General features: G+C 40.1%; 2 protein-coding genes across 4 annotated transcripts; one reads left to right on the top strand and one right to left on the bottom strand.

Annotated features, from left to right (window-relative positions):
- The first annotated feature begins 3,427 nt into the window (after nt 1-3,427).
- Nucleotides 3,428-14,890, top strand: ash2l (ash2 like, histone lysine methyltransferase complex subunit). Of its 2 annotated transcripts, XM_023278997.3 has the most exons (17): nt 3,428-3,518; nt 4,439-4,505; nt 4,692-4,837; nt 4,961-5,049; nt 5,170-5,264; nt 5,702-5,797; nt 6,334-6,429; nt 6,547-6,622; nt 7,008-7,025; nt 9,987-10,086; nt 11,296-11,513; nt 11,605-11,772; nt 12,519-12,712; nt 13,740-13,832; nt 13,913-14,011; nt 14,098-14,157; nt 14,252-14,890. In XM_023278997.3, exons 1-17 carry the CDS (start codon nt 3,460-3,462, stop codon nt 14,357-14,359), a joined length of 1,782 nt encoding a protein of 593 aa, XP_023134765.2. In that variant the 5' UTR covers nt 3,428-3,459; the 3' UTR covers nt 14,360-14,890. The 2 variants fall into 2 exon arrangements, with proteins under 2 accessions (XP_023134765.2, XP_023134766.2); XM_023278998.3 differs by lacking the exon at nt 7,008-7,025.
- Nucleotides 14,891-20,490: 5,600 nt separating this feature from the next.
- On the bottom strand, nt 20,491-44,195 carry grk5 (G protein-coupled receptor kinase 5). Of its 2 annotated transcripts, XM_023278999.3 has the most exons (16): nt 43,985-44,195; nt 43,174-43,263; nt 42,985-43,097; nt 38,574-38,651; nt 37,830-37,927; nt 37,663-37,755; nt 36,713-36,776; nt 35,428-35,568; nt 29,982-30,172; nt 29,873-29,910; nt 28,237-28,326; nt 27,672-27,880; nt 26,261-26,398; nt 26,031-26,168; nt 21,305-21,445; nt 20,491-21,231 (listed from the first exon to the last, which is right to left on the bottom strand). In XM_023278999.3, exons 1-16 carry the CDS (start codon nt 44,034-44,036, stop codon nt 21,142-21,144), a joined length of 1,764 nt encoding a protein of 587 aa, XP_023134767.1. In that variant the 5' UTR covers nt 44,037-44,195; the 3' UTR covers nt 20,491-21,141. The 2 variants fall into 2 exon arrangements, with proteins under 2 accessions (XP_023134767.1, XP_054860010.1); XM_055004035.1 differs by having other exon boundaries at nt 20,491-21,445.
- Nucleotides 44,196-62,695: the final 18,500 nt, after the last annotated feature.

The raw sequence follows: 62,695 nt of genomic DNA on the forward strand, positions 1-62,695 counted from the left end.
CCAGGAAAGTACGGTGTTTCTCTAACAACAAACTCTGGGTGTCCCCAGAACTGATGGCCCTGCTGAAGGAGAAGAGGAGGGTTTTTGGATCTGGGGACAAAGAGGAGCTGAGGAGGGTGCAGAAGGAGATAAAGAAGAAGATCAAGGCGGACAAGGCCAGCTACAGGACCAAGATGGAATCTCACCTGCAGGAAAATAACACAAGGGAGGTCTGGAGAGACCTGAGATCCATCTCTGGTTCCAGCAGAGGCCATGAGAGGGGAATTGCAGCAGGAGGCAAGGAGTGGATCAATGAGCTGAATCTGTTCTTTAACAGATTTGACTCTGCTCCCACTCCTCCCCCCTCTCATCAAAGCACCGACCAGCCAGCTCCTTCTTCACACCTCAGCTCTCTACCACCACCACCACCAACAGCACCCCTCCTCCGATCCCCGTCTTCCACCACCTCCGGACTCCACAACCCATCACCCCTCCTCGTCTCAGCCCTCTCCACCACCATCACCCCTCCTCCTGCCACCCTCCTCCACCACCCCCAGCCTCTCCATAACAGCTGAACCAGCGAGCTTAAAAAGATCAAGACCAGAAAGGCCGCAGGTCCTGATGGAATCTGCTCCAGACTCCTTAGAGACTGTGCAGACCAGCTCTGTCAGGTGCTGCTGCACATCTTTAACCTGAGCCTGAGTCTGGAGAGGGTTCCTCTGTTATGGAAGACTTCCTGCCTGGTTCCTGTCTCTAAGACCAGGAACCCCAGGGAGCCTAACCACTTCAGACCTGTGGCCCTCACTTCTCATCTGATGATGACCATGGAGAGGACCGTCCTCGGGAACCTCCATCCCCAGGTGAGCCCACATCTGGATCCATTGCAGTTTGCCTACCAACCGAACATTGGAGTGGATGATGCAGTCATCTACCTGCTGCACAGATCGCTGACTCACCTGGAGAACACCGGCAGCATTGTGAGGGTCATGTTCTTTGACTTCTCCAGTGCTTTCAACACAATCCAGCCTTCTCTGCTCAGGGTGAAGCTTGAAGGAGCGTGAGTAGACTGTCACCTGGCTGCTTGGACCATCGACTACCTCACCAACAGACCACAGTACGTGAGGCTTCAGGACTGTGTGTCTGATGTGGTAGTCAGCAGCATGGGGGCCCCACAGGGGACAGTGCTCTCCCCCTTTCTCTTTACCCTGTACACATCGGACTTCCATTATAACTCTGGGAGCTGTCACCTCCAGAAGTTCTCTGATGATACAGCCATTGTCGGGTGTGTATCTGAGGGGGACGAGCTGGAGTACAGGACGGTCATCACATACAAATAAATAAACTGGACTGGACACACAATACAGAGGTCCTGTACAAGAAGGGCCAAAGTCGTCTCCGCCTGCTGGAGAGACTGAGGTCTCTGCTCCGGACATTTTACGACTCTGTGGTAGTGTCTGCTATCTTCTATGCAGTGATCTGCTGGGGAGCAGGGAGCACTGAAAGGGACAGAAAGAGACTAAACAGACTGGTCAGGAGGGCCGGTTCTGTCCTGGACTGTTCCCTAGACTCCATAGAGGAGGTGGGTGAGAGGAGGATGGTGGCAAAGCTCACATCCATCATGGACAATCCCTCTCACCCACTGCATGACACTGTGGGGTCTTTAAGCAGCTCCTTCAGCAGCAGACTGAGACATCCACCCTGCAAGAAGGAGTGCTATCACAGGTCATTCATACCATCTGCTATAAGACTTTACAACATCAGCATCACTGGCTGATGTTAACATAAACTGACTCATATCATATCACCCCAAACCATAAAAATTTGCACAGACATTCTTGCACTGCTACATCTTTGCACTTTTTAAACTTATTTTTTCAAGCCACTTCATATTGCATTGTCTTGTAGTGTCAATACTGTACTATTTCATTCTCATTTATCATCCCTGTACATATTTTAAATATTATTACTACTATTCTATTATTATTTTATTTCTATTACTACATCTATTGCTACATAAGCTGTTGTAACAATGTGAATTTCCCTTGGCGTGGGGAGAAATAAAGGATTTATCTTATCTTACGTTAGCATATGAATAAAAGTGTGAGTTTTCATGGAAAACATGAAATTGTCTGAGTGACCCCTGTTGCATTTATTAATTCAGACTACATAAATGGAATGAAATTAAGGATAAACTTCATTTTGGCCTTTTGTTTAGCAACACTAATGGATGTAACCCACAGTCTGCTCCAGTATTCACACAACACATTCACATGTTACAGTCTTGTTTTCACTTATGTCTTCCTCTGCTGGTTACTGCTCTACTACAATATTTTTTACTGATCGGTAAGCTTGGTCAAAGTAACCCAACCGGCTGTGAATGAACCCCTAACAAGTCCTCTGGCACAGTACGAGCAACAGTGCTGACAATGAGTGTACTTACATAACAGTAGAGAAATATTTTGTTTATATCAGCAAAATGCCCCAAAGTATCACAAAGGCACTTGTTCCGCACACAAAATGTCCGCTGTGACATATTTATTAGCTGTAGGGAAGCATTTAGTGTTGCCATGATGTAGAAAGGTGCTATACCAGCTGGTATTTTCATATGTATTAAAACATATCTGAAATGATTTTAATACTGGCGCTGCTGACTTATTTTGCCCAAAGGTGAAAAATGTTGTGCCAAAAACTAATTCTAGGCTTCTTGTTAATGCTGTGCTACCCAGTTTAGAAACATGTACAGCTGCTTTTGTTTGGGTCACAGTCAAAATGTGGAAATATTCAGAACTTTGTCTGTGTCCGTTCTGACAACAAGAAGTTTGTGAAACTAAAATATTCCTTGTGCCTGAGTAATTGTGGCCAAAGAAGTGTTTACAGTTTGTGCAGTAATCAGGCATTACATTAAGAATGATTTTAGGCAATATTGCATAAAATAGTGTCTGGTGTTTAGACTGTATGTGTTTGGTATGTCTAAGATACGTGTTTAGACCGTAATTAACATGATTTACAGATAGGCTTTATATATAAAATGAAGAAATTATTAGAGTTGTCAGTCCTTAAAGCAAATTCAAACTGATAAAAAATAACTAATTAGTGACTTAAATTAAAAAATAATTACATACAAATCTTGAATTAAACCGTTCATTTGTGAACATTTGTAATTAAGATTAAAACAAATAATTAACAAAATACTCTGAAATGAAAGTGTTCAACTGTAAACCTCTTGCAATAAAGAGGAAAATTAATAAATGATGCATCAAAAAACAAAGATTTCTAATTCAAAACAAAATAAAATTGAATAAATATATATTTTTCCTTCATTACCGACTGTAGTGAAGATTTAGATAAATAAATATAACCCTTGATTAGAAAAATTCACATGTGAACCTGCGGTGTCGCTATTGAGCTGAATCTCTAACCTAGAGCTGTAGTCTCGGCCGCATCTTCTCGCGATAAGCTATGTTTTCATTGATTTGAAACATGGCGTCGGAGGTAGAGGCGGGCTGCGCTGCTACGACAGAACCGGAGACAGGAGAGGGGTAAGTCTGCTTCTTCCAACATGTCTTTGATTGTTTAAAGGTGTTGGTTTTCACTCTGGTTATCTGTGAAAATGCAACCTGCATATACGGTCTATTTATGCTATGAAAGCTGTTTGCATACTGGCAAGCTAACTAGCGTTAGCCACCACACAGTGAAGCTGCTTTTCGTAAAGAGAGAACGTGTCTGTATCAACAAACGTGACACTGCAATGTTCCTTTGCCTGTTTTCAAACCTATAAAGTCTACGAATCATAACTTAAGTCTTTTTATGTGTTAATACTTTCCCCATATGCCAGAAATCCATTTCAATGATATCCATTGTCACTACATTATAACTAGACAAGAAACAGTGACGAGAAAACAGGTGAACACATGAATTGGCATGAAATTTGGACCTTTTAATGGGCTTATCGTGTTTCTAAAAAATCAGAAGACTACTAAATAATTGCCATCGACTTCTAGAATTGTACATGACATGAACAAGAAATCTTTAAAGATGTTTGAATATAAAATGGACAACAGAGGGTGCTAACAAAGAACCTTCCACAGTATGGAGAAAATGGGTAGATTTTGGGCTTTAAATAGATTATTAAATTTCCTATTTATGTTTTTTATTTAATTACAGCTGTAATTCTGTATTATTTGTCATGTTGGTTTTTAGCCTTAATATTTAAATTAGTTATGCATATTAAAACGATATTGTAACGGTATAATAATTTTAATTTTTGAACTTGTGAGGTAAATTTCTGTCTAATGAATTCTATTTCTCTATTGAGAAGCTCTTTGGTTGAACATCTGTTGCTTAAAAGTGCTGTGCAAATTGTAATGACTTGACTTGACAATGTGATTTCACATCAGTGAGTTTGTATTAATTGTGTTCTGTGACAAATATTTACACTTAACCTTTTCCTGTCTTTCAGGGATGCTGCATTTGGGGAACTACCCACCACCATGGATACTGAATCATCAAATGGCAAAGAAGGAGTGGTAAAAATGTTATTAATATTATCATAGTGTTGTTTTTAAACTTACATTGTGATTTATATATCACAAAAAAGAAATTAAAAAAATTGTAACATGATGTGCTTGAGTTTATACTTCACAATATATTGTGCAGCCCTGGCTTCTAGCATGTATCATACATGCATAAAAAGCAGACTTTTGTTGTCTCAGGAGGCAACTGGGGAAGGCTCAGAGGCTGCTGATGCTCTCACTGGATCTGGAGATGAGGAGAGTGGGAGGCAACTGGGGGAGGTGGAGCTGCAGTGTGCTTTGTGCATGAAGTGGTTCACAGCAGACACATTTGGCATCGACACTGCGTATGTACAATCAGTGTGTAACGCAATAATTCAGTAGATGGTCACTACAATATCAGCAGCTGTGTGACTGTACTGACATTTTTAATGATGCAGTCTTTGACCTCTTGTCCTCCTCTTCTACAGGACCTGTCTGCCCTTCATGACCAATTATGTGTTTCACTGCAACGTCTGCCATCACAGCGGCAATACATACTTCCTCAGGAAACAAGCAAGTAGGTGTTCTGTGTGCCAGAACCTTCCACTGACCTAACTTTAGCTTTAAGCAAGACTGTAATTGGACACATCATCAGTGTTTTACATCATTCACTGACTGGTGTTATTTTGTGCTTCAGACCTGAAGGAGATGTGTCTCACAGCTTTGGCAAACCTCACATGGCGGTCTAGAACACAAGAAGAGCACCCAAAGACCATGTTCTCCAAAGACAAGGTGGATGTAAAGCCCAGTGAAAGGACTCATTGAATAAACTTTAGCGGCCACAAAATTTTACCTCTTTCAGGCATGCACCCGTTCTGTTCATGTGACTACAACTGAGCCTATGTTTTTCGCGTTTCAGCACCTATATTTGTCTGAAAACATCACAGAAAGCCAAAGCCACCTTTTGTTTGCCAAAATCACACAGTTTTCTCCCTCATTTTAGCCTACAATTTACAACATAACCAACATTTTATATACTAAAAATATTATTTAGAAAAATAATGGCACATCAGTCAATGATGAATATAATTGTTTGTTACAACCCTGCTTGATTTTCAGTTTAGATAATTTCACAAACTGAAACCTGAAAATTTAGAATGTGGGGAGCATGTTTTGGGACTGGGTGCATGACCAATTTTGTATGGAAATGGCTATCTTCTTTTTTGCAGGACATTATACCGTTTATTGACAAGTACTGGGAGTGCATGACAACTCGTCAGAGACCGGGGAAGCTCACCTGGCCCAACAACATAGTGAAGACAATGGTAATCACAATCCAGTACACTGAGAATTTAGATAATGATGCTTTAATCAGGTCTGAAAACCCTATTGTTTACGGTGGCCTTCTCTTAGATGCAAAATCTATTTTCTTGACTTTTAATGTATTTTTAATCTTGACTTTTAATGCACTTTTATGTTTTATTTCTTTTATTTTAATGTATGATCTTAATCTCTACTTTTAAATCATCTTCACAGTTATTTTTCTGAATGTATTTCTTTGCCATTGTAAAGCGCCTTGAATTGCCTTGTGTATGAATTGTGCTATACAAATAAATTTGCCTTGCTTGCCTTTAAATCCTCCATATAAACCCAGTCTGTGTTAATTCAGAGGTTAGGGAGGAATGTTGTCTCCTCCTTAACTTTAAGCATTGAATTTTTACTAATTGTTGTGTTACAAAGTCCAAATATGGACCTCTTTGTGTGAGGACAAGAATGCAACAAATTCCCACGCTGATCGACGTAATATGGCATTATTACTCAAATTGAAATAGATTTGTAAAAGTTGTTGTTTATTTTTCAGAGCAAAGAGCGAGATGTTTTCCTGGTGAAGGAGCACCCTGACCCTGGCAGTAAAGACCCTGAGGAGGAGTACCCCAAATTTGGCCTTTTGGACCAAGTATTTACCGCTTAACTGTTTCAGATATTTAGCATACAGGAGGCGCGTTCCTGCAGAAATCAAAGCATGTTTACATACATTTGATGTCTAATTTCAGTTTATTTTTCCTCTCTGTAGGACCTGGGAAACATTGGACCCTCGTATGACACACAGAAACAGACCACTGCTACTCCCACGACTGGTGGGCTCAATGGTAGGAATATAGAGCAACAAATATTTTCACGGGAAAGAAATAACAGCTAGCACAGGGTTGTGCTCCGTTCTGTTGTATACAGAACATTGTACAGATCAAGAGGTCCTTTTTGTAACAAGTCACAGGCAGTAGAAAGATTGAAGAGTTTATTAATGCTACTATCATAAAATCCTGTGGTTGGTCTGCTTTGCTTTCACACCACGAACAAACTGTACCAGTTTGCTTAGAAACAGACAGCAGCCCTACCTTTCAGGCACCAGAGTTTAACTTTTTCAACAGTCGAAGCAAACGGAAATCACAGAGGTTAGAAGTGTTAACTCCCCAAACTCAGAGTCAGACAGTGTGAAATATGATGACCTTAGTGATTGTGTGCGTTGTGTTCCAGGTGGATCTTCTTTCTCAGGTGAATATGTGGTGTTTTTGCCATCTGAAGCTGATCAGTGTGTTTTGTGTCTTGTAACCCTCTGGATAGAAGTTGGCCCTGAGCTTCCAATCAGAATACAATTTGCCCCAGCCCAAACAGAACCAAACTGATCCTCAATAAGCAACCTGTGGGCAACTTCATCCACGTCCAGTTGTAACCTTCCTGTCTGCTCTTTGCATCTGTTTGGTGCCCCACCCCACCACCTCCCTCTCAAAAGCTTTGTACCAATCGGTGAAAATACCTTCCTCTTCTCTGGCTTGCTGCTAATGGGCTCTGAAATCCCTCAGAATCTCCTGACTGAAATGACACTCTAATCTCCACGGTGTAATAATGTGAGAATGGAGTGCCATTTTTGATTTGCCATTGGCTTTCACCCAATGCTAATTAGCCTCATCCTCTTCCTTGTCCATCTGGAGGACTATTCCTGCCATAACATTGAATTTAAACTGTAAGATTGATGGAAAATTAATTGGATAGTATGTTGATAATCAGTAAAATACAAATATGAAAGTTTGGTACCTATAAAGACAAACTTAATAGTGTCAGGTTTCAGACATTTGGTCAAATACAACAAGCCATCCTGCGAGAATTGATTACAGTATTCTGACATTTTATTGACCAAATGATAAATCAGTACTAATAATTTGTTGCAGCCTTATTGTAGCCAGTGGTGATCACATTTTTAAAAATCACTTTACGTGTTATTAAGGTCAGATATTGATTGCAACTTGATTGTCAATATGTGCTCACATTACAAAAAATCAAAGAAGTCAATGATTAAACATACAACTAAGTACCTGAAGTCTCAGATGTAAAATGATGCTTGACATTTTGTGAACTCTTTAGTTTTCTGTATGTATGCAGAGATATGACTTAAAGCATCATCAGATTTTAGCATGATTCCTAAAAGTAGATAAATAGATCCCAATTCAACAAATGAGACAAAAAAATTGTACAAAGTCATGTATTTATTAATGAAAGTGATCCATTATTGCATATTCGTGAGTGGTAGCTGCTTTATTTAGAAATATGTAAGATAAGAGTTGTCTTTTGCTTTTAGATTTTTGAGTACTCGGTACTAGTACAACAACTGATTTTGTCCTAAAACTAACCAGTGTTCATTGTGGGATGAAGATGATGAGAATCTAACCAGCAGTAGGGAAGGGATATAATTCCAGAAAATGCCAGTAATGAGTTCAGATTAACCACATATCTAGAAAAACTTAATTTTTCACCATTATTTTGTATTTAGTTGGCTTCTCCTGGCTACTGGCATATATGTGAAAACCAGCGATATGTGCATTATCATCAAAATCATGTAGGCCAAACTGACTGCATGCAATCAGTTACTCGTTTGACTGGTGAATATTTATAAGATTTTAAGGAACACTTGCCACTTGATAGACCATAAACAATTATAAGTTACCATGTGACCACTCATAAAACCCATAATTCTCCATGTATTATATTGCTTGCATTGTTGTAAGTCACAAGTGGCTGTTTAACCATCCCATCCAGCAGCATGATTGACACTGAAGTTGACATTAACAGACAAAAATAGTAAGAAGGAGGCCAATCTGCTGCATGTTGAAACAGAAAACTCAGTATTTTGGATGGACTGAAGGCCCAAGGTGGACCATTCACAGTAGCTGAGCATGGTGATGAGTACCTACAAAATACAGAAGATGACCTAAAAACAAAGACCAAGAGAATGAGAGATGAAGTGACATATGCCAGAGATGCCTCAGTATCACTACCCAGAACAAGCCATGTCTTCAGGATGTTCAATACTGAGGGATGAAAGCAGAAGATGCTTCCTCCTGAACAGTTTGGTGACAGCCTTAAGGTTCTTATTAGGCAGGACCAAGGACAGGTCTCCAGTGACACTGATAGACTTTCATCTCTCTTGTCACGGAGCAACTGAATGAGCATAGCCTTTCATGTGCCAGACATAGAAGGATGCATATTGAACGTTCTCTGGAAAAATAACAATTTTGAGCATAATTATGGTATTTCATAAAATGCCAGTAGCCGAAAGAAGCAAAATTACACAGAAAAATAGAGCTAGGATATCTTCTTGTTCTACGATAAAGATTGATTTAAACTCAATACCGAGTATTTTTCCTCCCCAAAGGCATTTATAGCGTCATACTTCCAGTACATCTCCACATCGGGCTGCATAAAGTTAGTTTTACTTACTTAGATAACTATACGGCAAGGTCACACTGAAGAGGTTTTTTGAGAGGCTGATAGTGTTTGGAAAATGCCAAGCGAACTAATTCCTGCCTTTTTGTGCCTGCTGTCTCCCTTTGTACACCAGACGCATAATAACCTGCTTTCACCATGTGTGTGTTTGTGTGTGTGCGTGTTTTGGCAGTCTTGGCATTATTAGTGGGAAAACATTGGGAAAAGTCAGTCCTCAAAAGACAGTGTGTTAGAATCGGTAGTAAGATATTTGTTAAACGTACAATTTTATGGACTGTTTTTAGTGAAAGAGACCAACGTCTGCGGTACTGCTGCTCTTATTATCCTGTTATTATTTACAGCTGACTAAAGCTGATGCAGCTAGTAAAACAGCCCTGCAATAAATCCTCCTGTCCTGAAGAGTCAGAGGTGTCAGGTGTGTTGATTTTCTCAATACCATCGTGTGTCCATAGAATGGTGTTGGTGGCAGGTGCATTGCTTCGTTGGCTGGGTGCATCATGTGACTTGGAGTGTTTTAATTCATTGTCTACCTGAAAAGATATAGAAAAGGTGGTTTAACAAATACTGACTATTCATAAATGGAGGATTTCTTGCAGGACTGTTGGATTAACTGCTTTGGTTATAACTAACAAACTGGCACCTGTATATTACCTTTGCCACTGACTGCCTGTGGTGCTTGTGTGTTTGCCTGTTTTGTTTGGGTTCCATTCTATAATCTGTCTCGTGTCCTTAAAGGTGCTTTGGCCCCTGGCCCAGGAAAAGGAAGAGGGGCCAAACGTAAACAACAGCAGCAACAAGAGGGAGCAGCTGCTGGAGCGACGAAGAGAACACGAAGGTACTGAGTAGGAATTGGCATGAACCCAGTTTACTCTTAGAAGTTCCTGGATGTTTTTGCCACTGTCCCTTTTTTCTCCACTGTGGGCTCATTTCACTGCAATATGAAGTTTCGTGCCTCAATGTAAACAGCACAACCATGGCTAGAAGTGGAGAGAACTCAGAAATTTCTTCCATGCAGTGTGACAGAATACCATAAATCATAAAAAGGCAACAAATTTTGTTTATTTAATTATTTATTTGACAAAAATCGAAAAAAGTGATCGGTTTGACCAACATCTTTTCAAGTGCCTACTGGTGTTCTGAAAAAAAAAATGTTAGCTTTACATACTATAGATATTTATCTCATTTTAAATTTGTTTCTGTACTTGTCTCCTCTCTGCTGTGTGGAAGTGCAGCCACCAAAAAAGTCGCAGAAAATTTGCCACTTGACTGTTAGTCACAGCTGAGTCATTAATGGCTTTATATGATTACGCCGAAGAGCACAGAATTTTATTTTTAAGATGACATGCCTTTCAAACCTACGAGAAGGTTTAATACACAAATACTGTTCCAAGGACACAATTTGGGTGTGCCTTGTCATTTTATTCTATTGACTGAATGACATTTTCTCAATAAAGTTGGGAAAAAAGGTTTTATTCTGTTACGTTTCCAGGACATTAGTTGCAGATGTCCAAAAAGTTGTATTCTAATAAAATGCTTTGTGACATGTTAACATGCATCTTATTGGACTTTATTACTTTATTAGGGTCCGAGCACCAACGGTGCGAAGACTCTATTGAAATGCAAGGAATTATTTATTTATTAATTTATTACTCTGCCAAGGAGCGCGGTTTGTCTCACTGTCTGTTCGCAACATTACTCAAAAATGGACTAATGAATTTGGATGAAATTTTCAGGGAAGGTCAGAAATGACACAATGACCAAGTGATTCGATTTTGGCAGTGATGCGGCTTATAGTCAGGATGCACGGATTTATAGTGCTGTAATTTCTGATCATCAATAACTAATAAACAAATGCTGCATTTTTTTTAAAAAAATGCTGCATTTCTGACAGTGCTATATGAGGGCATGAACAGCCTTGGCGGAGTACTGTGCTCTCTTATTGCTGCTGTTGTTTTAAACTGTCAAGTTAGAATGATTTCATTCAAATTGAAGATTGTGCGTATGACCACAGCTTAAATTAACATCTCTTCCCCTCTTGTCACAGTGACCCTCTGTTCTCGGCCCAGCGGCTGCCTCCTCATGGTTACCCACTAGAGCACCCATTTAATAAGGATGGATACCGTTACATCCTGGCAGAACCGGACCCCCACGCTCCGGACCCAGAGAAGCTGGAGCTGGACTGCTGGGCCGGCAAACCCATACCTGGTGATCTGTACAGAGCCTGTCTGTACGAGAGGGTGCTGCTGGCCTTACACGACAGAGGTATTCAGCACGCAGGAAGAAAATGAAAGGAAAAAGTAGTTTGTTTACATTGTATAATGTATTTGAAATGTTGTTTATGTTCACGTTGCAGCCCCTCAGTTGAAAATCTCTGACGACCGTCTAACGGTGACTGGAGAGAAAGGTTACTCCATGGTCCGAGCTTCCCACGGTGTGCGGAAAGGCTCCTGGTACTTTGAGGTTTCTGTTGATGACATGCCTCCAGAGACTGCAGCCAGACTGGGCTGGTCTCAACCACTTGGTCAGTAGCCTTCATATGAACCTTTGCACATTTAGGAAAAATGTGGATTGTTTATGATCAGACTCTAGAGTAAAAAGACACAAAACAAAGTGCTAATAACACTCAAAATTATATAAATTGGCTGTAAACAATTGAAAGAACATTTTACTTTGCAGTTTATACATTCCCACACTATCCTGACTCATTTTCAAGAAGAAATATGACACCTAGATTGAGATTCTGTATATGAGCCAGATAGACCTTACCTTATTATACAGTTATGTTTATTTATACCTTAGTTGCTGCGTGAAAGACCAGAGTTATGCTTTTTAGCGTGTCTTTCTGCAAACATTTTTTTTCCTATTTAACAAAATATGTCCATATTTTTCTTGTGCATTTTTATTTGTTACACTTAATGACCTTAATGAATTCTAAATCAGTACAGAAAGTTAGTGATTGCAGCATACTACACCAAACCTGGTTATTTTATGCTGAAATGATAACACATGGAGGAGACCAGTGTGCATCTGCACATTTATATTTCATTTCTGAAAATAGAATTTTTGTCATATAAGGCAAAATTAGTTTCAACAGAAGAAGAACCCACTTTTCATTCAGCATTTCTTTCCATGATATTTATAAATGCAGTCTTATGCAATAAAAGGCTACACTGAGGTTAAAGAAGGCTTTGCGGGGAAACACAGTCTTGTTCTTTTGTCAGAAGAATTCTTAAAATGTTAACACATTTCTCCATCTCTGCATCTTAGGTAACCTGCAGGCTCCTTTGGGTTATGACAAGTTCAGCTACTCATGGCGCAGTAAGAAGGGCACACGGTTTCACCATTCAAAAGGAGAGCATTACTCCTCAGGCTATGGTCAGGGAGACACGCTAGGCTTCTTCATAGAGCTGCCTGACGAGACAGAGACAGCCAAGGCTCTGCCTGATACATACAAGGACAAGGTAAGCCCTGAAATGAGAAGCACTTCAGCGAAACCAGCAGCTCTGACATCTGTGGAGCAATCAGAGCATTCTGTTCCCATTTCAGTTAAAATCAAGCATTTTCGGTTGTTGGCCTTAAACTATGAAATAGTCACTCACTCCATTGTCATCTTTAAAACTTGACCTGTTGTTACAGAGGCATGACTTATCCTCGGGGGCTGCACAGTGGCGTAGTGGTTAGCACTTTCGCCTTGCAGCGAGAAGGTCCCTGGTTCGCGTCCCGGCTTTCCCGGGATCTTTCTGCATGGAGTTTGCATGTTCTCCCTGTGCACGCGTGGGTTCTCTCCGGGTACTCCGGCTTCCTCCCACAGTCCAAAAATATGCTGAGGTTAATTGATTATTCTAAATTGCCCGTAGGTGTGAATGTGAGAGTGCTTGTTTGTCTTTGTATGTAGCCCTGCGACAGACTGGCGACCTGTCTAGGGTGTCCCCTGCCTTCGCCCGAGTAAGCTGGGATAGGCTCCAGCACCCCCCGCGACCCTAGTGAGGATTAAGCGGTGTATAGATAATGGATGGATGGATGGACTTATCCTCGGTGCAATGCTGTTGTGTTTTTAGTATTTTATCAACATGCTTTTATTAATTTACATACATTACCATTCAAAAGTTTGGGGTCACCCAGGCAATTTCATGTTTTACATGAAAACTCACACTTTTACTCATGTGCTAAAATAATTGCACAAGGGCTTTCCAATAATCAATTAGCCTTTGAACACCATTAGCTAACACAATGTAGCATTAGAACACAGGAGTGATGGTTGCTGGAAATGTTCCTCTGTACCTCTATGTAGATATTCCATTGAAAATCAGCTGTTTCCAGCTAGAATAGTCATTTACCACATTAACAATGTCTAGACTGTATTTCTGATTCATTTAATGTTATCTTCATTGAAAAAAATGCAATTCTTTCATAAATAAGGACATTTCTAAGTGACCCCAAACTTTTGAACTGTAGTGTATACCCTCTGAATTGTTTTTCTCTTTTAAGGCACTAATCAAGTTCAAGAGCTACCTGTATTTTGAAGAGAAGGACTACGTGGACAAAGCAGAGAAAAGCCTCAAGTCAATGAGCCCCAGCAGGGTTAGAAACTAGAATAACTGCAGTTACAAAACCTGTTGCCATTTGCTGCTTAACATTAACTCATAAAACCTGTTTTTCAGATGGTATTCTATAAAAATGGAGTGAATCAAGGTGTCGCATATGAAAACCTCTTTGAAGGGCTCTACTTCCCCGCTATCTCTCTGTACAAGAGCTGTACGGTCAGTACATGTACTGCATGAGCACGTTTGTTTTTTTTTTTTTTTGCTTTTCTAGATTGTTAATGTTTATTCTTGTCTCTGTTCAGGTGTCTGTCAATTTTGGGCCACATTTCAAATACCCTCCAAAGGATGTTAAGTACCAACCGGTGAGAGATTCCTTCCCAGATGACCTTAAAGACCTCACATCCTGCCAGCTATTGTTTCAGCTGTCATCTGTAAATGTGTTTTTTCCTGTTTCAGATGAGTGATATGGGATGGGGAGCCGTGATTGAACACACGCTGGCTGACATGCTGTACCACGTGGAGACGGAAGTGGACGGAAGACGCAGTCCTCCGTGGGAAGGATGAAGACCTGAACTCAGTACTTGTGCACCCTAGACAAAACATTGCTCCACCTTTACACAGTAAAATTCAAGCACCACGTACTGCAGTAAACAGTAGTTCAAAGAGCCACCGTTGCAGCTCCTGTGATGTTCATTTAGCAAACAAAAAGTTACCAGCTGTAGAGCTATTACGCTGAGTTAATAATGGATTCGTTTGCCATCAGGAGACATTCTGCACCGAAATTTTGATAACTAAATTTACTTACCTTTGGTGCTTTGGCGTCAAATGTATATTTTAGAGTTGTTATGCTGTAGCAAGAACTTACTGGAGGACAGTTTAACACATATTTTGGATAGTATGCTGAACCTTCGATGTTCGGCAGCCAAACGGACCCACTTCAGCATTTCACACTGTCACTCTGTAGACAGGAGTTGATTCTGCTGTCTTTAATGCTCTTTGTTGTTTGCTAACTTTATTTGTTTGATAATGTGTGCCATTTCTTCACTCTTTTATACTCTTGGTTAAATAAAAAAATGCTACATTGACAAAGTTGAACTGATTAATGAAATTTTTATTTCAAGAAAAAAAAATCTAGTCTTTTACGGTAAAGAAATGTTTCCCAACGCTTCTGGCGTATAATAGTAGCGAGGTTAAGTGACTTTTGACTTCAAGTCATGATGAAAAGGTCGCTTTTGGTATGGAAGTACCTTAGGGTCATACAAATAAATTTATCCTAAGACACAAGTGAGATCACATTTTGGCAGCCATTTTTAAAATGGCCGCCCATCATACTTGAGAGGCCCATATCTTTGCTTCTGTTATACCTATAATAGTAAACTTGATGTCAAAGTGCATACTTTTGGGGTCAAGGAATCTAATAAAATAAGTTCCAAGACTTAAAAAAAAAACATATTCTCCTCACCATGACAACTGAAAGTACAATATGCAATTTATCCTAAAAAAACACATACCAAAAACAGTCGATTCACAATTCAATAATTTAATAAATAACAACTTAAAGTGTTTAATATGTGTATTATGGATGCAGAGAAACTGAGTAGTGAGACAAGTTCATAACTACAATCATGGAAAAAATGAGTAGACCACTCTCGTTTTCTTCATTTTCTTGTTCATTTTAATGCCTGGTACCACTAAAGGTATATTACCTGAAGAATACGATGAACACAACAAAAATGCAGCTGATTAAATAATACTTTATGTCCTATTTGACATGCTGAAGCTTAATTGTATTCCCAGGGTATATAAGAGGCCATTTCATGTCATAAGCAGCACTTGCACATGCAAAGGCTTAGAGTGGTTTCCTGCTGACATTCAAGTCAGAAGTTGTCAGCTCTCACATAATGCGTAAAAACTAAAGAATTATGTGAAGCCACAAAGGCAGCCATCTTGGCACTGCTGGAAATTGGCATGAGTGAGAGACAGGTAGCGAAAAAACTGAAGATCTCCAAGACAGCCATTCATTACACAATAAAAAACGAGCCCACCATGGTTCTACCAAACTGCTAGCTGGTCGCAGCAGGAAACGTCTTTCTACCCACCAAATGACCATCACTCATCCGTCCCTGTGTCAGGAATCGTCGTCAGACCTCCAGGGATGAATCCACTTTTCGATTGATGCCCATTCCAACCAACTTACTGCTTAGGGGAAGCCTGGAGAAGCTGCAAACCAGACTGTCTGCCCCTACAGTAAAACATGGCAGTGGATCAGTCTGGGTGGAACAGGGCCAATGAAACAGGTCATGTACAGGGCTACTCTTGAAAACAGTCTTCTCCCATCAGCTGGAAAACTCTTTCCGGCCTCCAATGACTAGATTTTCCAACAAGACAATGCCCCTTGCCACACGGCAAGGTCAGTTAAAGCCTGGATGGAGAACCAGAATATTGGAACCATGCCTTGGCCTGCTCAATCACCAGATCTAAATCCAACTGAAAACCTGTGGAAAATCATCACACACAAAATGGAGAACCACAAGCCCATAAACTAAACAAATTTGTTTGAATTTGTGCAACAGGAATGGACTGCTGTGACAGCAGAACAATGTCAGAAGCTGGTGGAGAGCATGCCAAGACACATGTCTTGGCATGCTAGTACTGATTCATAGCCATTGTTTCTGATGACTGGCTGCAGTCATCAGAAACAATGGCTATGAATCAGTACTAACTCCTGTGTACATCATGTGACTAAAACAGACAAAAGAAAACATGAAATCTTAAAATCTGTTTTTGGCATTACAATGCCATAGCTGTTGATGGAAGAACTTCAGTGATTTAGGTTATTATCAAGAAAACCATGGAAAATGTCTAGATATCAGCTCTAAAATTAAACTCTTATAAGCTATTTTTGTTGTTATCATTATATTTGTCCAAAAAATGTACCTTTAGTGGTACCAGACATTAAAATGAACAAGAAACTGAAGAAAACAACGGTGGTCTAAGTTTTTTTTTTTCCATGACTGTAAGTTCACATTTTAGAAGTAGGCAATGCCATACCTACAATTTTCTTTGACAAAAGACTAATAGCTTAGTGTAAATACATCACAAAGATGATTTTCTATTTAGATGTCTGACCACTGTGGTAACATGACCCATGACATCCACAGAGAGACATGCAAGGCAGCCCCTGCATGCAGCATTTGGAAGGTGCCTTACTGCCAGTCTTACACTTGCAAATGACAAGTTCTGGCAAGTCCTTTGAAATAGTGGCAGTTGTAGTGTAGACAGGAGTTGGTGGAGAGTCTGGGGAATCCTGCTGCCATCCACATAGAGACAGCGAAACTGTTGCATGGTGTTTGAAAAGTGCATGCCCCATACATGCCCACTCTACAGAGAAACATGATTAGTTATACCAAGGCCCTCCATTATTCTTAGCCATATGTATGTATATATGTGTATATATATATATATATATATACACACACACACACACACACACACACACACACACACACACACACACACACACACACACACACAGAGCATTTTTTTAAACATGATTGCAATCACTGTCATCTTCCTCCTGGACAGAGCTCTGTCCCACCTGGAGAAGCCTGCAAGCACTGTGAGAATCATGTTCTCTGATTTCTCCAGCGCTTTTAACACGATTCAGTCAGTTCTCCTCAGGGACAAGCTGGAGGTCAAAGGAGTGGATCACCACCTCTCGAGCTGGATAATGGACTACCTCACAGACCACAGTTTGTGAGGACATGGGACTGTGAGTCTGACATGGTGGTCTGCAGCACAGGGGCCCCACAGGAAATGGCCTTGGCTCAGTTTCTTTTCACCCGGTACACTGCAGACTTCATGGACCACTCAGCCAGCTGTCACCTGCAGAAGTTCTCTGATGACTCTGTGATTGTCGGTCTCATCTCAGATGATGATGATCAGGAGTACAGAGAACTGAACCAGGACTTTGTGAACTTGTGCCAGTGGAACTGCCTCCAGATCAACTCAGGAAAGACCAAAGAACTGGTGGTGGACTTCCACAGGTGCAGTCACACACCCCCACCATTGGTGAACATCCAGGGCATGGACATGGAGACAGTGGACTCATACAAGCACCTAGATGTTCACCTGAACAATAAATCGGACTGGTCAGACCACACTACAGCACTCTACAAGAAGGGTCAAAGCAGACTCTGTCTACTGAGGAGACTGCTGTTTTTTGTGGTGCAGGGGGCACTCCTGAAAACTTTTTATGACTCTGTGGTGGCATCATCCATCTTCAGCAGCAGCATCACAGCTCCTGACAAAAGGAAATTTGATCAGCTGATCAAGACGGCCTGCTCTGTCCTGGGGAGCCCCCTGGACCCAGTGTAGGTGGTGGGAGAAAGGAGGATGTTAGCCAAGCTAGCATCCCTGCTGGACAGTGTCTCCCACCCCATGCATGACACTCTGAGAGCTCTGGACAGCTCCTTTAGTGACAGACTGCATCACTCCAGGTGTGTCAAGGAGCGTTACCGCAGTTCCTTCCTTCCTGCTGGTATCAGACTTTATAATCAGCTCCCAACAGACCAAACACACACTCACTTAATGACAGTTAGCAAACTGTCATGTGCATTAAACTAAAGTGCAATTCATTTGTGTGTATATGTATAATAATGAAGCTAACTAACTAGCTAGCAAAATGTAGGCTATGTGTTTATTTCCAATACAAAGTGTGATCTCACTTGTGTCTTAGGATAAATTTATTTCTATGACCCTAAGGTACTTCCATACCAAAGGGGACCTTTGCATTATGACTTGAAGTCAAAGGCCTATTTTTTGGGCTTAACCTCCCTACTATAAATTAGAAGTCTTGACTGCTCCACAGATCCTGCTCCAGGAGTCCGATTGTGTTCACTTCCAGTTTACTGAGTCTGTTGGAATTTCATTTTACTGCCATGGGTTTGGAGACTGTACATCAATGTGGCCAAGAGTGGAAGACAACAACATTGTAGTTATTAGAAAAGGTGCCATCAAGAAGTTCAGGGGTTTGTTCCATGAAAAATTTCAACAAATTCGACAGAGTTGAAGCTCAGTTACTGTGGCAACGTATACTGGGCAACTAATGTGTTCAAGGGCAGGTTAACTTTCAGGCTACACTTGAGTTTTTTGCTCAACCAGAGTTCCCGTAACACTGACCTGACTGCCACTGAGTTTGCTAATATTTTTATTTTATTACCCAGTGTCAGTTCAATTTTTTTTTTTTTTTTAACAGAAAATCAATTTAAGAATTGCATGCACATGAAATTTTCTAAACCACTTCAACCTGCATCGAATTAGCTTAATTGTGTGAACTTAAACTGACTTTTTTGGAACCGACTAAACACCAACTGATTTGTTAAGCTTTAATACCTACTTTTTCTAGCACACTTTATGGAACAGATCCCAGATTCTGCACCTGGTAAAAGAAAAAAAAAGCGTACCTATTTGGCCATCATCCCCATGAAAGTGGCTTCCTTGTGCTGCAACAGTGTTCCCAATGCTCCTGCAACACTCATACAACGCTCCCTTAAAACTTCTGTAGGTGTGTCAAGCACCTCGAGCAAGGAGCACTGAATCCCCTAAACTGTGTCAAAAAAAAAATCAACCTTTCAATTTGAATTTCATTGTGCGGAAGAACAAGATGTTGCGATGTGGGTTGAATTCCTGACCCTGGGGGAAATCACGCCACACAACGTTGTGGTAGTTAAAAAAAAAAAAAAAGCATGCTCCTGACCTGACGCTCCTGCAGTCCTGAGGACTGCCCCCTGTCCCTGTGGAAAGTGTTGTGTACATTTCAGGTGTTAGCAGTAGACTTACCTTTGCTACCAGTGATGATCCTCCACATGAAGGTTTGATTAGTTTGATATTTGCTGTCCGCACAAGTTTGGGCTCCATAGTGAAATCGCAAGTGGTCAGAATGGGAGCACTGAGGTTTTTACTGCTGCTCTTTCCTGCTGCAGCTGCTGGCTAAATTGATCACATGGACTGTCCGTCATGCTGCTGTGTGTTTATGTTGTCTTTGAGTTTAGCATTTTCGATTGTCTCTAAGGGTTGGTGGTTAGCACTGTCGCCTTGTAGTTAGAAGATCCCTGGTTCACGTCCCCGCCTTCCTGGGATCTTTCTGCATAGAGTTTGCATGTTCTCCCTGTACATGTGTGGGTTTTCTCCGGGTACTCCGGCTTCCTCCCACAGTCTAAAATTATGCTGAGGTTAATTGGTAACTCTAAATTGTCCGTAGGTGTGAATGTGAGTGTGATTGTTTGTCTCTATGTGTAGCCCTGTGATAGACTGGTGACCTGTCCAGGATGTCCCCTGCCTTCACCCTAAGTCAGCTGGGATAGACTCCACCCCCCCACGACCCTAATGAGGATTAAGCGGTGTACAGATACTGGATGGATGTATTGTGTCTGATTATTCTGCTGTCTCATCAGGTGTAGTTGTCTTCAGGCCCTCCTCAGCTTGGGTCTCTTTTTTGAAAATGAATGTATGCCTGTCAGATTTGGATTCAGATAGAAGTCAATTTCTGACCTCTGTTGTGACGTTTTAGGTTCAGTATGCTTGCAACTGTTGATTTTTTTTCTCATTAATTCATATGTTTTTTCTATAAAATGTCAGAAAATATTTTAAAAATGTCCATTACAAGTCTGTGAACATCTTGCTTTGACTAATAATCCAAAATCCAAAAGATTTTTTATTTATTTTTAAAACAATAAACCACAGAATGAAACAATGTAACAACAAAAATCTGCCATTTCCTTCAAAGTTGTTCCAGATGAACAACTAATCAACTCCGTGTTTTAACATTTTAATCAAGGCCACCACGTGACTTCTTATCACAGGTTATGCCTTTTGTCAGGACAAGAATTATGATCAGTTTTGACACATTAGAGGGTTTTTAAGATACCCCAAAGAGTGAAGTGTTCAGTATGTCACAATAAAAGAGCAAAAAGTCTGATGTTAGCTTTTCCTGTTATTAAATTTAATTTGCATAAAAGTGTTGGGGAAAACCACTACATTAAAAAAAGCTTTATTTTAGGCTCAGCTGTTTCAGCTAAAACAGTACAGTAGGTAATTAAGTAGCTCCACATGCTATCCTCTTTGTATCAAAATTCACACACTTAAAAATGGCACATTCTGCTTTTAAAATGATGCATTGCTACTGTGCGTAACAGAAGGTAAATTATACATCGGTTTTGCCTGAGAGCGGATGAAGAAGCAAGTGTGAGTATAGTGCTTTGATTTACAGGGGGACAAGCCCTTTGCTGCTACACTGGATTGCTGTGTTTTTTTTCTTAAAAACAGTCTCTGTGCTGAGATTCTCCTCAGAGTGTAGAGCTGAGGAGTTCTGACCTCACGTAGCTGTTATTGGACACCAAGCTGTCTCTGCTTTTGTCTGATGAATCCATAGAGTTCTATGGGAGGAAATAAATGTTCAAGTGTCATATAAACACACTCACTTTCAGAGACCGTAAGCTGAGTCCTTACATGTCTGCGGAAGATTCGGTCAAGCAGGCGACGTTTAGGGACTTTGGGGACCACGGGGACCTGGGACCAGTCCAGATCTGGAGAGCGAGATCCCACAGGGCCAAAAATATTCAGCTCACCGAAACAACCCGTTTCTATTATCTGCATGAGAGATGGAAAAAGATGGAGAGGTTTGTAGGCCTGGTCTGGACAGTCTGAAAGATATCGCAATACCTTGCTAATAAAGTGAATACCACTCCTCATTTACTTTCAGCAGTACTTGAGGAATGTTAGTGTTTTAATGAAAGCTGTATTTATTACTCCACCAAGGAATGGTGGAGTTATGTGACTTTCGGCAAACGTTTGTCTGTTTGCAACATTACTCAAAAACAGACTTACGGATTTGGATGAAATTTTCAGGGAAGGTCAGAAATGACACAAGGACCATGTGACTAAATTTTGGCAGTGATTTGGCTTATAGTCTGGATCCTTGGATTTGTTAAAGATTTCTGTATCATGCCGAGATAGCATCACGACGTCACTAACTATGACTACAAATGAACACTACCTCAGCTGCTTGCTGACAATCACATGATTGCAATCGTACTACAAATCCATCACTGTGGACTTATCAGGACTCATCCGTCGGAAATGATACAAGGAACAAATGATTAAATTGTGGGGCTGTTTCCGAGTCCCATCATTTCCCGCCGCTCGCTACATATTTAGGTGACACGATTCGGTATCCGTACATAACGTACACATGGATAACACATGTCTATGCTCAGCACAAGGTCATTTTGTTTGTGGGTACATCTATATTAAATGGCCGCACCCTTTGTTGCTGGGATTTCTGATCAGCAAGAACTAATAAACAAATGCTTCATTTCTTTAAAAAAAATGGTGCATTTCTGACAATGCCATATGGGGGTATTAACAGCCTTGGTGGAGTACTGCGCTCTTTGAGTGCTTTTCTTGTTATTATTAGTATTTACCTTTATTTAACTAGGAAGTCCCATTGAGATGAGCGATCTCTTTTACAAGGAAGACCTGGCCAAGGTAGCAGCCATACAAAATTTTAAAAGTTATATAATACAGATACATGACACAAATAAACAATAAACAGTAAAACAATAAAACAGATTGACAGCTATTCAAGGACAGTGACCTCTCAAGAAAAACATTGGCATTCCTCTTTCACTGTATTTTTTATGATATTCTTAAACTCATTAATGGATATGAATGTTTCTAGTTTTAGAGTATTTTGAAGATTATTCCATGACCACGGTGCATGATGGGAGAATGCTGTTTTGCCAAAGTCTGGTAGAGTCCGCGGGACATTCAAAAGGAACCACTTGGATGTGCGCAGATGGTAACTACTAGTGCTGAAAGTGAGAAGGGTGCTGAGGTATTCTGGGAGTTTGTCCAGCAGAGCTTTATACATGAACATATACTAGCCCTCCAGGAATTCACGATGTTGCGATCGCGTGAATTCACATGAATCCAATCAATCTCCGTGACTTCTGCACGACCTTGCAATTTTGTCCAATCACCGCAACTTTTCCGCTATTTTGGTCTGCCTCCCATGAGTTCCACCAATCATAGCAGCTCCAGCGCAAATGTCATGTACGTACGTCACCGAATTCACTTCCTTGTTTTGGTTTGAAGATGCAGACATGTCCCATTCTAATGTCTCTCATTTACCAACAAAAATTACTGCTGAAGACTGTGCAAAAGAATTAATTCCCTGATGTTCTTCACCAAAGCGGAAGTTAACTGTTTTACACACGTGCAATATTGTGGTGGAATACAAAAAAAATAAAAATAAAAAATCATTGGTTGATAAACACTTCTCTACCACGGAATATATTAGGAAAATGGTTCAAATGAGCGGACCACAGACCCGAGAAATCACCGTGATGGAAACTGTTGCATCCAGATTTGTTGAAGCACTGAAAAAATGAAGGTAAGTTAGAGAAAGTACTCCGACAAGGAACACGGCGGAGTTATGTGACAATCGGTGTATGTGAATCCTTCCTCTGTTAGCAACATTACTCAAAAACGGACCAACAGATTTGGATGAAATTTTCAGGGAAGGTCAGAAATGACACAAGGACCAAGCGATTCGATTTTTGCAGTGATGCAGCTTAAAGTCTGGAGCCACGGATTTGTTAAGTATTTCCCATTGAGATAGTGGCACGGCGTCTGATAGCGGTGTTCCAGTTTAACTGGTGATCAGGTTAACTGGCAATAGTTGCCGTCTCCAGATGTTTCGTCCGCAGATTCGTAACGATCAGACCTGGATTTACATGAAATAAAGATACCAGATAAAGAAGACCTCGCCGAAAAACGTTGGCATCACTACTTAATAAAGTCTATATCCATGTAAACATCATCTACAAACAGTAAAAAGAAATGTGCGGGCCGAAATAAAAACCCGTATTTTTCAAGTACTGTTAGAGGATTCGAAACCCGTTATCCAGTGATAAAATTATGAGACCACTGTTTTACTCATTGTGCTACCAATCAGCTCGACAAGCATTCTGCTTCATCTACATAGATCTTTGTCATTCTGTCAGGTGTTTAACACCTGGTGATGTCAACTGGGGATAGTCACAACGTAACATAGACTGCCTGGTTAAGAACGAGTCAGAAAACTATTTACTGTCTCACCAAGAAAACCCACAACATAGAAACACGTCCACTGCTGTGTTGTGTGTTAGTTTGTGTTGTGTGTTAGTTTGTGTTCAGTGGAACAGATCTAGAGCAGAACTTCGAGCTTAACTCGGGTTTGTTGTCAGAAACACTCAGACCCTCAGCAGCCTCCCATCAGAACAACATGCAGCACAACATTAGCTTGATTTGCTAAAATGCATCGGAACAAACTGAGACCACGTTGTCAAAACTAGTCACTCAGAAAACAATAAAAACTCATTCAGTCATCCACGTCCTAACCCGTCATTTCAGAGCAATGACGGATCTGGCTGCTGCTAATTTCCCACCATGTTATGCCATGCCAGCTTGTGTAAATGGGTTAGAGTGTTAAAGAATTAATTTCGGAATAAATATTGTCAATTACAATGCTGAAACATGTTCTAAAAGCTGAAAAAAATGCAACTTTTTGGCAATTGTCAGTGTCTCCCGCAATTTCATCATAACAAATAAGCTTAAAACATCGCAACTTACATCGGAATTTTTTAGGAAAAGCTGCCGCAAATTCAGGCATTTTAGGCCGCAACAATCTCAAAAAACGCCTGCGAAAATCTGGAGGGACTGACTAGTTTTGTTGTCTTCGAATACTTAGTGGTGAGTGAGATATGTTGCATTTGAAATGAATAGCAGTGAAGCATGATACAGTGAATCAAGTCCCTTTAAGGTGGAGGAGGCTGCATGGATGTACAGTATATCACCATAGTCAGTCACAGATAGGAAGGTGGTTTCCTCAAGTTTTCCTTTGCAGAGAATGTGAAGCATGTTTTATTTTTAAAATAACGGCCAATGTTCAATTTGAGTTTCTTAACTATGTAACAGACATGTATATTAAATGAAAGCTTTTCATTGATCCATATTCCCAATTATTTATAGAAGGACACCCTTTCAATCAATGTATCGTGAGATGTAAAAATTCTTAGATTGTCAAAGTTATGTAAATGATCATTTGATAACATTTCTGAGTTGTACTCTGCATGTAGGCATGCTAACTGCTGTTTTTCTTCTCCCATATACAAGATCCTGCAGTTTTCATGGTGACAAAATAAGAGGATGCGAAAAAAAATTGCAATACCTGTCCAAAAAAATTACAGATTGGATATTTTCCAGAAATCAATCATTACTGCACATGCACATTACTGCAAGCTGCTAAAAATCAGTTGTGAGGATCAAATTAATTCCTGCAGAAAGAGTGACAGAGGGTGATTAAAATGTGCTTTGCCAATCTCTGCAGGGACTGACTGTTTCAGAAGCAGTGTGATGTGTGATGGCAGAAAGTCATGAACATGCAGAGAATGAGCTTAATGAAAAAGTCCTGCAGTTGGTACAGTAATTCACCCTTGTTGTTCACTGGTTGCTGCCTTTCATCTGGTTTTCCATTTCGTTTCCATGAATTTTAAGTTTTTGCTGTGGTGATGGCTGGAAACCCAGATTAACGAGAAGACAATCTGGATGACAAGTACCAGCAGGAAAATGAGGCCCAGGAGGACATAGCTAGACATAGCAGAAGAGAGAGGAGATGGAAGAAGAAGGAAAGGACTCCTATAACGAAGAGAACATGGAACAGGATGAAGTATAACACCAGGAAGGACCAAGAAAGGAGGGAGATCAAAGAAATGGCATGAACAATAATGAGGAAGAGAATTACGAGGAGGAAGAAGAGGCAGTTGAGGAGGATACAGCTGGTTGAGACAAGGGAACCAGTTGGACAGCAGAAATCTAGGACGGGCGTGAACATTGACCAGTTGCAGTGCCTTTTTTGGCTGCCTGTAGAGCCAGCCAGGTCATTCTTTCTCTTGATTCCCAAAGGAATAAAACAAGCCATCCATTTAGAATTCCATTTAGGAAAATTGGGATATCATGCTTGGAAGATGGGGATGCTATTCCAAACACTGTGGGGTTCGAACGGATCAGCTTACACTGTGGAAAAGGACTTGTAGGGCACAAAGTGAAGGTAGGTATCATACTGAAGTCAGAATTTGGTACTGTGACAACACTACTGAACAGATGCTGCAGTGTAACAGAATAATAAACTTGCCTCATTTTGCCAACTTATGGGAACTTTCCCTGTGTTGAATTTGGAGTAGAAGTTGCTGTCTGTGTGATCCAGAGTGACGCCCTTCACTATGGAAAACTCTTCAATGTCCTGCACATCGCTGCAGTACACCAGTCTGGGCTAAAGGAGCAAGAACAAATTAGAATAAATTCTACCAGAGAGCTCATGAACTACACCTTTTTCAGGTCATGTAAATCATTACAGGTACTTGCATCGGGTTTAAATGGAGCCTCAACAAGTCCTGCCTCCAGCATCCGGAAGTTTATCTTCCGGAAGAAAGGGTGATACTGAACCTCTCTGCCACCTGACCTCTGGCAGCCCAGCCTCTCTTTTGGGTCCTTGGTCAACAGCTGCAATAAAAAAACTTGGTAATTCCTTGAAGGAAGAAGCAGCACACTTTAGCATTTTGTAGCAGGGAAAACACAGGTGTCATTGATAACATGAAATCAGCTGCACAAGTTTGATCCATCATCTTTGAAAAGACCCTTTGTTTCCAGCAGTGTTTTTTCCAGCCAAGAAATGTCTTGACATTTGCCCTGAAAAAAGGTGAATTTTATCTAATGAAAGCCACATGTTGAGCAATTTCTCTTGGATTTTTCACAAGTCTGTTGCAAACCTCATTGAAGACCTCTGTTGTACAGCTTTTTGAAACTAAGAAGTAGCCCTGCAACTGTTCATTTTTTTCCTCAGAAAATAATTTAAATATGGGGCTGCACAGTGGCGTGGTGGTTAGCACTTTCTCACTGCAGCTCGAAGATCCCCGGTTCACGTCATGGCCTTCCTGGGATCTTTCTGCATAGAGTTTGCATGTTTTCCCTGTGCATTTGTGGATTTTCTCTGGATACTCTGGCTTCCTCCCACAGTCCAGAAACATGCTGAGGTTAATTGGTAACTCTGAATTGTCCATAGATATGAATGTGAGTGTGATTGTTTGTCTCTATATGTAGCCCTGTGTTAGACTGGTGATCTGTCCAGGGTGTCCCCTGCCTTCACCTTAAGTCAGCTGGGATAGATTCCAGCCCCTTGCAACCCCATGAGGATTAAGCGGTGTATAGATACTATATGGGTGGATGGATGGATTGATAATTTTAATATGTCCACCACAAGTTCAAGATGACATCTACAAATGTCTCCAAAACAAAGATATTTAATTTACTGTCATGAAAGGCAAGCAATATTGTATGTTAATATTTACAATTTGACCCATAAGGGCAATTGAAACCAGAAAAAAATGCAGATTTTTGCTTCAGAATGTTTGCAAAATTGCTCCTGATGAATGGCTGATTGACTCATTATTGTAGTGTTTTGAGGAAGGCCAACACATAACTCGTCATCACATGTTTTGGCCTTTGTGGTGACAAGAAATATTAGCAGATTTATCTTCTGAATGTGTCACATTTAAAGGATTTGCAAAAAAAAAAGAGAAGAATTATCTTGTCAGTTAAAAGAGTAAAGCAAAACTTAGACCAAAGTCTAAAGAAATAGAGGCATTTCCAACTATCTGGGTCAATGTAAAACTAATTGTTTTCAGCTGTTCTTTTTCCTGCCATGAAACATTCAGAGGTGCCTTTGACTCATGAGAGGTGACCATATAGCAATTTCTGATTGATTCCATGAACTCACCAAGGAGCAGAGGTTCTTCACGTTCTGACTGAACTTGTCACCGTATTCCTCCTGCTCTTTCTGGATCCTTCTTTCCATCTCTGGGGGCTTTGGGTGCTCTCCTCTTGCCCTGAATGGCGGCTGCCCAGCGGTCATTTCGTAGATCAGACAGCCGAGGCCCCACCAGTCGGCGCTCATCCCGTAATGCTCGAGGCCGATCACCTCAGGAGCTGACATCAGAAACTGCAACTTAGTTACAATATTATGTGGTGGCTGTGATGCTACTGTACAGGCAAAAATATAGCACTGGTCAAAATTGAGATTGTGTAACATTTAGCTTCCACAACTAGCCTCCTTTCAGATCAATGGAAAGTAAACATTCAAAATACTTTTCATACAAGTGTTTGTTTAAAACACTTTGTTTGCACTTGTAGGTTCTAATTATATCAGTAGGGTTTCCCTGTAAACACTGCCAGTTTCTACTCTAATGATTTATGTGGTCTTAAGATGTCTAATAAGGCATCAATGTAGTCGGTGAATTGAGACAGACTTTAACTGAGTCCCCAGTATACCAGTGTGCACATACCCATGTATCCCAGCGTGCCCACCCTGCCTCTCACCAGACTCCCCTCAGACAGCTTCACAGCCAAACCCAGATCAGAGATGCGGATGTGTCCTTTGGGGAGAGGAAACAAATAAAAATCCGATGAACTGGTTTCATAACATACTTTCACTTTTGTCTCAGTCAGTTTCCTCCTTCCTCCCCTGCCGTTGTGCTGACGTCTGAAGCACGAGTGATTATTGGAACCAGATGCAGCTGCAGAGGCATCTCAAAGCGCGTAGCACCACACCTGATTCTTACAGGCTTTTTACTTCCTGAAACAGTCTTTGTTTGTACCTATAAATAGTTATAAATTATGTGGCCTTTCAAAATTGAATCATTATCCATTTAATTTGCCTTTTTTGACAACAATTTAGAAAATAGACTATTTCATGTGAAAATGAAAACAGATTGCTACAACTTAATGTCAGTTAATTGAAAATAGAAATTGTAAAATAAGGGGTTCAATTTTCAACCCGTTATTACAGGACTGCACAGTGGCTTGGTGGTTAGCATTGCTGCCTTGTAGCTAGAAATTCCCAGTTTGTATCCCCTCCTACCCGGAGTCTTTTTGCATGGAGTATGTATGTTCTTCCTGTGCATGCGTGGGTTTTCTATGGCTTCCTCCCACAGCCCAAAAACATGCTGAGGTTAACTGGTGATTCTAAATGCAAGTAATTGTTTGTCTCTATGTGTAGCCCTGTGATAGACTGGTGACCTGTCCAGGGTGTCCCCTGCCTTCACCCTAAGCCAGCTGGGATAGGCACCAGTCCCCCGTGACCCTAATGAGGATTAAGCAGTGTATAGATAATGGATGGATGGATTTTCAACTAAATCAACACAGGTGCAGCCAACTGGTGCTAAAAATCAAGTAGTGAAATGGGACATCATCTGTGTGTAGTATAAACATGCTTTTTGGCCATCAGACTAGACAAAGTGTTTGATAGACACCAAATACTGCACATGATCACACACACACCGTCCCCACCATCAAGCATGGTGGTGGCAGCATCATGATGATGTAGGGATGGTTTCTCGGGAGCTGGCCCTGACAGCCTTTAAAGATTGATAGTAAAATATATGCAGCGAGTATAGGGAAATCCTGGAGGACAACCTGACGCAGTCTGCAAGACAATGACACAAACCACACAGCCAAAACTGCATGGAAATGCCTTAAAGACAGCAAGGTGAATGTTATGGAGTGGCTGAGTCAGAGCCCGGACCTTTTTGGTTTGATATCACCTTATAGAAATGTGTTTTCACCTTGACGTTAAAGAGTCTTTTTTTGTAAATTCTTGTCATAAATGGCAAATTAAATATCAACCCTGATTCAATGTTCAAAAGCAATAAGGAAAAGCTTCCAAGAAAGGTGAATGCTATTTATAGGCACTGTACCATGTCAGAATACCATCAACAACATTTCCTTATCCAGAACATGCATCTGGAGAATGAATCTGAGTGGCTACAGTGATTTCCTGGTAGAACTTGTGCTGTTATCACCTGAATCATTCAGTTAATTTCCAAGTTAAAAATAGGCAGAAGGAGGTGGCTGGAATGTGATCATAATAGTACACTAGAAGTTGTGTACTGCACAGACAACAACAACAGGTGCTGTACATACCGTTGTCATCCAAGAGAATGTTTTCTGGTTTCAGATCTCTGTAAGATCAAACACACCATATGAGTTACTATCTTCATGCTTCAGTGCCACAGTGTGGAAATGCACTCACCTGTATAATATTGACATCTGATGGAGGTGAATTAAACCACAGCAGACTTCTGCAGCATAGAAACGCACTCTCTTTCTGTCCAGGCCAGGCTTGCCGATGTTATATATATGAAACCTCAGGTCACCACCGCTCATCATAGTCAGAACCATACAGAGAGCATGCTTGGTCTCATAAGCATACACCAGATTCACCTAAGTGGAGAAATACAGTCATTGGGCTCTTTATTAGGACAATTGAAATCTATCACAAAAGCTCTGATGTGAATTCTACTTTTACGAAACCTTTGCATTTTCAGTTGTTGATGCCTCATTAACACACATGAGAGACACAAAATACACTGCCCGTCCAAAAAAAAAAAATCGCACACTCTAATATTTTGTTGGACCGCCTTTAACTCTGAGAATGACACATATTTGCTGTGGCATCATTCCAGTAAGCTTCTGCAAAATCACAGCATTTAATTCTGTCCAGAGATGTATTAATTTTCTATCAAGATCTTTTATTAATGATGGGAGAGTTGGACCACTGCGCAAATTCTTCTCCAGCACATCCCAAAAATTCTCAACAGGGCTGAGGTCTGGACTCTGTGGAGGCCAATCCATGTGTAAAAATTATGTCTCATGTTCCATGATCCATTCATTCACAATGTGAGCCCCAGGAATCCTGACATCGTCATCTTGGAATATGCCCATGCCATCAGGGAGGAAAAATTCCATTGATGGAAAGACCTGGTCATTCAGTATATTCAGGTAGTCAGCTGACCTCATTCTTTGGAAACATAACGTTGCTGAACCTGACCAACCCTAGATCATAACCCTAACGTCCACAGGCTTGTAGGCACTAGGCATGATGAGTGCATCACTTCATCCACCTCTCTTCTTACCCTGATGCCCCCATCACTTTGGAACAGGGTAAATCTGGACTCATCAGGTCACATGATCGACCACATTTCTTCCTCGAAGACGATGGTTCACCACTATCCTACCACATTTTAACAATGCATTAGACGGTTCTTAACCTGATTTTAATAGTTTCAGAAACCTCCTTAGTTGTTTTCTTTGCTGGAAGCAGGCCAATAATTTGACCTTTCTGAGACACATTAACATCCATACCACAACAATGGGATATGTCTTCCAACACGGTTGTTTAAGAAATGAGAAGCTTCTCACTACATCAGCTAGGGTTAAATAAGTTGTTGCAGCTGAAACATATTCATCACTGCAGTAATTATCTAATAGAAGGCTCTTACCTATTTGCTTAGATAAATCCAAGTGGTGATTTATTTATTTTTTTTGGTATTAGCTCTACAATGCACTTTGAGATGACAAAACAGAATGCAAAATAAAATACACTGGATATAACAAAATAAATGCAGTATGGCGCAAAAACATGACTCAGAGGAGCAATTTGTTGGAAGATGCATTCAGCATGGTGAAACATCTTTCTAGAGTTGATGTGCTGAGTAATTTGAAGAATTTGTAGACGGTAAAAAAATGTAAATAGTTAACTATCTATAGTAAAAAAAAAAAAGAGCAACCTTAACCAAATCAGCCATGATTGCTTGGTGAATCACTTTGTTGGTTCACTCCACAGTAATTGTGAGACGAGCAGAAACAAAAATCAGAAAGCCCTTTTTTAAAACTTAAAAAAGTGGAGAATAAGAGGCAAGGTTGATCAGTCATTTGTTCAGAAATGTCTTTATGTTTTACTTACATACCACTAACTCCCCTGTTTGTTATTTTGTGTTTTAATAATTAACGAATCATGTTAAAAAAAATTAAAATGTGACTCAATTTTTTTGGATTACCCTACACTACCTGTGGGAGCAGTGATCCCACAAAGCCCTATTGAAGATCTAAAGGCATTAAATGATGCCTTTAATGCCCTAATAAATAGATGTTAATTGTTCTTTAACAGCACAGAAAAGTGCTGATCTTTACTCTCTCAGTTCACAAGATCATTTTTTGCTTTCTGTTCCATATGCTTGTACTGAGTTGGGTAAAAAGGCTTTTGTTTACTCTGCACCTTTTGTATGAAATATGTTGCAGAAAGACTGGAAACTAACCGAATTAATCTCACTGAGCGCTTTCAAATCCAAATTGTGAGATCTTGAGGCCAACTTCACAACATGCACTTGTTTTTCATAACTTGCTTGTAAATGTAATTTTTTTTTTAATTTATTTTTTGGTCATGTTTTAATTATGTTTTACCTGTGTAATTTTGTCACTGTGTTTTGTATTTGCTGCTGCCTATCTTAGCCAGGACTCCCTTGCAAAAGAGGTTGTTGATCTCAGTTGGATTTGTCCTGGTTAAATAAAGGTTAATAAATAGAGCAAATAAATATTAGTCAAATAGGAGGAAATTTTCCATTTCCTGGGGACTATTTTCAGCGGCGAACAGCCGTAACATTGTGTATTACATGGGGGGGGGGCATGCCGTGGGGTCGGCAGCGATATGTCGGGCCTTCCTCTGGACCTGGCCCATGTATATTGAGTCCAGGTCTGGAAGAGGACTTCCCACAATCCCCTGGGCTGTTTTCACCACCCAGGATAAGTTCTTTCTGTCCTGAGCTGTGCAGCTGCCGTACCACACTGTTGCACCAAGACAGAGGATGCTTTCTATTGTGGCCCTGTAGAAGTTTGCCAGGAGCTGAGGGGAGAGACCAGCATGTTTCAGCCTCCTAAGGAAGAAGAGCCTTTGTTGAGCCTTCTTCTCTAGGTGAGCTGTGTTCAGGGACCAGGTCAGGTCAGATGTAATGTGGATGCCCAGGAACTTGATGTTGTCAACACGCTCCACCACTTCCCCTTTGATGAGGAGAGGAGTGTGCTCTGTCCTCCTGGACCTCCTGTACGCCACAATAACCTCCCTGGTCTTGTTGGTGTTCAGAACAAGGTTGTTATCTGAACACCACTGAATAAGGTGCTGGATCTCCTCTTTGTAGTGGCTCTCATCATTGTTCGATATGAGACCCACTATGGTGGTGTCGTCGGCAAACTTCACGACCGTGTTTGTGGAGTGGATGGCAGTGCAGTCGCTGCTGAATAGTGTGAAGAGGGCTGGGTTGAGCACGCAGCCCTGGGGTGTTCCTGTGCTCAGGACCAGTGTGGAGGATGTCCTGTCTCCCATTCTCACCCTCTGAGGCCTGTTGGTGAGGAAGTCCCCGATCCAGTGGCACAGCGATGTGGACAGTTCCGGGTTATGGAGCTTTAGTGTCAGTTTGTCCGGGCACACTGCATTAAAAGCTGAACTGAAATCCACAAACAGCATCCTCACATAGGTGTTAGGAATTTGCAGGTGGGTCAGGGCTGTGTGAAGTACCATGGAGACTGCATCCTCTGTTGATCTGTTCTCCCTGTAGGCGAACTGATATTTATCCAGATCAGCAGGGATGACGTCCTTGATGTGCTTTAGGACGATCCTCTCAAAGCACTTCATAATCACCTGTCTCAGAGCAACAGGGCGGTAATCATTCAGGCAGATGACTGCTGATTTTTTAGGCACAGGCACAATGATGGAGGTTTTGAGGCTAATGGGGACCATGGCAAGCTGCAGGGACAGAATGAAAATGTCCAGAAAAACTCCTGCAGGTGGTCGGCACACAATTTCAGAGTGTGACGCGACACCCTATCTGTACCTTCAGCTTTGTTGTTATTGATTCTCTTCATGGAAGAGCTCACTTTGTGCAGCTGCAGGACCACAGACTGATGCTGTTCCTCCAGTCGGGGTAGATGAACACTCTCTCTCCTGCCAGGTGTTTCAAAACGAGCATAGAATGTGTTCAGGGTGTCGGGGAGAGTGGAATCATGGCTAACCAGCTGATCACTTCACATATTATTATTTTTACTCTGCCAAGGAACGCAATGGAGTTATGTGATGATCGACGAATGTTTGTCTGTCTGTCTGTCTGTTAGCAACATTACTCAAAACGGACTAACGGATTTGGATGAAATTTTCAGGGAAGGTCCAAAATGACACAAGAACCAAGGGATTAGATTTTGGCAATGATGTGGCTTATAGTCTGGATCCATGGATTTGTTAAATATTTCTGTATCATTGCGAGATACGGCATCACTGTAACTATGACTACAAGTGAACACTACGTCAGCTCCCTCCTGACAATCACACGATTGCGATCCTACTACAAATCGACCACTGCAGATTTATCAGGACTTAGCCACTGGAAATGACACAAGGAACAATTGATTAAATTGTGGGGGTGTTTCTGAGTCCCATCAATTCCCGCTGTTTGGTATATAATGTACACATGCATGACACATGCCTGTGCTCAGCATAAGGTCATTTTGTTTGTGGGTACCGTAATTTCTACCACAAATTTTTTCAAGATTTCAGCAATCGGAAATGATTCGATTGAGCAGCCTTGATGGAGTACTGCACTCTCTGACTGCTTTTCTTGTTCAAATTGTACAATTCTACAATATGATCAAAAATGTAATTTCTGACTTAAATCAAATTCTGAAATTCATTCTTTCTTAGTCAGTAGGAGGGACCTCCTCTGGAAGGAATTCAGATTATAAAGAATTCTAGCAGAACATGAATCTGTTTCTCACATGATTTGCTCCTGAATTACCCCAATGTTCCATTGAATTTATGGTCTCAAATGTTATTTTCAAGTCTCTCTTAATACAGCATGGTGAGCATTTAATAAATTATGGCATTAAAATGGGTAATCCACCACAAAAATTTAGCAGGGCTGATTTACTGCACAATCCAAATTCTCAACAAAACTGTGGTAATTTGCTGTTTGAATGAGGTTGTTTCCTGTAGCAAAGAACCTGACTTACTAGCATAGGATTTCTAAACTATGGTATTGCTACTTGAGTAAAGAATCTAAATACTTCTTCTTCCTCTGTTTCTTGGTCAGATCCACCACACATGTTTCGCCCAGTTTCAAAAAACCAATATGATGGCAAATGCCAGACTTGAGGCTTCAAAACAGCAGTCCACAATTCAATGGGTCACGGTGGAGTGGCTATTTCCATCTTTTATAAACAGTTTATGGTCTTGTCTATTCTCACGTTGCACCAACCACTCAGGTCAGGTCAGGACACAAGGCCGACGGCAATTGTTATTAAGTACTTATAATCACGACCCTTAACGCTACAAGTAAGAGCATTTAAGGACAATATGCCATGCCTTTGATGAATGTACGCCTGTCTCTGCATTCAATTTTCCAGAGGCTCAGATGCATTTCCACATCTATATTAAATGGCCATATTCTATAGTGCCGCGATTTCTGCCACAAATTTTTCGAAGATTTCATCCATTGGAAATGATGCAACGACTGGGCAGCCTTGACGGAGTATTGCGCTGTCTGAGTGCTTTTCTTTTTTAATTATTGTGAGAGGAATTACCTGATTTGTCCCTTAATATGTAACTTTTTAAAACAAAAGGAAACAGGCAGAAAGCAGAAGAGCAGTGATCTCACCACAAACCGACTGTCCAGCCTCTCCAGTATCTGTTTCTCATTGAGAGCCATGGCCTCTCCTCGCCTCTTCTTCACGTGGGTTTTCTCCAGCTTCTTGCAGGCATACATCATTCCTGTGGCTCGTACCTGACAAGCCCACACCTGGAGACACAGCACAGCAAGATCAGATGACAAAAATATTGTTGTGGCAGACTTGTCTGTCAGACTGTTGTCAGTTTTAGAAAGTAATAAGGTGTTTGTAGGCAGCAGATTCTTCATATGAGATAATGGAGCTGCTCAGAGAAACACACCCAGCAGTGTGGATCACTGCCATAAAGGAGTGTTACACTGCACTCGGGCAAAGAAAATCAAAGCAAAAGAGGTTGCAACATCTTCACTTTTAATCTTTGGTGTGGGTCATGCTTCAAAAAAACACTCAAGCCTACATTTTCCATAATGCTATTGCATTTATAATGAAAAGAAATTATAGTGAATGATGAGAGGTTGTATTTCGATCAATTTTTGCCACACATGAACAGAATTTTCGGTGTTGGAACCGTAAAAATCTAGTCTATGCACATCAGATAAAGCAAAGAAACCAAGCTATATGATTTCATTAGAGATTTCACTAGAACAGCACAAGACAATTTCCAAAATTGGGATATTTTATCAAAGCCACTATTCTAACGGAAATGCAAAAATTCTGGTGAGAAGTGAAACAATGTATTCAAAATATTTTACAGATTCAAGTGCCCTCAGCCCCACGGCTATTTATATTTGGTTTATATCCAGATATTTCGAATATTAAAAAGAATCAACAAATATTTATAGATTTAAGCATGTTGACATGGTTGTTCAATATCCCACTTTTCTACATATCTGATTGAAATGTTTGCTGACTATAAACTGTTTGTTCGAAAAAATTCTGTAAAAGAATAAGTAAATAAAGGAATTTCTCAACTCCTCAGCACAAACATGAGATTATTAGAGACTCAACTGTGCACGAAAGAGAGAATGAGAGGAAAATAAAACATACTTCAACAATGAAATAAATACAGCATGGATTAAAAACAGTATACAGAGGAGCAAGTTGCTGTTGGAAAATACATTCAGCATGGTGAAATAGAGCTGATATGTAAAGTCATGTCAAAAAGTAAAAAGAGGGTATAAAAATGTAAATAGTTAAATATCTATAGTATGTAGAACCACCACTTTTTCTCAGTATTGGTAACATCTGTGTGAAACAAAACAAAACTGCTCAGAGTTCAGAGGGTGAACTGTGACTGGTAATGTAGTGCAGTCTTACCTCTCCAAACCCTCCTTTGCCCAGCAGCCTGTACTGCCTAAAGCACTGCTTGGTGATGGGCTGCCTTGAAGAGAAAAACTGGCTTTAGAACAGAGGAGTCAAACTCATTTTAGTTCAGGGGCCACATGTAGCCCAACTTGATCTCAAGTGGGCCGCACCAGTAAAATCATAACAAAATAACAGATAAATAATGACAACTACAAATTTCCCCCCTTGTTTTAGTGCAAAAAAGTGCATTCTGACAATGTGCACATTTAATGAGCTATCTTTTTAGAAAACATTAAGAACAGCCTGAAATTTCTTCTGAAAAATAAATGAAATTTCAACAATATTATGCCTCAGTTCATCATTTGTGTATCACAACTTACAGATCACAGTGTGCAAAGGTACAAAACATTTAGTCGCAGGTATCTGGAACTCAACAAAATAATATTTTACAACTTGTGAAGTTCTCGAAATTATTTTAAATTCCCATTCATTTTCACATCTGTGTAGTAATCCTGACACACCACACAAACTAAAGTGGGAACTACCCCCCTATCTTGTAAATGTAGAAAATGTATACTTAAAAAATGCATAAAAGTTGTAGCAGTACATCAACAGTAGGGTTAAACCAAACCAAACTCTGTCATACTGAAGCTGCTGACTCACATTATATTGCACAATATTCAGTATCTTTAAATATTTTCACAGTAAGGATTCATTTTCACTCTTCTATAATTTTAATTTTTACACTTTGCAAAGTCATCCTGGAGACTGGATTGGACCCTCTGGTGGGCCATATGTTTGACACCCCTGCCTTAGAAAAAATTGATGAGAAGCATGGCACAGAGGCATCTGTGTTTGCAGAAGAGTGTATCAGTACAAGCAGATAAACTTGGTACCCGATTTATCACTGATTTGTCAAACAGCTCGTTTCCCTGTAAACACTCGTCTCGACGTGTACTGACCTCTCCACCATCTTCCACTGCAGAAAGCGGTCGAAAAACATGCTGTCCTGGTACTGTCGGAAGGGCTCTCCACTGAGGTGTTTATGTAGGTCTCTATTCCAGGATACAGATGAGTTAATATACTTTGAAAACACACATATCACCAGACAAAAGAGGTTTAAACTCACTCCCTGCAGGCGTGAAAGACGTCAGTGCAGGGTTCAACCTCCAGGCTCTGGATGCAGCTTTGTTCATGCTTCAACACAATGGACACACACTGATTGGACTGCAGAAACAAAGATGAACATATTAAAACAACATGTAGAACAGAAAGTGTTATCACTACCTTTTCATGAACTAGTCAAATTTGAGGCATTTGGGATACTTTGCATCCATAACTTCTTTGAAACTAGTGGAAAGAAAATGTCCTATACTCATACACTACCGTTCAAAAGTTTGGGGTCACCCAGACAATTTCATGTTTTCTGTGAAAACTCACACTTTCATTCATGTGCTAACATAATTGCACAGGGTTTTCTAATCATAAGTTAGCCGTTCAACACCATTAGCTAACACAATGTAGCATTAGAACACAGGAGTGACGGTTGCTGGAAATGGGCCTCTGTACCTCTATGTAGATACTCCATTAAAAATCAGCCGCTTCCAACTAGAAGTCATTTATCACATTAACAGTGTCTAGACTGTATTTCTGATTCATTTAATCCTATCTTCATTGACAAAAAACTGATTTTTATTCAAAAATAAAGACATTTCTAAGTGACCGCAAACTTTTAAACGGTAGTGTATTTAATTTGCATATTTAAAACTTAACATTTCAGACAACTTGTAATGCAAAAAATAATTGTCTTAATGTAAATATGTCTTGGGTAATTGGGGAAGTTTCATGGTGAAATCTGTGCAAGTTGTCGGACCTGTCTCATAAGGAATCTCTGGATGATGCTGATGCCAAAATCTTTTCTCTCCTTGTCTGACTTTGTCTCAAAGGCGTCCTAAAGGAGACAGCGAGGAGCAGAATGTACAGGTCAGCTCTGCAAAGGGTTTACACAGCCATGTCATCTTTATTTATTAACCACATTTAAAACCAAACCTGTTATACCAAAGTGTTCTGTATTAAAAAAAAACAGAAGAAGAAGAAGAAGATTGGCATTGATTGTAATGTGTTCTTTATGATGTCATTTTTATTGGAGTAATTTACATGTCAGGGATTAAAACCACACAAAAATGATAGAAAATACTACTAATGTGAACCGATTATAATACATGTTCAGGCTGAGACCCAACTGTGTTAATGATTATGGAGAATACCCAAACTAATTAAATATTCCAGCAAAGACCCTTTGGTATTTTTAATGACAAAGACTATTTAAACTGGCACAAAGTTTGTTGACAGAATCCACATGAGCACAACCAAATGAACGAAGAACAAGGGATAAATACTGACCAGGAAGATTTGGTTGCAGTAATAAATGAGCTGTATGGAAATATTTCTGCTACAGAAAGGATGATGCTGAGCACAGGTAGCTACTCTGTCTGCAGATGTCACTCCACAAGGACACAATTAGTTTGACCATTTAAAATAATAATAACTTTATTTATATAGCACCCTTAAGAACAGCATTCACAAAGTGCTTTGATAGAACATGCAACACAGACAATCAAGCAAGACATAAGGAGACAAGTCAGAGCAGTCAATTAAAACAAATAGTAAAAATGACAAAAAAGTTAAATGAATAATTAGCTAGATTAGCATGCATATCAAACAAGGGAACAAGGTGGTTTAGAAATGAAAGAATAAGATCGAGGGCTTTAGAGATGACATCACACCAAGGAAACAGGAAGCCAGGAAATGAAAATAAAACAAGACACAACATCTAAAGAAACAGGACTTAATACAAAATAAAGCACTAAAACTAATTAAAGCTAACAATAAATTTCACATAAAAGCGCGTCTATAAAAGTGGGTTTTCAAAAGTGATTTAAAAGAAGTTTCTAAAGGAGTTATTTAAATCTGCATCACAAAACTCTACATGATGATGTCATTTAAGTATAACTATTTCTGAGGTCTTTGCCAGTGTTACACCGAATAAGAATTTTTTGCATATCCTATGTAGATTGTACTACTTTAGGGCTGTACAGTGGCTCAGTGATTAGCTGTTGCCTTGCAGCTAGAAGATCCCCGGTTCGTGTCCCGGCCTGGGATCTTTCTGCATGGAGTTTATCAATGTTCTCAGTGTGCATGTGTGGGGTTTTTTTCAGACTCCAGCTTCCCACAGTCCAAAAACATGCTGAGGTTAGTGGGTAATTCTAAATTGTTTGTAGGTGTTAATGTGAGTGTGATTGTCTCTATATGTAGACCTGTGATAGACTGGTGACCTGTCCAAGGTGTCCCCTGCCTTCACCGTAAATCAGCTGGGATAGGCTCTAGCCCACCATGACGCTAATGACGATTATGTGTATAGATAATGGATGGATGGATGGATGGATGTACTACTCTACAAAATAATTCAAATATCTAATTATTAGCTCCTTGGTCCTCCTCCTAAATGTCAGCAAGACCAAGGAGCTGATTATGGTTTACATCAAGAAGCAGCAGAGGGCATACCACCCACTCAGGATCAGCAGGACAGAGGTGGAGAGTTTCAAGTACCTGGGTGTTAACATCACGCAGGATGAAATCCAAGAAATCCATAACCAAAGCACTTATTATTAAACAAAAATGCTGTTTTAAGAGCAGAGTGCAGCAAATTCTATTAGCTAAAGTTATTTTGTTGACATGGTGTCAGTAGGGCAAACCTGTGACAGGCACCCCTTTAAGAACAACATCTGTTTCCTTAAAAATATATAATTTAGTGTGTAATTAAATCATAACAGATTCCCTGGTGGGAATCTTACCTCAAGAGTCATTTTGATCAACAGAGACTTCTTAATTATTCTTCAAATTTACTATATTTTTAAAAATTTTGATGGTGGTCTGACTTTAACTTCAGCATAAATGTTATATAAAACATTCAGAAATTATTTTAGATTTTTGTTAGACGCTTTGATTATTGCCAATTATTTTAGAATTTATGGTTCACGGACAAAAATTCTAACTTTACCGTAATGTTATTATGACTAATATTTAAATTCCTGGCATAAACAAGAATGTCATATCACCAATCAGCAGCGAGGCTTAGCTTGCAATAAGCTCATATAGCATAATGTCATAGGCTTAGCATCAAGTTAGATTTTTAGTCTTTTACACCGATAATAATTTACTATTTTTTACTAGTGGTTAGCTATTATGTTGTTGTATTGCATGGTAGTGTGCATCATCAGAGCTTGTTACTTATGAGTAAGATTAGCTTTATGTTTCAAATTTGATGTTGCTCCTACTTTAACTGCAACATAGGCCAAATGTTAGATTGCATTTGCAGAAATTAATTTGTATTAAAACAAAACAAAACAACAACAGCAAAAAATGTTTGATGACTGCCAGTTAATTTAGAACTGGCCCAGAACAAATATTACAGTTTTACTATAATTTTATAGTCATTTATATTTAAGTTCACATTAACACACAAAGTTCAGTCAGCTTCGACACTTAACCTACACTAGTGAAGAATTCTAGCTAGCTAGCTACAGCAGACTGATACAGGAAAAGCACTCAGAGAGTGCAGTACTCCACCAAGGCTGCTCAGTCGTCGTATGATTTCTGACAGATGAAATCTTAAAACAATTCGTGGTCTGCAGCGGTTGATTTGTAGTAGGATCGCAATCGTGATTATCAGCAGGCAGCTGTAACTATGACTACAAGCATTTACTTGTAGTCATGGTTACAGTGACGCTGTGCAGCTATCTCACAATGATACAAAAATCTTTAACAAATCCATGGATCTAGACTATAAGTCACATAACTGCCAAAATCTAATCACCTGGTCCTTGTGTTATTTCTGACCTTCCCTGAAAATTTCATCCAAATCCGCTTTTGAGTAATGTTGCTAATAGACAGACAGACAGACAGACAGACAAACGTACACTGATCGTCACATAACTTTGCAGTGCAATGTGTTCTTCTAAACCCCAGAAACCCACTGGTAGGTTTGAAAGGCATGCTTTTTTTTTTTTTTTTTTTTTTTAAAAACAACACCCAAATGACACTGTTTAGCAGCCAGAGACTATAAAAGCAAAAAGAATCATCAGATTGTCAATTTTCTGTTCACTGTTTTTGATCCATGCTGCATTTATTTCATTATCTCTTCCATTGTATTTTATTTTCCTCCCATTCTGCCTCGTCATCTCAAAGTGCATTGAGCTAATATTTTGTGTCTCTCGTGTGTTAATGAGGCATCAACAACTGAAAATGCAAAAACTTCGTGAGAGTAGAACTCACATCAAAGCTTGTACACTGTTTTTAGCCTCATGGAGAATCAGTCGTGCAGAGAAGCATAGATTGTTTTATTTATTTATTTTTTTTAACTTTTAAGGCTTTCCGTGGCCAAACACCACGGTATATCAGCAACCTCTTTCACCCTTACACCCTGAATAGAGCTCTCAGGTCAGGCCACAAAAATGACTTATTGTCTCTTGAACTAAGTATAAAACCCATGGTGACTGTGCTTTCCAAGCTCTTGCACCAAAGCTGTGGAATGCTCTTCTTCTACAGCTGAGATCAGTCAACTCCTGTGAAGCTTTTATGAGGCAGCTGAAAACGTTTTTATGTAGACAGGCTTTTGGTTGACTTGTAAACGCTTTATGTTATTTTTTTATTTCATTTGTTGTTTTTGATACACTGTACTTTAGCTGTTGCTCCCTGTTTCACACACAGTACCTCACAGTTAGGATTCTCTGCTGTGTATGAATCCTAACTGTGAGGTACTGTGTCTTCTTAGATATTGTTCTTATAAGTTTTATCTGTGTCATTGTTGTTGTTGTGTCTTCTTAGCCATTGTTTTTATCCTTTATCATTTTATTGTATTGTATCTGTCGCTTGCTCTGTAAAGCATTTTGATTTGAAAATGCCATATAAATAAAGTTATTATTATTATTTTTTGTTATTATTTAATAATGTATTACCTTTATCACTTTTGTTTTTGTTTTTATCCTTGTTTTATTATTGTTGTAAAGCACTTTGTGATTTTGTATCTGTAAAAGGTGCTCTATAAATAAATGTTATTTACTTACTGACTTTATTTTTGGTGAATTATGACAATTTTAACCTTAAAATTGGTTTTAAAAAGTTTCAAATATAAAATTCAGTAGTTTCAGTTTAAAACAAAATAGCCCTTCAGCCCCAGGGGTTCAGAGAGTTGAACCTGTTGATAGGTTTCGGGTGAAGCCTACCAGAGCATCTTGAAGAGACATGAAGGTCTGCAGGTTGGGCCGACTCCGACAGAAGAGCTGAAACAACTTCTTTCCAATTGGCTGCTTCACACAGAGACTGTAGTAGTCTCGTTCTGATGGAAGAAACACAACATGCTGTGTAACCACACAACAAACCATGACATAGTTTGAATTCTAAATCACACTCACCTGTGCTCATGGCCAGCTCTGCACACTGACTAATGTGAGGGAAGCGAAGCATCTCTCTCCATTTCCAGCTCCTGCCTTTACTCCCGCCACCTGCATGGACACACTATACATGAGAATTGCACAACCAACATGACGATAAATAACTCTCATGTCTATCAGCAGTGTGTCATAAACATGCACGTGTACGTGCACGCCTGGCCCGTCAGGTTTCAAACAATAGCCTGTGCCACTACAGTGAATGGACTATAAATAGCTCCAGGAACAGGTAAGCAAAGCCTGTGGGACCACATTACTCTGCAACTTACTTTCAAACTCAAGTGTTGTCACTCAAATATGGCATCCAAATGTTCACATGACACGCTGTACAGAATATTCTTAGTGAGAAATGTTCCAATTCTGAGCTCTGATAGAGTTTTTTTTAAGGCTCCTAGAGGTTGAACTGGTGAAGCTGGACACCTGTAAGAATGAAACCAGTGCAGCCGACTGTTTCATCATTCTTCACCCTTTAACACAACGTTGTTTAGACGTCACTGACCTGAGGTCACCCAACCAAAATAATGCATCTCACAGACATTATGTCACAGAGAAAGCCTCCAAATGGAACTGTAATCTCATGCAAGTTGCATTAAGATGCACCTCTTGTTTGATCCGTATATAGATATACAGATAGATATAGATGTATTCATAAATAATATCATTTGACATCCTGTACCTGCCATTTGGACATTTTACCTTCATAAAAGAGCTAAATATCACCAACATTTCATAAACATTTTAGAAACTCTGTAATTATTTGCCAACAACCTCTTACCTTCTCTGGCTCTGACCAGGGCACTGTTTGCCACAATGCTTTCAATCTCCATGTAGCAGCTGTAAAAGTTGTCTTTGTCTATTAGTCCAGAACTGCAGAACGTCTGGCCTTCATGTAGTGAAATAAGAACTCATCAGCAGTGTTATGGGAAATAGAGGTTGAGTATTGAGGCGTGCTGTCTAACCTGTGTCTAACTTAGTAATGAATGGAGACGCAAGCCTTTGCACTTATTGTATGTCAGTATACTCCAACCACATGACACTCCCTCGTCACAGAGGCGGGACAAGCACAGCTCCTGTCACCTGCATTTATACAAACCCAAATGTACAGGAGTGACAGATTTACTCAGAGATGCAGGCAGAAGATTAAAAACAAAAGAATAGATAACCACAAGAGATAGTTTCCAAAAGTTTTCATGGATTTATTTGTTTGTGTTTCATAAAAAAGTTGGCCAACAAGTCTTCATGGTTTTAGAAAATGTGTGCAAAGTGTGCAGTAGGAAATGTTTTTGTTTAAATGTATTTTGCAGAGGCTGCACAGTGGTGTAGTGGTTAGCACTTTTGCCTTGCAGCGAGAAGATCCCTGGTTTGCGTCCCGGCTTTCCCCGGATCTTTCTGCATGGAGTTTGCATGTTCTCCCAATGCATGCGTGGGTTTTCTCCGGGTACTCCGGCTTCCTCCCACAGTCCAAAAATATGCTGAGGTTAATTGATCATTCTAAATTGCCCGTAGGTGTGAACGTGAGAGTGATTGTTTGTCTGTGTATGTAGCCCTGCGACAGACTGGCGACCTGTCTAGGGTGTCCCCTGCCTTCGCCCGAGTCAGCTGGGATAGGCTCCAGCGCCCCCGCGACCCTAATGAGGATTAAGCGGTGTATAGATAATGGATGGATGTATTTTGCAGTAAAGCATTAGATATATAAAACACATTGGTGATGAGATAGAAGTTTTGGAGAATGAATATTTACAAGTTTAACTGTTTGGTTAACAACAGTTAGGAAACAGCTAGGAAACATCCTGACAGATCAGGCAAAGCATTATGAGCACTAACAGGTGAAATGAATAACACTGACTGTCTCTTCATCATGGCACCTGTTAGTGGGTTGGATATATTAGGCAGCAAGTGAACATTTTGTCCTCAAAGTTGATGTTAGAAGCAGGAAAAATGGGCAAGCGTAAGGATTTGAGTGAGTCTGACGAGAGCCAGATTGTGATGGCTAGAAGACTGGGTCAGAGCATCTCCAAAACTGCAGCTCTTGTGGGGTGTTCCCAGTCTGCAGTGGTCAGTATTTATCAAAAATGGTCCAAGGAAGGAACAGTGGTGAACCAGTGACAGGGTCATGGGCGGCCAAGGCTCACTGATGCATGTGAGGAGCGAAGGCTGGTCTGTGTGATCCAATCCAACAGACAAGTTACTGTTGCTCAGATTGCTGAAGAAGTTAATGCTGGTTCTGATAGAAAAGTGTCAGAATACACAGTGCATCACAGTTTGTTGCATATGGGACCGCATAGCTGCAGACGAGTCAGGGTGACCATGATGACGCCTGTGCACCACAGAAAGCACCAACACTGGGCACGTGTGAACCAGAACTGGACCATGGAGCAATGGAAGAAGGTGACCTGGTGTTATGAATCACATTTTCTTTTACATCATGTGGATGGCCGGGTGCGTCCCTTACTTGGAGAACACACGGCACCAGGATTGCACTATGAGAAGAAGGCAAGCTGGTGGAGGCAGTGTGATGCTTTGGGCAATGTTATGTTGGGAAACCTGCCATCCATGTGGATGTTACTTTGACACGTACCACCTACCTAAACATTGCTGCAGACCACGTACACCCTTTTATGGAAACAGTATTCCTTGATGGCTGTGGCCATTGTGTGCCACAAAGCAAAAATCGTTCACGTATGGTTTGAGGAGCACAACGAGTTTGAGGTGCTGACTTGGCCTCCAAATTCCCCAGATCTTAATCCAATCGAGCATCTGTGGGATGTGCTGGACAAACAAGTCCGATCCATGGAGGCCCCACTTCACAACTTCCAGGACTTACAGGATCTACTGTTAATTTCTTGGTGCCAGATACCTCAGCACACCTTCAGGGGTCTATTGGAGTCCATGCTTCCATGGTTTAGGGCTGTTTTTGCAGCACAAGGGGGACCAACACAATATTATGCAGGTAGTCATAATGTTATGCCTGATCGGTATATATACCTCACAGGTGATGAATCGAGCTACCTGGTGGACAGATGATTCCACTGCAGCTTGTCTCATCAATTGTGTAATAACAGCTGATGAGACAGTCTGCCTTCTGAAAACCTACCTCCTGTTAGAGCAGTAAAGTAAGTTAGCTCTGGGTGGTTTCATTAACCCATATTTACAACTTATAGAAAGGGCTTTATTTATATTTTACGTGTTTAATCAAAAGAGAACAACATTTGTCCCTCACTGTTGATATGAGCTGCAACAGTGAACTGATTAGTTGTCCACTCTAACTGATCAACTATTTTTTTTTTTAGGAAGAACCCCCAAATTCTGATTTTGAGTTCAATTTATGGTCCTCTAAGGTCATAAACTGAATATTTATAAGCTGTGGACAAGACAAGACATTTACCATTTTGCTCTTTAGGAGCTCTTTCCTCATTTTCTGACATTTCATAGACCAAACAATGAACCCATGAAAATTGGGAACTGGGTAAACAAATAACGACACTGATAATTGAAAAAATTATGAATATCAAATCTAATATTTGATGAGGTTGATAATCCATATATCCCTAGATTACCGCAAGAAATAATTGTTTTAATGCTCATATGGACACTTGACTGTTGAATATTTTTGTCCCTCACTGCTGGAAGGAAAGTTCAGATCTTCTACTGAAGTGTAAGCGCCACTACAGCAAAGTAAGAAGACCTTAAAGTAAAGCTTTATTTCTGTAGCACCTTTCCAAACTGATGTTACAAAGTGCTTTATAAAACATTGCAATACACAAAACATTAGATAAAACTTTTAAAAAAGTCCCCAAAACATTATTAAAAAACTGTGCAACCCTAATAAGAGCAAAAAGAGCATCAGAAAAGAAAAAAAAGTTATACAAATACCAAGTGGGTTTTAAAAACTTACATATTACAGCATAAATGCAGTTAAAGTATTTTGTTTTTCCACATGTGCAATATCTGAATATCCACATCTAGTAGAATCAGTGCCTATGTGCAACAGTATTGAAGACCAGTGTGTACACTACCTTTCAACAGTTTGGGGTCACTTAGAAATTGTCAGGCCTGTCTCTGCAGGCTCTGGCTAGGGCCCCTCCTTCCCTTGTGTGTGTTTCCTTTTTAGGAACGTGTGACGTTGAGGTGGTGGCGGCAGGTGTGGAAGAGCTCCATCTGGGTAATCAGCAGAAGTGGGAGCAGATATTGCAGAGCTGATCAGTCACTTCTCCCTCACTATTTAACCAGACTCCACTCTTCTGTCGACGCCGGATCATAAAAGCGTCTTGTAAGTGCTGACTCAGTGATTCATTCCACCGTTGTCTAAGAACACCAGTAATTTGTTTTCTGTTCTCCTTCCAGTCTGGACTGCCTTCCGTTGGAGTTCATCTGACCCCTGGATTCAGACTCACCTGGTTCATCTCCAACCTCCACCTCCGCCATCCTCCGACCAGCTCCGGCTTCTGCCCTCACCAGCCATCTCAGCAGCAGATGCATGTCCATGCCGCCTTCGAGCCTCTGTCCCCTGCTTCTCAGTTGCCAGCTGAAGCACCGGTCCGAGCAGGCTCAGTTCGAGTTCTTTGTTATTGTTCTGGTAGTGAGTACTACGCAGTAGATTTTAGTTGTGTAGTTTTGGCACACAGTTATAGTCTTTTGTAGTAGTGATTTACAGAGGGTCAAAACCCGTTTAGGGAAGTAATTTGTTACCGAATCAGGTTCATTGTATTGTTTTGGGCTATAGGCATCTAGAGTATAGGTGGTAGTTTGACCCACCCTTTCCATAATTAGTATTGAGTAAATGTAAAAGTTTTTGCGTCATAGAAGTGTTTGTAGTTTGTTGATCTAGTAGAGATCTTCTGAGTTTTTCAGCATTGTTCTCTGGCCCTGGTATTACCCGTTGTAGACCAGCAATAGCTTATTTTGTTATCTACCAGTCACTAGAGGCACTATCAAGGTTTAGTTGTAGTAGTTGTTTTGTAGTTCTGGCTGTTTCCGGTTTTCGAGGTCTCTGGGGGTTGTAGTTCTTTAAGTTTCTTCTGATTGTAAATAAATATTTGTTTGCTGCAACTACTGGACTCCATCTCTTTCCTGCATCTGAGCCTCAAGAAAAAGCCTAACAGAAATGTCCTTATTTTTGAAAGGAAAAATGTTTTCTTTCAATGAAGATAAGATTAAACGAATCAGAAATACAGTTAAGACATTGTTAATGTGGAGCTGGAAACGGCTAATTGTTAATGGAATATCTACATAGGGGTACAGAGGAACATTTCCAGCAACCATCACTCCTGTGTTCTAATGCTACACTGTTAACTAATGGTGTTGAAACGCAAATTGATGATTATAAAACCCTTGTGAAATTATGTTAGCACATGAATAAAAGTGTGAATTTTCATGGAAAACATGAAATTGTCTGGGTGACCCCAAACTTTTGAATGGTAGTGTACCTACTGTGCATATTTCCTACTCCTCTAGGCACATACTTCCACATACACTAATCAGTCACAACATTAAAGTCACTGACAGGTAAAGTGAACAGTCGTTCTATGTCTAGTGTTTTTTAAATACTCAGTGGTAATTAGTATGCAGTTATTATATTATGTTACTGTGACTATTTAGTGTGTGTGTGCATTGTTCTATGTATTTTATTTAGTATTTCAATGGTATATACAATTCTGTTTGGGTTTGAGTATGAAAGGTGAAGTCACAAGGATGCTTTGAAAGCAGTTTTCCAGATACTAAAACAGTGGCTTTGCGCTGCTTTTACATTTGACAGAAATCGTGGAAAAAAACTGTGCACTCTTATTTTGAAATGCAGAAATAAAGTGGTTATGAGGTGATCGCATGGTTTCTGAAAAAGGCCAAGTGACTTTGAAATTTGATGAGACTTGAGGAATACTTGTCTCTTTTTCAATTTACTAACCAAAAGAAAAAAAATCACAAATGTTCAAAATTTGCAAATGTTATGAAGATATATATAAAAGAACACCAGTGTTTGCCAATGATGACACTGCAAAAGCCAATAAGTGGAATGACTTTTATCTGCGTTTTGAAACAAATCATCAAGAAGTATGCCGGGAAATTTTAGAGGGGGTCAGTTGTAATGAGCACAGGGACAGAATTTTAATTGATCCACAATCAGTTACTCGGGTTTTTAAATCATTACAATCTTACAAAGCGACAGGGCCAGACTATATGTCTGTTTTTCTTTTAAAAACATTTGCAGAGGAACTCACTGCAGCTTGTCATCAACTCTTCCAGCTCTCCATTGACAGTCATTCAGTACCAGAACTCTGGAAAAGATCAGTCATCATTCCACTTCCAAAGAAAGCATGCCGCCAGATGAGCAATGATCTTAGGCCTGTGGTTCTCATCTCCAGTTTTATGAAATCACTGGAGAAACTGTTAATTCGGGAGCTTCGTATGGAGGTGGAGCCACATCTGGATCAATATCAGTTTACCTAGGAACCAGAGTACAAGTGATGCCATTTTAACTATATTACACCTACTTTTAAAACACCTTGAGAGTCCCTCTGCGTATGCCAGATTCATTTTAATTGATTTTAGCTCTGTTTTCAATTGTATTCAACCACACATCCTTCTTAAAAAAACTGCCTCAGCTGGATGTGAACCTTTTTTTAATCAAGTGGTACTACTCTTTTCTGTCTAACAGGCCACAACAGGTAAAAGTGCACTCTATTCTCTCTGATAGTGCACTAAGCAGCACTGGGCACCTCAGGGATGTGTCAGCTCATTATTTTTATTTACACTTTACACTAATGACTGTGTCAGCTCCCAGCTGCACCAGTATGTGGTGATATTCTGAGATGATACTGTAATACTTGGTCTGCTAAAAACCAGTGACAACTTAAGCAGCCACAGATCTGGAGTGGATGGGTTTGTTAACTGGTGTGATGCTCACCAACTACAGATCAACACAGGAAAAACAATGGAAATGCTAGTTGATCCCAAGGCTACAGGAGATCACAGCTCTGTAGCCACTCATGGGTACAACATTTTGCAGGTCTGAACATCGATAATGACTTAAGCTGGTACATGCAAATGGCAAGTGTCTATGCCTGAATCCACCAGCAGTTGCATTTCCTCTGTCGACTCAGGCTGTTTGGTGTCTGTAAAAAGACTGATTTTTTACAGAGCAACAATTGAGCCTGTGTTACAGTTTGGTATTACTAGCTGGTTCGGAAATTTGACTGTGAAGTCAAAAGCTCAGATACTTAATCTGTTAAAGACAGCAGGGAAAGTCATCGGTATTCCTGCACCCCTAAACCCCCAAGACCTGTTTGAACAAATGACCCTCAGACAGGCAGACAATATTTTCTCAGACACCTCCCATGCACTGCACCTCGAATACATTCTACTGAGCTCAGGAACAAGGTACAGGGTCGCACTATGCAAACACAATCGGTACAAATGCTCATTCATCCCTCTGTCAGTGAAGCTCAATAATGAGCAGATTACCCAGGATGAACAGTAGGACAGGAAGTCAGTAAGGTCATCTATATTACCTGTGTGTAACAGTGTAAAGGGTGTGTCTGTATTATTTTTATATACATAAAGCTAAATTTGCACTCTGCATTTTTATTTGTTTTCAACCAATGTAATGATGCATTGCAGTTTTATTTCACTAATTTATTTAATTTTTTATTCTGGATGTTTATTTTATCTGGATGCTTATTTTATTGTATGAGCAGACCCCTGTGTCTAAGGCAAATTTCTCCCAAGGGAGACTAAAAAGGACATCTTGACCTTTATATTGACATATTCATTAATTTGTCGTTTGTATCTACACAAAGATTGTCATTTTGTTCACAAAAATAATTGTAAGACAAATATATACTATATTGTGGAAATTATTGTATTTGAATGTTCTTATTCACTGTAATACTGTGTGATGTGTTCTAAAAGAAGAACAAGGACACAAGCTGCTCACACAGGAATCTAACGTGTAATATTGAAGTTGAGAGACCACCAAACAGATAGCTGAGTCTGAATCAACTTCTCATCAAAAATTTCAAGGTAGAATCAAATCAATAATGACCTCTTTAATGCTTTTAATTTCCTTGTGTCAACAGAAAACAGTGGGTCCCTGTTTGCCCTGCATTAGTGTGTAAATTATACTTGGGCCTAAAAATACAAAGGGATTGTAATTTTAGAAAGACAGTTATGTCACAATTTATTTGGCTCTAGCTTTAACAACATCACCACTAGTAAATTAGTATGTTGCTTTGAGTATGTTTTAGACCTTTTATTTAACCAAGAAAGCCAGGCTACAATAAGCAACAATTATGAAATACAGACTAACAGGACTGAACCTTAACATCCATTCTAGCAGCTCTGTCAGGCTGATCATAGGCAGCATTGTGAACTATATGTTAATGTCAGTATGCTCACAAAGAATTCAAAGGATTCCAAGGCTTTTATTGTCATATGCTACAATGAACATGTTATCAGTGCAATGAAAGTCTTAGCTCACTGTGTGTGACATACTCAAAATAGTAACATCCCAATGTCCTTCAATATACATATAAAGCAAAGCCTTCAGCTATCAGCTTCTCTGTTGTGGAATCAGCTCCCACTTTGGGTTCTGGAGGCAGACCCACTATACCTCCACACATCTATATGTCCCTTAGTTATACTGCTCTAGGTTTAGACTGCCGGGGGATTCTCATGATGCACTGGGCTCCTGTCCTCTCCTCTCTCTACATATACTGTTACATCCATTTTTAGATTTTCCATTTTTTTCTTATGTGATATTCACTTTCTTAACTGTAAAGGGAAATGTGGTTTGTATAAGCCATTTGTTTGCAGTAACTTTGGTGTAATACACCATTGCTACACTGGGAGGCAGTCACCTACAATAGGGCTGCAATTAACCTAGGTGGGTAATGCAAAGGGGTGTGTATGAAAGCAGCACAAGTATGACCAGAAATAGAGACAACTCAGACATATATTTGCAGCATGACACAGTTATAGTGCCGCAATCATCAAAAAAGAGAGTTGAATTTATTGATTTATTTGATTATTTTGATTATTTTATTTGGAGAAAATAATACAATCTCAAATCAACATTTCCAAAATTCACTTTTTCAAGGGCCTGCAGGTGTTTTTTTTTTTTTATTTAGCATTTATTTAACCAGATTAGTCCCACTGAGATCAGAGGTCTCCTTTACAAGGGAGACCTGGCCAAGAGGGCATCCGCACAGACACATTAAAATTAACAACATTAAAAATTGCTCACATATAACACTTGCACACAGACAAGGGAGACTGCAAGGATTTCACCAGCGCTTTAAACTCATTCAGTGTAACAAAGGCTTGAAGTTGAAATTAAGGTTGTAATTTATTTCAAGCATTAGGTGCAGAAAACTTCAATGCTTTCTTGCCCAGTTCAGATTGTACTTTGGGGACGACAAATTGCATCATATCCATAGATCGGAGTTTGTGACTTCCATGTTTCCTTGTTAAAAGACAAGACAAACAGGAAGGAACAATACCCAGAATGGTTCTGTAAATAAACACGTACCAAAGACTGAGACGTCGGGCACTTAAAGATGTCCACTTAACTTTAGACTAGAGCGCATACTGGTGATTAAGGTGACCACATTTGATATTTGATTAATCTCAGTGCAACATGGTACACATTAGCAGAAGCCTTCACATACATCTTCATAGTCAATAAGAGGCAAAAAGGTTGTTTCCAAAAATTTCCATTTCGCACAAAAAGAAAAGCAAGACTTGTTTCTGGGGTAAAATCCTAATAAGAGTTTCAGTTATTTTTACAACATACTGAGTTTCAGATATTTTTACAATATACTGAATGTGCTCCTTATAAGATAAATGGTTGTCAATTAAAAATCGTAGATATTTAAAAGCAGATACCAACTGGTGTTACCAATACTGGGAAAAAATAGTGACTCTAAAACCTATAGATAATTAATTATTTACATCTATTATTTGTTTCCGCCCTTTTTCTTATCTGCTCTGTGTAAACACAATTTACTGTTCAACTGAATGATCACTGAATTTTTGTCACATAACTGTTGGTTTTGGTTGAATTACTAATGGCTGTTCTAAAATTGCAGAGTGTTTAGTTTCTTACAGAATCTGGTTCATTATAACAGTACTTTCACAACTTTAAGCTTAGATTTGCTTAAGTTAAGTTGAAAATCTGACATTTTTTCCTACTTTTACAATTTCTGCCTGATAGATGGTGTCATTTTGGCATTTTTTTTTTTTAGAAATATAGCATGCCTTGAATGAATTAACATCCACATTAAGACTGTAAACTGTGATTCGAGCCTTTATTTTAGGTCAGCGAGATTAATTTTATGTCAACACTCTGGTGTAAAAAGTATTGAACAGTAGACAGAACCATATTAAAACTATCAAACTGCACAGTTTCTTGATTTTTTTATAGGTTGTAAAGGTTTACAGCTTCAGGATGATAACTGTTGAACATCTGTTATGCTCTATGATGAGCATGGGCTTTCAGGAGTCATGCATTTTAGGAGAAAAATCCTTAATGAACAAAGCTGTGATTTGTCTGAGATGTGTAATGTGCAGCTGATAGCTCTCTCGTGTTTGTGCATTGTTTGAGATATTCATGACTCAATGTTCAAGGTGAAGCAATTTTTTTTAGATCACTTACATAGACACAGCCCGTGATAAACACATGATGTTTTAGGGAACCTCAAGGCTGTCATGCTTTAAAGTTCCCTTTATTTTAATTGAAAGACACAATCAGCATTTAGGAAGGAAGTCATGTGAGGAAAATGTCACTTCAGTACGTATTATTGCAAGAATACAAGTCCTGCTTTGAAGAATAAAATGAACACAGCATAAGAGATTTCACAGGGCAGTCAGATGAGGAACTGTGGTGAGCCACTGCTCAGTGGGCCTATGTCCCTGTAATGCGTATAAGTGATCATGTGTACATTCAGTAAAAGAGAACCTCTTTATCACCTAGATTTACCAAATCCATGAATAAAGATATGTACGACATGAAATATTATCATGGTTTTGTGGTCCAGAACATTTTATTTCCTGGAGTCAGGTCTGGCTGCTTCACATGCTTCAGTACTGTATGCAATTCGTCTGTGTAGTTTCTCATTCATCCAGGTCATGGTTATCCAAAGTTGTTTAAATCAATCCAACTGGATTTTAAGAAAGTTCCTTGAAGACGTTTCACCTCTCATCCAAGAGGCTTCCTCAGTTCCGGTGGTGGTTGATGTTGCCTCAGCTTATAACCTCTGTGAGGTGTGGTCAGTGCTATTCATATTCCAACGACCATTGCCAAGACCTGTCCGGTTCCTCAACGATGGTCGTTGGGAGCCAGGGAGTGACAATGGGGGTTGTTGAAATGCAAATTTCACCGAGCCCTTGTATGCTTATGGTGGTCATCAGCATGAGCCACCTCTGCTGAGTAGTTCTTTTGGGGAGTTTTGAAAGGACCTGATCGTAAATTGGCGAAAGATGATGTCGCAGACCACCCCCCCGTTCAGAGATGGCTTCTCTACTTTGACATGGATGGCTTCTTTCACTCCTCTCTCAAACCATTTGTCCTCCCTGTCCAGAATCTGAACATTGGTGTCCTGAAATGAGTGTCCTTCTTCCTTGAGGTGAAGGAAGACCATCGAATCCTGGCCTGAGGAACTGGCTCTTCTGTGTTGAGCCATACGCTTGTTAAGTGGCTGTGCATTCCTCGCTGCATTTAACTGCATACACCAGGTTGCTCTTCTGGCTGTGTGGTGTGGGGTCTTTTGGGTGGACCAGTCTTTGTCTGAGGGTGTTATTTGGCTTAAAAAAGACAGGGATCTGGTGTTTGTTGAAGATCCTCCTCAGTTTTTCAGACATTTGTCTGAAATTTGTCTGGATCTGGTGTTTGTTGAAGATCCTCCTCAGTTTTTCAGACATTCCTCTAAAGAATGCGGTGGAGTTATGTGACCATCAGCGTACGCTTGTCCGTCTGTTTGTCTGTCTGTTCCCAACATTATTCAAAAGGAGACGAACAGATTTGGATGAAATTTTCATAGAAGATTCAGAAATGACACAAGGATCACCTGATTAGATTTTTAGCAGTGATGGGACTTATGGTCTGGATCCATTTGTTAAAGATTTCTGTAAAATTGCGTGATAGCGGTACGGCATCACTGTAACTATTGGGGTGTTTCCACTAGCATCTACTCGGCGCGACACGGCTCGGCTCGTCTTTGTTTGTGAGCTTTTCCATATGGAGTATTTTCAGTACCTTCTCAGCTGAGGTTCCAAGCGAGCTGAGATGAGCCGATAATGTGACGTCTACATAGTGCAGGCCACTGATTGGACAGGGAGTGACGACACACGAGAGCGACTCCAGCACGAAAACAAAACCGGGCATTTAAAAAAAAAAAAAAACTGTAAACAGCGACAGTGTGCATTGCTCTTCACGGAACTCTCTGTTCTTCATAATTTTAATATGACAGCCAGACCTGTACCGTGGGTGAATGAAGAGGTCGAGACTTTTCTGTCTTTGGTGGTGGACCAAAGAATACAGAGGGAGCTGGACGGAGAAAGTTTATCAGGAGGTCTCAGAGCGAATGGCCGCCCACATATACAGTAGAACAATGAAGCAGTGTAGGGAGAAGCTGAAAAAGCTCAAAAATGACTATCACTCCACCAAGGACCACAACGGCAGGCGTGGGTCAACCAGGAGGTGTTTGAAGAGGTTTAATGGAAGCTTTTTACTGGCACCGCACCGGCGAGCAACAGGAGGGAGACTCAGCCGCTGCATTATTGGAGACGTTCAAGAATGGTGCGTGTTTTGTGACTTCAAGAAAATTTTACATCGTCTATCCCATTGGTGGCAAGCTCCTTTTAAGCAAACAAGTATATTTAGAAAGTAACACCATTGTCTCCTGTAGCAGACAATAAGCTAGCTAGTTAGCCATCAGCGCTAGCTAGTTAGCCATCAGCGCCAACTCCGTACTCTGCTTGTATTTCGTGCTGCTGTTTCTAACGTTTAGCTCTCAGATGTGAATACTTCGGTCAGCATGACGATCTAAGCTCGTGGTCTTACAGGTTTGTTTTTTTCACAAGCTACAATGTCGTGTTTTTTGTGTACTTAAGGGTGAGTGTTTATTTCTGTTCAAGAATCCTTTCCACGTGCGAAGCCTACTCCACCTCTGTCATGGAGCCCCCAGCTCCCCTGCCTCCTCTCCACCAGCAGCGGCTCCTCTCCAGCACTAGCTTCGAGACCAGCACCAGCTTGAACACCGACACTGTCAACATCAACCTCCAGCACGTCACAGCAACGTCTTATCACTGGTAAGACACAGTAAACAGAGACCATGGTTTATTTTCACATTATTATTATTGCAGGTGTAAATGCCTGCAAGCATGATCAGAACAACAAGACCAATGACCAAGAATTCAGGCAGGTGTAAATGCAAACTGTGCAACTGCCAGCTCAGGAACACCTGATGAAAGCTACATGTAGCTACAGTGACACATAAACAGAACACATGCAGCTGCATTTTTTTTCCACTGACTTAACAAGTAAGTCACTCTAATTAATTTACGTTCTGGTGCAGTGTAGTATTGCAACCATTTTTCTTATAGTCACTAGGTAGCTGTGAAACTGAATGACTGGATGAAAGTATACACAGAAATAAGAAAACACAGCTGTTCTTAGCAACTCCAAAATGTGCGCAAGATTCTCTACCCGAAGAGTCTCTACCCTAAACTCATTCTCTCTTGCACTAGTATCCTCTTCTGGCCTGTTCTATTCTATTCTACACTATCAAGACATCCACAATTATGGTGCTCAGTACCGTTTGTTTAATTATTTATTTATTGTATCTCTTTTTCTTTTGTGCTGGTTTGGATTTCTTTTCTTTTTTCAAAATTTTTTTAATTTTTAAAAATTTTTTTTTAATTGATTGACAGTTAGTAGTTGGGAATAACACACCACCTTACTATCTTTAATTGCAATAGCACCGCCTGTTAATTTCTATCCCTGTTCATCCTGTTCATCTTGTTCGCCCTGTCCAGTCTTTGTTTCCCCCACACACCACTGAGGTGTAGCACTGCCCTCCCTGGCTTATAATAGGGAATTCTAATAAAGAAGGTCTGCTTAGCTTTCAGGGAGGGCCGGTGATGGTCACACACATGCACTAAATATTAAAATATTTGGCTGCAAGACTAAAATATGCATCGATCTCATATAATGTTGACTCCCCTTTTGTGGAGTTAAACAATGAGAACAAATGCAGACAAAAAAAAAAAAAATGTGCGCAAGATGAAATGAAGTTCACACCACGTTGTTTTTAGTTGTGGTGGAGAAGGTACTGTTTGTGCTTCGGTTAAAGACAAGATAATCCTTTATTACTCCCCATGTCGGGAAATTTCTCGTGTTATAGCAGCAGAATACGGTAAAGAGATAAAGATAATAATTATAATAATAATATATAATTATTATCTTTATAACCCTATATATATATTATATATGCCAAAAATTTAGCAAAGTAAAACTATCAAAGACATGATCATAATTGAAAATGGATGGACGGGTGGCTAAACACATCACATCATAGCTGTGGAGTCCTTCAAGCTCCTGGGGACTACAATCTCTCAGGACCTGCAGTGGGAGATGAACATCCACTCCATCCTGAAAAAGGCTCAGCAGAGGATATATTTCCTATGACAGCTGAGGAGACATGGCCTGCCGCAGGAACCGTTGATCCAGTTCTACACTACAGTCATCCAATTTGTCCTGTGCACCTCTGTCACTGTGTGGTTTGGGTCAGCCACACAGCAGGACAGAAACAGACTACAACGTGGAGTACGGACTGCAGAAAACATCATCAGAGACCCCACTCACCCTGTACATAAACTGTTTCCCCCCTCCCCTCTGGGGGAGGGGGGACAGAGCAGGTGCTACAGAGCTCTGTACACAAAAATCACCAGACACAAAAACAGTTTCTTCCCCACTGCCATCACTCTAATAAACAGCTGAGCCATTCCTACACACCTGAACAATAGTCAGTATTCCAATGAACATGTACAGTATTTTTTTTCACCATGAACAGCATTCTCTGCTTTTTGCACTACTGTGTTTGTAGCAATTATCATTTTGCTAATGTGTTCATATATTCCAGTCTAGCTGTAAATTTCTGTATATATTGTGTTCTATTTAATTTTATTACTATTTCTTGTTCCTCCCTGTTCCTCTTTCTATAGTTTCTTTATTTTTTATTATTCTCTTCCATATTCCTAGTGTGACACCAACAGCCGAAACCTAATTTCTTGTATGTTGTGTATGTACTTGGCCATTAAAGCTGATTCTGATCACTTTTCTGTCTTTGGTCTAGGCAAGAGGAAAAGGGGCCACAGAAAATTGGACCTTCCAAGCGTACTTGTGGAGATGCAGGCTGAGGAGGAGCGGAGTCATGTCTAGCATGATGACAACATCCAGTTGCTCCTCAGCGAGGCAAGAGAGAATGAAGCGGCCTTGCAGTGGGAGGAGATGGCCCAGAATGCTGCCTTCAACCAGTCATTCCTGGGTGTGCTGGGGCAGGCAGTGCTGGGGCAGCTGGGGCAGGCAATGCTGGGGCAGCTGGGACAGCTGGTGCAGGCAGTGGGCAGCCGGCGAGTGTGAGCGAGTCCACCTCCAAAAGACTTCAGATTTACAGGTGCTAGTCATATAATTAGAATATCGTAAAAAAGCTTGTCTTTTGGACAACTGTCAGGTCAGCAGTCTCCCCCATGATTGTGTAGCCTACAGAACTAGACTGAAAGACCATTTAAAGGCCTTTGCAGGTGTTTTGAGTTAATTAGCTGATTAGAGGTGTCTTCAATATTGAACCTTTCCACAATATTCTAATCTTCTGAGATATCGAATTTGGGATTTTCATTAGTATTCAGGTATAATCATCAAAATTATGAGAAATAAACATTTGAAATATATCAGTCTGTGTGTAATGAATGAATATAATATACAAGTTTCACTTTTTGAATGTAATTACTGAAATAAACTTTTTCATGATATTCTAATTATATGACTAGCACCTGTAGTTGTATATAGTTTTACTTTTAGCCCTCCACTGTAGCAGACGCCCACCACAGTTTGTACTTTGCACATTGTAAATAGTTTTGTTTTTGCTGCTGACTAATAAACTATTTTGTGACTTATGTGATTGCATCGTAACTTTTCATTTTGTCTGTTAAGACACTGGTAGGAAAAGAGTCAACAGTCTGAACCAAACAATTCTGTATTCCCTAATAATGTATTTGTGTTTAATGGGATTTAACATGTTTTAACACAAACTACTTTATGGTTCATTATTCCGTTGACTGAATTACACCAAAGCAATACTGATTTATCAAACTGTTTTAATGTTTTGTCATTTGATCTTGCTAACCTTCACAAATAAAACAAAAATAGCATAGACACATCTACAAAAAGTACAAAAGTTTATTGTCAGAATTGCAGTTAAGAAAGCAATAGCAGTCCGGGGACCGAAAAACTGAAGTATAACAAGAAGAACAAGAAAAGCACTCAGCGCAATACTCCGCCAAGGCTGTTCAGTTGATGTATCATTTCCGACGGATGAAATCTTTAATAAAAAATTAACTTGCGCTGAGCACAAGCATGTGTTATGCATGTGCATGTTATGTATGGATACCAAATTGCATGTAAATTACTCTTATAAAAGTCTGTTGATCAGTTCATCACTTATAGCAAACCTTTGTTTTGCTACTGTTAAAATAACTGTTCCTTCCATGCTTTTATTTTGAAGATGTATTTTTAATGTTGCGGGCTTTTATTTTGTCACCATTCCAGCAGCACAGGAAGTGATTCTCTAAGAAGTGTTTCTTGACATGACAAAGACGCTGCCGAAAAGTCAGAAAATTCAAATAAAGATGAAAAACAACGATTACACGCTGCTGCTGTCTAGCAAAGGATGTGTCTAAACTTAGAAGCACCTAGCTGCAATAGGGACAAGCTCTTACGGTGTAGAAATGAGTGAAGGACAGAAAGGTGAATTTGTGTTCAAAATAAGGCTGTCGGCTGAACTTAACGTGTCTGGCTGGGGTTTGCTACATTGCGTGACCTAAATAATGTAGCGGACGGCAGGAATTGATGGGACTCAGAAACACCCCACAGTTTAATCATTTCTTCCTTGTATGATTTCCAACTGATAAATCACAGTCAATTTGTAGTAGGATCGCAATCATGTGATCGTCAGCGGATAACTGACACAGTGTTCACATCATGGTTACAGCGACGCCGTACCGGCTGCTATATTTCCCAACGGGAAATCTTTAACAAAGCTGTAGATACAGACTATAAGCCGCATCACTGCCAAAATCTGATCACTTGGTCCTTGTGTCATTTCTGACCTTCTCTGAAAATTTCATCCAAATCTGTTGCTCCGTTTTTGAGTAATGTTTCAGACAGACAGATTCACAGACAAACGTACGCCAGTCATCACACAACTCCGCCATTCCTTGGCGGACTAATGACTTTTAACTTTTGCATGACACGTACTGCATCAGTGCATCCTGTACATCTCTGCTCTCCTTCTCTACAGCTTGTGCCACTGCAGGCTCGTGTGCGACTGTTTCAGGTAAATCCCATGAAGTCTCATAAGAGAGTCATCTGAAACACATACGCAACACACATATTTTAATACCTAATGGCGATAAATTGCAGCCATTACAGGGTCATTCACAGGACTGATATACGATAGCTAGCGAACTAGCATTAGCTTACCCTCATATGTCGTCTAGTTCAGTGGTTCCCAACCTGTTTGGCTTGGAGCCCCCCTTGTAAGCTGCACCCCAGCCCCAGCTTTCTCCAACTCTTCTATTACTTTGAATCTGACAGAAAGCCACAGACCGAGCAGCAGGTATACCATCACCTCCATGTCCATTGTTGTGTTGCATTTGTGTCGCACACAAATTACGTTGGAAAAACAACTAAACTGAGACGAGCTGAGTCAAGTACAGCAGTGGCTAGCCGAGTAAGTGCTTATCAAAATGCAGCTTATGACAATAACTGAACACTACTTCAGCTGACTGCTGACGATCACATGATTGCAATCCTACTACAAATCGACCGTTGCGGACTTATCGGGATTCATCCGTCGGAAGTAATACAACTAACAACTGCTTAAATTGTGGGGGTGTTTCCGAGTTCCATCAATTCCTGCTGCCCGCTACATATTTAGGTCGCACGATTTGGTATCTGTACATAACATACACATACATAACACATGCCTGTGCTCAGTGTAAGATCATTTTGTGTCTGGGTACATCTATATTAAATTGCAACATTCTGTAGTGCCATAATTTCTACCACAAATTTTTTCAAGATTTCAGCCATCGGAAATGATACAATGACTGAGCAGCCTTGGTGGAGTACTGCGCTCTCTGGGTGTTTTTCTTGTTTAAATTATACAATTCCACAATATGATCAAAAATGTAATTTCTGACTTAAATCAAATTCTGAAATTCATTCTTTCTTACAGTCAGTAGGAGGGACCTCCTCTGGAAAGAATTCAGACTATAAAGAATTCTAGCAGAACATGAATCTGTTTCTCATATGATTTGCTCCTGAGTTACCCCAATGTTCCTATTGAATTTATGGTCTCAAATGTTATTTTCAAGTCTCTCTTAATACAGCATGGTGTTTGTTTATTAAATGATGGCATTAAAATGGGTAATCCACCACAAAAATTTAGCAGGGCTGATTTACTGCACAATCCAAATTCTCGACAAAACTGTGGTAATTTGCTGTTTGAATGAGGTTGTTGTTTCCTGTAGCAACGGACTTAACTTACTAGCATAGGATTTCCAAACTATGGTAACGGCACGCCTGTCTCTGCATTGAATTTTCCAGAGGCTCAGACGCATTTCCACCTATTGTGCTCATCAGCGTCATCCATGACCCCAGGCTACGTTAGTTACCCATGGCCCTAGGTTGTCAGCGAGTTCCACTCACACAACGCTGGACCAAGAGGTCTCCATCAATTCAACATAAAAGATGTTCATACTAGCATACAGTTTGAAGACTGTGATAAACAAAACTATTCAAAAAAAAATACCCTATTGTTAAAATGTGAAAGTAAAGTAATTACATGGGTATTTAATGATTGTACTGGTCCAACATGCACAGAGCATTATGTGCAATAATGTGATTTATCCATAGACTGTATATAAAAGCTGGAAATCCTGCACAGCTTGTTTTCCTTTACAACAACTTGCATCCATATTAAGGCAGCCTGAACCTTTTACCTGTTCCGATTTCAAAAACTATTGCTCTAGAACTTCTTTCACCGGCATTTTCAAGGGAGAAAAATGTACTTACTTAAAGGTAAGTATCACTGAGTGGTCCTGAAGAAACTCCTGTGCAGGTCTCAACACTGATGGGTAAAATTTGGAGAGAACAGGCACTATGTTTTTAGTCCGCTGTCCTTGTCTTGCAGTAAAACAAATCCAACATATA

This window comes from Amphiprion ocellaris, chromosome 17 (assembly GCF_022539595.1).
Source record: "Amphiprion ocellaris isolate individual 3 ecotype Okinawa chromosome 17, ASM2253959v1, whole genome shotgun sequence".
NCBI classification, from domain to species: Eukaryota; Metazoa; Chordata; class Actinopteri; family Pomacentridae; genus Amphiprion; species Amphiprion ocellaris.

What these genes read in the sequence shown, in the direction of transcription:
- grk5 (XM_055004035.1), bottom strand. Translation starts at nt 44,036, where the DNA reads ATGGAGATTGAAAGCATTGTGGCAAACAGTGCCCTGGTCAGAGCCAGA. An exon ending in CAGTGGAAGATGGTGGAGAG is followed by an intron (nt 36,777 to 37,662) that starts GTCAGTACACGT and finishes TTTCTCTTCAAG; the next exon opens with GCAGCCCATCACCAAGCAGT. An exon ending in CATTCTCTTGGATGACAACG is followed by an intron (nt 28,327 to 29,872) that starts GTATGTACAGCA and finishes CTCTCCCCAAAG; the next exon opens with GACACATCCGCATCTCTGAT.
- ash2l (XM_023278997.3), top strand. Translation starts at nt 3,460, where the DNA reads ATGGCGTCGGAGGTAGAGGCGGGCTGCGCTGCTACGACAGAACCGGAG. An exon ending in GAACCGGAGACAGGAGAGGG is followed by an intron (nt 3,519 to 4,438) that starts GTAAGTCTGCTT and finishes CCTGTCTTTCAG; the next exon opens with GGATGCTGCATTTGGGGAAC. An exon ending in ACATTTGGCATCGACACTGC is followed by an intron (nt 4,838 to 4,960) that starts GTATGTACAATC and finishes CCTCTTCTACAG; the next exon opens with GACCTGTCTGCCCTTCATGA.